Source organism: Sinocyclocheilus grahami, unplaced genomic scaffold (genome assembly GCF_001515645.1).
Source record: "Sinocyclocheilus grahami isolate Dianchi unplaced genomic scaffold, SAMN03320097.WGS_v1.1 scaffold55.1, whole genome shotgun sequence".
NCBI classification, from domain to species: Eukaryota; Metazoa; Chordata; class Actinopteri; order Cypriniformes; family Cyprinidae; genus Sinocyclocheilus; species Sinocyclocheilus grahami.
This window is the reverse complement of record NW_015505234.1, coordinates 1,942,623-2,002,121: the sequence shown is the minus strand read 5'-3', so window position 1 is coordinate 2,002,121 and position 59,499 is coordinate 1,942,623. Positions and strand designations below refer to the sequence as shown.

The 59,499-nt window shown below is 40.6% G+C and overlaps 1 protein-coding gene across 1 annotated transcript; it reads left to right on the top strand.

Annotated features, from left to right (window-relative positions):
* The first annotated feature begins 1,476 nt into the window (after window positions 1–1,476).
* LOC107583766 (mothers against decapentaplegic homolog 6-like) lies at window positions 1,477–30,235 on the top strand. Its single transcript, XM_016270077.1, has 4 exons — window positions 1,477–2,956; window positions 6,533–6,589; window positions 7,839–7,916; window positions 29,335–30,235. The coding sequence occupies exons 1-4, from the start codon at window positions 2,170–2,172 to the stop codon at window positions 29,874–29,876; spliced, it is 1,464 nt and encodes a 487-aa protein (XP_016125563.1). The 5' UTR covers window positions 1,477–2,169; the 3' UTR covers window positions 29,877–30,235.
* The last annotated feature ends 29,264 nt before the right edge of the window (window positions 30,236–59,499 follow it).

The window sequence follows — 59,499 nt, the reverse complement described above, 5'->3', positions numbered from 1 at the left end:
AATATCCTGCTCGCACATGCCAAATTAATGGCAGAGAATGATGACTTTATTTTTTTTAGTTTTTTTTTTTTTTGAAGCGGATGCATATCTGTTGTAAAATAATCCTATGCATCTCGTGGCGTATATTCCAAGCATTCTGAAGGTATACTGAGGGTTTGGTGAGAAACAAACTGAAATGGCAAGTTATTGTATTTTATGAAAATCTTGCGTTGCAGTGCGAGAGCGCAGTAGCTCACGCTGCGCACAAGTGCATATCCTTTTGAGATATCATATCAATTATAATCAATTTTAATAAAACACAAGACTACATTGTATAACTCTAACAGTAGGCTATATTTAATATCTGTTGTTCTCCGGTTGTCAGTCAGAATGACAGTTATTGCATGAACATAGGCCTACATTTACCCAAGCCAATTTATTATTCTTTCCTTTTTGTCTTAGTGTTTAAAATATTTATTTTGAAACGAATTAATTAATTACTTAAACAGACTTACTGGGTGAGCAGGGTAGGCTAAGACAGCTGTCATATCATACCCTGCCATGCAGCTGATGCCAAGAATATAATTTATATCTACACAGAAGAAAGCCCTGTCTAGACTCTGCCCAGGTATGAGTAGTGTTGAGCTATTCATTAGCCTGTTTGTTTGATGAAAAAAGACTAAATGTAGTTGCAATAAATGCATTAGGAATCCTTATAACTGCAGCAGCGGAGGACTATTATTCTGCTGCATGATACTGCAAAGGCACGGTTTGATCTTCGGCTGACCAATCAGCAGAAAGGGGCGTTTAATTCCCGCCTACGTGTAGAAATCAAATATTCAAGCTGTTTATTAATTTTTCCACCCAAGAACTAAAAATTCTGGTTTTTCGTGTTTTGGAAAAAAAACGAAAATACGAAAAAGGAGCAGTTTTATCATTTTTCTACTTTCAATATTAAATAAAAAAACGAATGATCAAATGATACACGGATTCTTTAAGACTTTGAATGGTTTGTTATATTATGCAGTGCAGTTGCTGTTAAAAGTTCTTATGCATATAACTTATTAGATTAAGCTTATCTTTTGTATTTAAAAAAGAAAGAAAGAAAGAAACAATAGAAAGAAAGAAAAGTACGTTGTAGACTCATGAAAACCCATAAAACTGCGAATAAAATTATGACCAGAGTAAAGCTGCTCTGACATCATCTTGAAAAATGTTTGTTAAATAATTTTTGGATTTTTACATTTACTCGCAGTTCTTCCTCTGCTTAGAATAAACAATCATCTTAGTTAGGATATATGTTGAGAAAAGAAATAGATGGATGTTACGCCTTTAAGAGTTAAGAAACTTGAAACCTTGTTTGCGCAACAATCAGTGCAGCTCAGAGCCGCCAAAGTGTCTAGACTAGCACATGATGGTAGTCAGCCAATGGCTCCATCGCTCTCCTCGGGGGCCCTGTGTGTGTGCGTATGTGTGTGTGACAGGGGAAGAAAAAAAAGGAAAAAGGGAGAGAAACGGAGAAAGAGAGAGAGATCTGGGTTGCAGTTTGACCAGGTCTGAACACGGAACCAGGAGCACACAAATCCACGGATTGTTCCTTTTCTGATCCCGGCGCGCGCACAAGGATATTTTGGGATCGCAAAAAAGAGTGCGCTGGAATAGTGGAAAACAACCGGAATGGTGAATTCTGTGAGGAATTGTCTGTGGATTTTATTCGCCGAGGAGCAGCTTCATTCATTGTCTCAGACCCGCTGTTGAAGAGTGGATTTGAATGTGTTTCAAAGTCCGAAAACATTTGAGAGCGTGCGACTAGTGTATCTTTTTGCATGGGATTTTGGCAACAAATGTCTTTGGTGTAGTTCAAATCCGTAGTGCATTTAAAAACTAAAACGTATCGCACTGTAGCTCCACTTTCCAAACATTGTTCACATGTAGGCTACTTGACAGCGTTCTTCCAAAATGAATACGTTTCTGTGTAGCCTTGCGGTTGTTTGATGTTTTCTGTTTTTTTTTAATGCAATATAACATTGTGCCTTCAAAACTAATGTGGTTTTGCCACCAATATACGGTGCTCGGCTGTGCACGCGCTGCACGGCATTCGGTCAACATTAATGTTGCACGAGCTCAGAAATAGTTTCAAATCGCTGAGATCTGAACGTAAATAACTCATCTAGAGTTTCAAGGTGTCGTATGTTCAGGACGAAACGCTCAGGTCTTGTGCGGCGACTCTGGAGAAGCCGATTGATTCCAGATAAAGAGGGGGGCGATGGATATGGCAAGAGCGGCGAGGGGTCTCGAGACGATCTGCTTGGCTCCCACCCAGAGAAAATTCCCAAGACGGAGTTCAAACCGATGACCCCGAGCGGGTCGCCTGGCGTGGACTATGGGCAAGTGTGCACGAGGAATCCCACTGCAAGCAGCGATGGTGGCACCTCAGGGGGTGTTTTGGACCAAGATGGGGGTACGGTGTGTACGGTGGGAAGCCCTCGGTCTGTGCAGGACAGCGATTGTAGAACAGTCACTTGCTGTTTATTTAAAGATCGGGACCATCATTCTGGATCTAGAAGCCCGGAGCGAGGCTCGTGCCAGTTCGTGCTGGGGAACATTGGTTCTTCTCGGGACCCCGGTCCTCTTGAGAGCCAGGAGACGAAACCTCGCTCCGTCATGGAGCAGGAGCTCAAGACCGCCACCTATTCGCTATTAAAAAGGCTAAAGGAGAAAACCTTGGATACTTTGTTGGAAGCCGTGGAGTCCAAAGGAGGGATGCCGAGCGACTGTGTGATGGTATCGCGGACCGAGTTGCGGTTAGGCGGCCACATGGCTCCTCCACAGCTGCTCATCTGTAAGCTTTACCGGTGGTCAGACCTGCAGCACACGGCCCAGCTTAAAGCGCTCTGTGAGTGCAAGAGCTTCGGAGTTCAGGACGGTCCGGTAGTGTGCTGCAATCCATATCATTATAGCCGACTCTGTGGGCCAGGTAAGCAAGGATCCCATTGACGGATATGTCTAAAACCTGAACTGACTAGATTTTCCATCACAGCTGTTACCCTAGTATCCAGGAAACTTTAAGTAAAATACAAACAAAATAATTGCATATAAAATGCATGACGTTTTTAAAAATGTTTTAATGCAGGCTTCTGACTTGACAAATAGACAGCATGTGTGACCTTGATTAAATTAGGCTACTGCTTAGTTTATTAATTATCTGCTGGTATACATGGGTTATTCTCCAAATGATTGTCTCAAATAGAAATACGGTTGGGACAGTTATTTTTATTTGATTTAGATCAATTCATTGGAGTCTGACTTCGTGTAAACACTGGCCAAAGTCTGGCCTTAAAGATCTAAAATCTAAGTACAAGCTTTTTAAGGAAAGCAAGGCTACGTTTTCATTCCGATCTTTTCCTTAGTCAAGTCATTAGCAATAATAGCTTATAATATAGCTATCCGCTGGCTTCTTTCCTCACACAAGGCTCATAATGACCAATACTTGTTAGTTTCTAAATTTCGGATGTTATTGTGATATATTTAGTCTCAAACGAGCGGATTAACTCGTTAAACTGCTTTAAAATCCCACAGATTGATGGACTAACGTTACGATTAGAATTCCTAGCATTCATGTGATATGTGAGGAGGACATTAGCAACCTGAGGCACTTGCAACCTATAAATCAGTTTTTCCATAATAAATCCTCGCATATTAAGAAATAATTTTAATCAAGGCTTCAAACTGACAATTGCACTCTTTACTCAGCGCAGAGACGCTTGAGGGAGACAGCAGCCCCTCTCTCTCCCCTCTGATCTCTGGAGACAGCTCACAGGCGCTCGAGCGTGTCCCCATGAAGATGGTATTTCTTTCATGCGATTGAACAACAGAGCCCTCTCAATCTTCAAACTCCATCAATGGTTTTGACGTTTTTTCCCCCCAAGGTTAATTTTCACAGACGACATTAAAGTGAGAAATCCTATTGTTCATACGTTGCCCAATATCTATGAGCGCATAATCACGTAAAACTGTTTGAGCAAACATTTCAGTGCATCAAGAGCTCACAAAGAGACTTTCTTTCACTAATGGATTTGTTTATCAGTGTTTAGCGATACATACTTTTATTTTGCTTTGTTGTAGCTATAGATTAAGATGACCGTATTTTAGGATTTACTTGGACAAAACGCGCTTCCTTTTTGCCAAGACTTTATCGCTTTGAAATGATATCAGTTTCAAGTTGCGCTTTAAAAGTCGCTTTTTCCCCTAAGGAGGACCCCTCATGCTATTTAAGTGAAGGAGTGGCGGTAATATACAGTTTGCATACAACTGGCGCCAGACTGACTCGCTGTGTATCTGAGTGACTGAGTTTAGGATCCTGGCAATTACTGCCGCCACTCTTAAAGAGACAGTCCACATTATGCTTTTATTTTTCTCCCACGAGCAAAAGGCGAGGTCATTACTTATCCAGAGACTTTTTTCCTTTGTGTCCTCGAAGTTTTAATGCTTTCCTTTGTTACTAGACGTGTTTTTGATAGATAAAAAATGAAATGTTTGTGTAGATATAATAAGTTATTTAACATAATTATTTAACTCACTATTATTGTGTATGTTGGTGTTTAAAATATTTTCATGTTATATGCTTACCCAAAATCAATGATAAATGTTTTCTTTTTAATCCAAGGTGTTTTAATCTACTATTTAAAAAAGGTATTTGGTGTTTTGTTAGCTTACAAACTCAATAGAAAATTAAAGTATTAAACTGAGCTGCTATTATTTTTTATTTAGATTTTTCAACTCTAATATTTGTTGCAACATGTTGAGGTAACATGCGGTACCTACCTGTATAGCAAATAAAAAGACCAAGATGGAATCTGCAGACTTTTTTTCTCCAGTGATTTTGAGAAAAAACTGGAAAAATTTAACTCGGTAATGGTGTTAACCATGGGAAAATGTGTTAACCAGAGCTAGGAGTAGTACGCTCTCATTGATCTCAAAGCATTATAATTTTGCAGAAATTGGGCACTATCTGCACAGTTTTGTGTATACAGATACAATATGGACCTATACATTTTCTACAGTGCTGTAGACAAGAATATATAGTGGGCATAGAAAAGAATCACCCCCTTTAAAATAATCAAATTTTGTTGCTTTGCTGCCTGAAATGAAGACGGACACAGTTTTTGTTTTATCCAGCTGTATTTACTCAGTGCAACTTATAACATCCAAGTAAAAGATATAACACCAACATGTTAGGAAAAAAACAAAAAAAACAGAATCACTGAATAGGAAAAAGAATCACCCCCTTGTGTGAGTATTTTGTTGAACCACCTTTTGCTTTAATTACAGCCTTTAGTCTGTTGGGATATGTCTCTAACTTTGCACATCTAGACTTTGCAATATTTGCCCACTCTTCTTTGCAGAACTGCTGAAGTTCAGATAAATTTGCAGCAGATTTTCCTCAAGAATTTGACAGCATTTTGCCCCATCCATTTTTCCTTCTATCCTGACAAGTGCTGCAGTCCCTGCTGCAGAGAAACACCCCATAACAGGATATTACCACCTCCATGATTTACTGTAGGAATGCTGTTATTTGGATGGTGAGCTGTATTGGATTTCCGCCAGACATATCGTTTGGTGTTGAGGCCAAATAATTCAGTTGAATCGACTGTCTATTGTGTTTCTGCTTTTGTACAGCGTCCTTGAGCTTGGGAAATATTAATATTAAACATATTAATATTATTATTATTTTTCTTGCAACCCTCCCATACAAGCCACATTTGTGGAGAATTTGTGATATTGTTGTCACATGCACACAATGACCACTCTTTGTCATAAATTCCTGCAACTGCTTCAGAGTTGCTGTAGGCCTTTTGGAAGACTCTTTGACCATTTTCCTCCTGGCTCTTTCATCCATCATATACTTCACTGTGCTTCTAGGCACTGATAAAGCATTTGACTTTTTTTGTATCCATTCCCTGACTTGTGCCTGTCCACAACTTTATCCCAGAGATCTTTTGACAGTGCCTTGCCACCCGTAGTTGATTGTTTGCTTCAGTTGCACTACCAAGGACTGAAATTCTCCAAGAAAGCTTTTTTCATGCTGAGCTAATCAAAATGACTACAGCTGATCACAGTTGAAAGTCAAATGGCTTTGTGTGCCATCGAGAAAGTGATTAGCTAAATCTGATTGAGTTTACAAGTCATTTAGGAGGGGGTTGATCCTTTTTCCAACTCAGTGATTCTGTTTTTTTTTTTTCCTGACATGTTGGTGTTATATCTTTCACTTGGATGTTATAAATTGCACTGAGTAAATACAGCTGGATAAAACAAAAACTGTGTCCGTCTTCATTTCAGGCTGCAAAGCAACAGAATGTGAATATTTTAAAGGGGGTTGATTCTTTTTTATACCCACTGTACATATCGTCTACATTGTGTCTTGTCATTAATATATTGCTCTTTTTGTGAGCCACAGACCCAACCTAGTCAGTCCAGATTAAGCAATATATCTATATTTAATTTCCCCATGTTTTTCTATTCCAATTGTTATCATATTGCTGTTATATTTTAGAGTCACCCCCTCCTCCATACTCAAGACTTTCCCCCAGCGAAGAACACAAGCCACTGGGTAAGTTTTACATATCTACAGCTCTAATAGCTGAATAAATATGTATTTATTTAAGATGTCATTGTAAATGATAATATACATGCACATTCTGAGGGAACAGATGATGAGAGATCATTTACTGACAAATGTAATAAAATAATCTGTGTAACAAAATAACCTGGCCAAAATAAGTCAGTGCCATCAGTTGTCACCCACTGGTTGAATCTCTGGCTTTACGGAGAGCCAAAGGGGAAGCAAAAAGTAGAACAACGTGAAGAATTTTAATGGTGGCAATTAGGCACAGTGACCAACTGAGAGCCAGTGGAGGCCGCAGCCAGTATCCGGCGGGCCCATTTTCAGCATGCCAATCTGGAGCCAGCCTAGGCTCGGCCCTGTCTGTTGTGAGGGTTGCTGGGGCCTGGCATTGGGCTGGGATATTCTCTCGGTACCATAGCTCAACATCGGACACACTGTTGACAGGAGGTGGGGTGGAGAGTGGGTACCATCTGGAACTGATGCTTTGGTGGTTTGCAGCTCAGCCTGATAACTCATTTAGGTATTTCTTGGATTGGCTCAATACCAACATATCAGCTGTTGATACCAGTACCAATAAGATTTCTATGTAAAAATGTTATATACACTACCACTCAAAGTTTGGGGTCGGTAAGATTTATTTATTTAGAATGAAGTCACTTAGGCTCACCAAGGCTGCATTTATCTGATACAAAAAAAGGAATTTTATAAATATTATAACAATTTAAAATAACTGTTTATTCTTCTAAAAATATTTATTCTTTCCTTCGATGGCAAAGGTGAATTTTCAGCAGCCAACACTCCAGTCTTCAGTGGCATATGGTCCTTCAGAAATCAATGTAATTTTCTGATTTGGTGCTCAAGAAACATTTGAAAATGAAGATTTATGTGGAAACCATGATATTTCTTTTTCTCAGAATTGTTTAATGAATCAAAAGTTCACAAGAACAGCATTTATTTGAAATTTAAATCTTTTGTAACATTATAAATAAATAAAAGTATTAATTTCCTTATTTTTTTTATTCTTACTGACCCCAAACTTTTGAATGGTAATGTAAGTATTTATATAATATAAATATTAACAATTTAAATTAAAACTATGGCATGTTGCTTGGTAGCTGTACTTTCAACATTCCTAGTTGTATCATCAAATTAAAAATGAATTAAAAATGATTGTTGAAATTTCTAACTAACTAACTAAAAAACTCTAACCAGATGACATCCTTTATCTCCTCAGATCTGTCAGATTCCACACTGTCTTACACTGAAACAGAGGCTGCCAGCTCGCCTAACATCACCCAAGGGGACTTCTCAGGTGAGTTTTCTTATTTTAAATATTTCTGCTCTGAAATGATGAGTTGCTCTGTTTTAATTCCATTTGTTTGGAATCTTCGTGTCAGCATGGCCTGTGATACCATTGTTAGACTTGTTGCTGTTATTTTCAGTCCCGGAGAGCTCATGTGGTAACATCTTTGTTCAAACAAAGGCTACGTGCCTGTGATGGTGACCTTGCACCAGATATTTACATTTTCCTCCCTTCTGCAAAAGAGATCAGTGAGCATGCAGAGGGTGTTTTCCATTTTAGTTGTCATACAAATCTCAAAGTTTGACAGGAATATTCCAGTGAAATAGTTTTGCATACGTTTTAAGGGCCAGGAAGGGGTTAAGTGCTCAGTAAAAGTCTAAAATGCTAAGAAAACAGCTAGGCATACCTTCCGCTGTCCTAAGTTCTGCGGGTTCCCATGGAGTGTGTTTGAATAAATGAGCAAACTTTGCAGGTAATTTAGTTTTTATGTTGTGCTTTGCTCCTCTTCATTAAAGGCCATTAGGATTGGAGAGAGTGCGGTGGAGATAAAGCTCTCATTGTGAGCCCAGCAGAGGTTCAGTGGGCCGTGTTGGCTGGCCATAGAGCCTGCCTCCCCTCCTCTGTTTTCTTTCAGAAATATTTGAGTGGGATCAAACTGTAATAAGATCCAAGCTCGCTGGGACACACACACACTCGAGCACACCGAGTCACGTTATACGTTTTGCACACAACTACGCGTATCGGAACACGCACACACAAATGCACATATCAGCCTTTACAGCTCTATCTTGACCAGAGTAGACTTTTTTCCGTTGCTGTGAAAGGGCCACACTGAGAAAAAAGAGGAGAAACAGTCTTGTGTCATGGTTTGAGATGAAACACTCCCCTCTTATGGAATGAAATCAACATGCTTCTCTCATAAAACTGGAACCACACTGCATGCGTAGGATCATGGCCGCAGAGACAGAAAGGCTAAGGCCTTGTTTTGCAGTGCTAGAAATAGCATTCAAAGAGAGCAGGTCAATCAGCCCCCTTTCCCAGAAGGAGCTACCTGAGCTTGTGGCTTCATGCACCCTGTCACCACCACTTCACAGGCTGGCGACACTCCTTGTGCAAACAAGTGATGTTTCAAATGCTTGCTTAGATTTTTTTCTCTGGATTGGGTTCGTGTGAACTATGACTTGCTTGTAGGTTCATAATCAGGCATTTTTAGCCTGCATGCAGGATCGTTTTTAACTAGATATGTTTTATTATTGTCATATACTGACATGAAAGAAAAAATATCACATATGGTACCATATTGGTTATCGGACAATTTTGTTCTTTTTTTATACATTTTATCAATATATATATATATATATATATTTTTTTTTAAATATTTAAATATGCATGCTCATGTCCCCTTTTTTGCATTTAGATCGCTTTAAAAAAAAATCTTTGGAATTTTTTTTACGGCACATTATAATACTGTGATGGCTAAATTCAGTTGTACATTTAAAAACTATTTATTTTGCCGTCAACATTTAAACATTTTAGTGACACTTTTCAATGTAATCTTTAGGAAATTGATATTAATTTTTCATACTATACATTATAAGGTTATGATGCCTAAATTCACTTAGAATTTTAAAAAATGTAAGAATTTTAATATAGTGTCTCCATACAAGGACATCTTGCTAGTTAAGCATTCAAAACACATCATATGCAGGTCTCAGTACGGCTTATTATAATTTTGTGTGAAGCATTGCATTGACAGCTCTCCAAAATGTCTGTAGCTGAAATTGTTAAAATTCCATAGGTGACCCTTTCCAAATCACCAAACATAAGGTATGTAGATTTGGAGAGGGCCACCTATGGAATTTCATCCCTTTCCTTTATGCTACCTGTAAAGAAAGAAAGGAAACGGATCTAAAATCTAAAAGCGTTCATACATATGGCCATCCGCCCACCCTGAGTCCCATATCCCACCCCACCCACATGCAGGAACTAGTAAAGTTCTTGAAAGTGAGGCCGGGGGGCCAAATGTGGGAGGGGAGCAGATTGCAGCCCCCTGGATGAGTGTAACTCCTGTTCTGAACACTCATCCACTCTGTTTGACAATAGTAACAGAACACATCTCAATGAGTCTTATGAAAACTCCTTGCCGCCCAAGGGCGATATTTTAGAGAATTTGGCGGCTTTGTTTGAAAGACAGTCTGTGGATGCTCGAGATCTGAGGCCATTTATGTAATAGATCTTTGATGTCTTGCTACCTCAATGAGTTTGTTTGAAGCACACTGCGTTAGGATTTTCAGCTCAAATCTTTTTTGAGTTTCTGTAAGCTTTTCTGCATGTATTTAGCATTTTTGTGAGTTTGTGCATTACTGTTTTTTTTTTTGTACGCCCTGGAATCCGTCTGAATATTTGCATTTCTATGTGTTTGTGTTGGTGTCTGAGATGTCTGCGCTCCCTTGTTTGGGTACATCTCTGTCTGTTTGTGTTGTTTGTATCTGGATGTCTATAGTTTGGCATTTCACCCGCAGTTTCTTGTTTAAAAGCAAATGTGTTTGTCAGTTTATGTCTACACTGTGTCAGCGGTGTTCGCTATGTTTTCAAAGCATGGCCGTCGAAACATGTGGTCATGATGTGCTACATGTGTCTGTAAAAACAGTGTGTGTGCACGTGTGGTTCCACTCACATTCTGTAGCTGTGACTGGGTTGTAATGCAGCCCACCTGTTTCCTCACTCCTTGTTGTGACCGTGTGGAGATCAGAATTATGTTCTTTGAAGTAGGTCTCATTGCTTCCTGTATAACTGTATGCCTGTGAGTTTGTGTTTGCTCTCTGTATTGGGGGTTTTACGATCTTTGGGTTCACAAGCCCCTGTTTTGGGAGATGATCTCCTCATCCTCTGATGCTCACTGAGAATGTCAGCATGATCATGAGGTTGGGCACAATTTTGTCATGATTCATGAGTTGTAATTTGAATTGAATTGGATACACTCACAGGACATTGAATTGGATTTTTTATTTTTGTTTGTAGTTCATGTAAAACAGATTCTCTCAACATTCTCTCAAATGTTTTTCCATACTGGAGCATAAAATGAAACAATCTATCTATCTATCTATCTATCTATCTATCTATCTATCTATCTATCTATCTATCTATCTATCTATCTATCTATCTATCTATCTATCTATCTATCTATCTATCTATCTATCTATCTATCTATCTTATATGCACGTTGTTCCATTCAATATCCATATCCATTTAAATTCTACTTTAATTTCCTATTTGCTAGTAATTCAGCAGTTGAATTGGAATTTAAAGATCTCAATTGGATTCTGAATGACGCACATCCCTGCTGCAGAGCAGTAGAATTGTTTTTCCAGTGATTATTAGTCTTTATGATGAGGGATCTGACAGATGTGGAGTGGAAGGCCGGCAGGGCTGCAGAAAACCATGGCTGCTTATAAATCATTCTCTGACCAGCCATAGATGTGCTACAGCTGAGAGATGCACCCTAATAAGCCCCCTGGAATTTGTCACCATATGAGGAAAAGGAAGCAAATCCAATGTGTTTTCATGCGTGTGCGTTCTTACACTGAGATGTCACAATCACAGTGAGAACTTACTGTAGTTGTGTCATCACTGTGAGAGAGACTCCACGTCCCACTGAGGAACCCTGTGGTGCCATTGTGTTTTGTATGTTGTGTTTATTTTTCCTTGAGAATGTAGGAAAGGCGGTCAGATGGCCGTGCGGGTAAGTTCATCGAGTGCTGTTGTGGCCCGAGGAGGAGGAAAGGCTCAGTCAGGTATAGAGGAATGGTTTGGTGATCTGTAATTTTACTCTGGGTTCACTCCTGGTGCTTTGTGATATTTACACTGGCCTCTCTGTTTTTGGAGAGTAGACCACAGCCAGGCTGGCATCCCTGTGTGTGGCCTATCGGTGCTGTATGTCTAAAAAATGGAAATCAGTGACCGTCTCATTGAACTGTACTGGAATTTACCAAACTGATCAGCATTGTAACTGTAAACCGAATCCCCTTTTCCATCAACAGAGTGTTAGTGTTGGTAACTGGTGTTGGTGTCCAATCTGGATCTATTCTGGCTCCGCTTAGCCCATTAAACCCATTAAACATCAGAAGCCAGGGTGTGGGATAATGTCTCTAATGTCTACAGTTTACAATTTAAGAACAACTAAAAACACAAATTTGATGGTGAAAAACTAGATCAATCCCATTATTATCTGAATATGTGGCAAGCTCATTCACTGGACTAAATCCAAGACATTTATTTTTCCCCATTTTAAATAATTTAAATAATTTGTATGTTAATTGAAATATGAAATCTTTATAAATGTTATATATTTAAACAATTAATAAACAAACACTACAATGTGCTATATTGGTTTGTGAGTTGGTTATGTAAAAACACATTCAGTTATCATTGATTCTCAGCTGAACGGCAATGTGGGCAAATTCAGAGATCTACCGATCTACACAATTTCAGTGGAAAAAGGGTATGCGTCATGAAGTATGAAAGGTGCTGAATCCTAACTGATCTAAACAGGTAGCATCGCTTGCACAAGGAGCCACTGGTTGATCCCAGTATTGATAGTACAGCTTCTTGTCTTTGTTTTCATAAAACTGCCATCTTACAGGCCAGTGTTTTGTTTTGACTGATAGTCTGACACATGCATAATCCCATACTCTCCCTATCAGAAGATCACAAACAGACATTTTTAGTTTTTTTGATAAACTGACAGCAGTACACACATGCCAGTCTGTCTAGGTCGGATCTGACCTAATTTCTACAGTGCATGAAAAGGGCATCTGGTCGGCCAACAATTAAACCAAGTAATCGAAGCATGTGACGGCATGCTGATTACCACTGATTTGATTGCATCCATAGATTTTGAACAGCCTTAAAAAGGCATGTGATGTCTTCCCCTCAATTTATTTGCTGGCTTGCACACGCCTGAAATATCTAGACTGAGTTTCAAATTATTTTCGTTGTCAATTCTTAAATCTTCATTATAGTTTTGTCATCTTTTATTTACCCTCATGTCGTGCCAAAAAAGACTTAGAAGAACAAAACAAAAAGAGAAATTTGAAAGAATGTTTATGCTGATCTTTTCTATACAATGAGAACAAGTAGTGACCAGGAACAGTCAAGCTTCAAAAAAAGCATCATGGCATCATACAAAATTGGCAAAAAAATTATGCTCTATATTCTGTACTCTGAAGCCACACGATTACTTTTTTTTTTTTGCACTTCTGCATGTTCAAACCAGTATTGTCATTACTTAAACTTAAACTAAACCAAAATTAGAAATGCTGCCTTAGCAACTGAATGAAAAATGTTTAGGTTGAAATACAAAAAAACTAAAAAACAAATCTTTTCAACTAAAATGAAAATGAAAATATAAAAGATAATTCAAAACATTAGTAACTGTAATAGTATCTAAATGATATTAAAATAACATTGATTCAAACTTTTCATGTTCATGACATGAGTGTGAATAAATGATAAACTTTTCCTTTAAACCAGTGATCATGAGAAAGATCATAGACATTTGGTATTATGTACGCAATGTGAAGACTACACTGTATTTTGTCCGTCACTGAGGTAAACTAGGATCATGGGAGTGACATCAGCTGTATTACGGCATGTACAGCACAACTACGAATGATGAGTTATATAACTTTAAGACTCTAAACAGCTCTGCATTGGGACGGCTTCAATTTGAGCTATTCTTTTCCACTCTCTTTCCTAAAAACCCATGCCAGTCCATATTACAGAGAGACAGAACAGTCCCACACATGCACACGCTGTCCTGTCTCTGTAACGGTGTTACTATGCCAGTGAAAAATGAGCCACAGTGGTGTGGACTGTGCAGGGGCCACCCATTTGCCCTCCCCCTCATATTAATTCACCTCAGTGAGCCTCAGTATCTATCCCTCTCTCGCTCTTTCCCTCCTTTTATCTTTTTTCTCCCTCTCCCTTATTCCCGTTGCTTGGCACGGGGCCTCAGGTTTCCACCGCAGCCCCAGAGCCTGCCCACACTCCCCCAGGGCCCCAAGTGCTCCAGGATACGGGATGTGGAAATAATGTGACTGGAGTACTTCCACCCTGCCTCCAGAAAATCAGGTTCTGCGGATTGTTTATTTGAGGGGAAGGAGGCCTCAGCCAAACATCCTGTTTTAAAAAGCTTGCCTGGGTTTTGTAGCACAGGGGCTGCTCAACTACCCCTTTGACGGCAGGGGGAAGCTGAGGAATGTTGAAGAGAAGCCCAGCGGCCTGGAGGTGATGGGTTAGGATGTGCATTTATATATGTTTGTGAGACTACATGTATCTGTGTTGCATTCATTTGATTTCAAGTTGAGTTCATGTTTTTTATTTTGACGGAGAGATGCACAGCATGTAAATATAACACAGGCAGTACCGTGCTGTCATGGCTATACCATACAGCTTTCCTTGAGCGTGTGTTCCTGTCCTGAATGACTGACTTCCTCTTCCCCTTACATAACACACATAAACAAGGCAAACAAATGCTCATCAGCCAATAGCAGATGGCTGAATTAGTCGCCCACCTATATTGTATGTCACAATAGAATTCAGAAAAAGATACAGTATGCATATTTGTTTATGTTTCGCTGAGACTGTATCAAGTTTTTGTTTTTGTCAGTAGGTTTATTTGTGTGAGCGCAGACAGCTTGGCCTTCTCAGTGAGGAATTGGAATTGGATTTTAGGGATATTAGATTCCATTTCATTTTTTCTCACCACATTGTTTGACCGATGTAAATATTTCAAGATGTGAAGCATTTTGGAAAAGCAGAGATTTTGTTTCTCCAAAGACTGTATTTGCTGTATTGTTTTGATATCAGTCACGTATTTCACTAAATCAGTATCAAGAATGACTGCCTGAGTCACTATTGGCAGTATGATAAGAGCTCTTTCTTTTGAGTGTGACTTTAATTTCAGCCAGGCATATTCTTTTAGTCCAATGTGAGTTTAGACCTAGGCATCGACTGAAAGCACCAAAATGCAGTCACAGTTTATTTTATTTTATTTTATTTTATTTTATTTGCCATGCTTACACTGTGACATAAAGCATGCTTATTTATCATCCAATATATGATCAATGTGTCTGTCCATTTCAAAAGAGAGTAGAGTTTGTGTAAAAATGCAGACCATTTGTACAGGTAATCATTTCCTCACTGAGCCCACCCCCACCAGTAATGAGTGAGTTATTGAGTCCTGCAATGTGCTCTGGGAAGGCTGGGGCAGCCCATCTCTCTTCTCCCTCCACCCTGCATACCGCTGCGCCTGCCTGCCTCCTCCAATAGAGCCATTCATTCAGTCCAGGCCACGGGGTTAGGGAAACAAATAAAGAGGCAGCCATGCCATTAAAAATGTATGGAATGTCCAACTGTTAGTTTAGTGTTTTAGCAAGCCTTCTCTCAAGGCTGCGGAAGGGGGAACAATACTCAAACCGCCACCGTAAAAGCTTTTGCTTTTGGTCTTAACTGGCCTGTGCCCAGAGTGTAGCCAGCAAAAAAGGTGGCAGTAGATGCAAAAGCCGTTTTTATTTTCCAACCAGTTTAGGTTCCCCGGTAATAATAAATTCCTGCGCCTGGCACTGGGATGGACAAGCGGTGATTTAGGCCTGTGGTTTGATTGCCTAGCTAAAATAAAGTGAAGAATGTTTTCCCCCTTCCTCCCCAGAGGAACATTGACAGTTGTGTAGGGACCTATGGCAGTCAGTATTTTTAAAACTGGGAGAGCTAATGCATTCCTCTGGCCTGCAGAATGCACTGTGTGGATTAACTGCAGGGGCCCATGGAGTCCGACATCCTCACGTTAACCTTCATTAAGAGAGAGACACAGAGTGTGCATGGAGAATGGACAAAATGTGTGGGGCATAATGGAGCACTATTCTTTAAATGTTTAGTTCACTCAAATTTACTCACGATCATTCTTTCTTTGTGATTTATTCCTGATGAATTATCAGGAATTATTCCTTTCAGTTTTGTGTACATCTTCTAGGTGTGAGTAATTTTCTGACATAATGTTATTCTCGCACTGGATACATTTGTCACAAAGCATTTTTTTTTACTATTTAATGTGTCATTTCTCAGTTTTGTTTCTTCATTTTTTTCTTTCTTTCTTTCCACAAGTTTGGCCAAGCAGTGATGATGTTCTCTTTTTTTTTAGAAACGGGTGCCACAATCAAAGGGGTTGAAGGCAGTGCACACTTGTCAGGCTAACTCATATTGGCACTGGCAAATTTTCTGATTTTTCCAGAACACTGTAAGGAGAGTTGTTTTTTTCCCTCTTGTGCTTGCTGCTCAAAATTATGGAAATATTATTCAGAATAACTGGGCAGGATATGCATGCCAGTCAGAGGGAGCTGAGCTCACAAAATTATACTCTCACAGAAGTTAAACGCCTCTGATCTAGAATTTTTTTCTTATATATATATATATAAATCTTTCATTTAATATAGTATATATTTAATGTTACAATTATTTATTTTTACTCTCTCTCTCTCTCTCTGAGTTTGTGTAAAAATGCAGACCATTTGTACAGGTAATCATTTCCTCACTGAGCCCACCCCCACCAGTAATGAGTGAGTTATTGAGTCCTGCAATGTGCTCTGGGAAGGCTGGGGCAGCCCATCTCTCTTCTCCCTCCACCCTGCATACCGCTGCGCCTGCCTGCCTCCTCCAATAGAGCCATTCATTCAGTCCAGGCCACGGGGTTAGGGAAACAAATAAAGAGGCAGCCATGCCATTAAAAATGTATGGAATGTCCAACTGTTAGTTTAGTGTTTTAGCAAGCCTTCTCTCAAGGCTGCGGAAGGGGGAACAATACTCAAACCGCCACCGTAAAAGCTTTTGCTTTTGGTCTTAACTGGCCTGTGCCCAGAGTGTAGCCAGCAAAAAAGGTGGCAGTAGATGCAAAAGCCGTTTTTATTTTCCAACCAGTTTAGGTTCCCCGGTAATAATAAATTCCTGCGCCTGGCACTGGGATGGACAAGCGGTGATTTAGGCCTGTGGTTTGATTGCCTAGCTAAAATAAAGTGAAGAATGTTTTCCCCCTTCCTCCCCAGAGGAACATTGACAGTTGTGTAGGGACCTATGGCAGTCAGTATTTTTAAAACTGGGAGAGCTAATGCATTCCTCTGGCCTGCAGAATGCACTGTGTGGATTAACTGCAGGGGCCCATGGAGTCCGACATCCTCACGTTAACCTTCATTAAGAGAGAGACACAGAGTGTGCATGGAGAATGGACAAAATGTGTGGGGCATAATGGAGCACTATTCTTTAAATGTTTAGTTCACTCAAATTTACTCACGATCATTCTTTCTTTGTGATTTATTCCTGATGAATTATCAGGAATTATTCCTTTCAGTTTTGTGTACATCTTCTAGGTGTGAGTAATTTTCTGACATAATGTTATTCTCGCACTGGATACATTTGTCACAAAGCATTTTTTTTTACTATTTAATGTGTCATTTCTCAGTTTTGTTTCTTCATTTTTTTCTTTCTTTCTTTCCACAAGTTTGGCCAAGCAGTGATGATGTTCTCTTTTTTTTTAGAAACGGGTGCCACAATCAAAGGGGTTGAAGGCAGTGCACACTTGTCAGGCTAACTCATATTGGCACTGGCAAATTTTCTGATTTTTCCAGAACACTGTAAGGAGAGTTGTTTTTTTCCCTCTTGTGCTTGCTGCTCAAAATTATGGAAATATTATTCAGAATAACTGGGCAGGATATGCATGCCAGTCAGAGGGAGCTGAGCTCACAAAATTATACTCTCACAGAAGTTAAACGCCTCTGATCTAGAATTTTTTTCTTATATATATATATATAAATCTTTCATTTAATATAGTATATATTTAATGTTACAATTATTTATTTTTACTCTCTCTCTCTCTCTCTCTCTCTCTCTATATATATATATATATATATATATATATATATAATGTGTCTTTTTTAAAAAAAAAACATACATTGCAAAAATGTTTTCTCAATTCAGTTGCCATTGGCAGATGTGACATCTAATTAATTTTTGACTCTTACACTTACCAAGTAGTACCCAGGTATTGCAAAATAGTCAACTTATTCTAGTGACTAAAGAAGAAGCTGTCTGTTTTTCTTAACATTTAAGAGTCCTTGATCCTCACGCTAATGACTGCAAAACAGATAAGGAAAGAGAGATAGAGATATAGCAAGAGAGACAGGCCTGGCGATCAAACTGCAATCACTCACTCTTTCACTCAGTTAGCCACAGCACATTCTCTGATGTGATTAGTGGTATGACGAAGCACACTGTACCTGTTTTAGTTTGCCCTGTTGGTCAATCTAAGCGTGGAACAAAAGACTCCCTCAGAGACACAAAACGGGATTTGTAAGCACCGGAGAGCAAGAGGAACACTAAGTTGATCTGCACTAACTGGACGCATTTGCTCTGTGTCCAGAGTTTGGTCTCTCTTTCTAAATGCAATTACAGCCCTCAATGGGGACTTCATGCCATACCTCAGTGGCCCTTATTGAGGACTTGGAAAACCCACAGCAAACAAGCCTATTCACTTCTGCTTATTGTGGGGTATTTCATGGATTTTAGTGGTATTTTGAGTTAAATATGTCTGGGGGGAGTGTCTATTAAAGTATATGGTACTGGTGTGCCTCAAGGTTATGTCAATGGTTCTTGGCTATTTCAGTCTTTCTGTGTCTTTGTCTCTCTTGCTTTGTCTCTTTCCTACCTAACAAGCTGTTCTAAAGTAAGCCTTTTAAATCTGGGTACATTTGTTTTAGTTAGATAATTATATGTGAATAATTTTCATTTAAATGATATTTGATACATTAATCAATATTTTTGTTTTTATGTTTTTAACAGCGACTGTTATGAAGTCAAATCAAAATATATAATGTGAATTCTAATAAAAATAGTTTTTCAAATAAAAAGTAAGGCAGGAATGACTGTAATTAAATAATTTAAATTTTATTTATATGCACTTGTGCAACAGCACATAGTGATAAACACCAGTACTCATTTAATATCTGTAAAACTCTTAATATCTTTAGGTAACTTAAATTAAAACCTGTTAATTTAATATTGCTGTATATATCGCCAAGCCCTAGAGCATTAAACTGTCCTTTCATCTATGTTGACAGATTTGATAACTCACAAAGTATTAGAAGTGCTTGCTTGTGCATTTTTACACAAGAACATAAACAATTTGCTTTGTTTTAGAAAGCAGCTGTGTAGCTACCCAGCACTTGCATGACTTCAAGCTTTTGTGACTGAAACAGAAGGCGAAGACATGGCTGTCAGGATGCATTCACTTGAGTGTTTATGATCCATTGGGCCGATCAATAGCATGCCATCATCTGAGCTGAGTATGTGTCCATCACCTTGCAGATGAGCTGTATCCAAATACACAGCTTTCGCCTTAAATTAACCTGAGATCAAGAACTGTCTCAACCGCTGGCCTGGCTCCCTGCTCTGAAACTGTACCTGCTGTGGAACATACAGCTACCAGAGCCCATTTCCCATTAATGTAAGTCTAATATCTTTTATGACAGCAATATTTACGGCGATCAAAGTCTGGATTTCTGATAAGTTACACTTAACAGATCATAATCGTTTGAATAATAGATGTCCCTGTTTTTGTATCTCTATTCCTTGAATAACAATAAGGATGGCACTGGAAGCAGAGGAAAAGAGTTTTGCGAAAATGGGACTGTCATTTGCCCTATGTTCATTGATCATGCATGTGTCTTGCAACATACTCATTTTGTTGTCTCTATTGAACATTGTTGTGAATTCTGCTGTTTTAAATATGTCTCCAAATACATGTCAAAATTGTGAGACTGACTTGTGATCAAATCATAAATAATTGTATGCCGGTGTTTTTCAGCAAAATTGGGATTGGTTTTAACTCTCATGGAATTACATTAGAGTGGTATCATTTTGAGCTACTGTTGCAAAAAAAAAAAAGTTAAAGTAATTTTAAATAGTTGTAATTAGTTTTTTATTCAGTTATTAATTATAAAAATATATAATTTTACATAAACACACATACAAATATAATAAATATTTAGTTATTTATTTATTGTGGTTGATCCAGTGAAAATATAGGCAGAGTAGTTTGTATTGTTTGAAAGAGTTGATTTTTACAGAGTGATGTAACTTAGTAATTACATTTCTATGATTTTAACTCCAAGATTTTGGAATGTCCCTGTAATAAGTGTACTGTAATTTGCTTTGGATAAAAGTGTTGACTAAATGACAGATAAGTACTTAGTGAAAGGGTTTCATAGTTCATCAGATCTTTATGGCATAAGTAATGGATATTTTCATGACTTCTTAAATACTGTGCAGAATCACCTTTAATCTGCTATTTGCACCTTGAAAGTGCTAAACATTCACACTCAAACACAAACCAATATTCTATCCAACATTCCCATATAGAATGAGCAACAGTGTGATGTTGCGAGCAAGCAGTAGATGGTCTGTATTTCTGGGAGTATGTCCTTCACACTGGCCCGTCTGTTCTCATGGTAAAGGAATTCAGTTTGGATCCCCCAGTCCTTCTGGCTAAGTCTCACCTGTGGAGATCAGTACACAGATCTGTGGGTCTTCGCACCGTTTGACTCAGCTGTGGAAATCACGGCAGAGGCCCAGCGATCTGACCTGGGGAGACCGCATACTCGTTCATTTGTTGCTCTGGGCTCAGATGGCCCATGTGTTGAAATGTCAACACTAGTAAGTGTTAAGGAATCCTAAGAGGCAGGGCAGCAGCAGCCGTCAGTGAATCTGACTAGCTAAGCTGTGCTTTATATGGGTCTGAGGTGTGAATCTTACGCACATTTGACCAAGTCATCATTAACACTATAGAGCCATAGTGAAGGGATTAAAATACACGCTTGCCATTTGCAGTGCAATCTGCATGCACTCTGTAAATTTAGGCTGTGAATTCTGTTTATCTGCAATTTTTATAAAAGATTGCATTACCCCTTTTTGGGTTAAATATGGAGGTGCACAAGTTTTTGAATAATGAATATAATTGTGGTTGCTGCAATGAACTAATCATGAAAAATTATGTTTAATTTATGTTCAGCATTTCATTTATGTCTAGTCCTGTTGTGTCACAGTTGTTTATTTGCAGTGGTTTTTTTTGGAGTTGAGCGTTGCAACATATTACAGATGAAAATATATAATTGTGTGTGTGTGTACAAACATACATACATAGGCCTATACATACATGCATATTACATATATATATATATATATATATATATATATATATATATATATATATATATATATATTAGCCATATTCATATTTTTATGTTAGCCAGTCGGCTTTAGTTATGTCTCAGGCATGAACAATGATTTGCTTCTTGGCTTCTTATTCTAAAAAGCATTAAATTGGGCTAAAACTGATATAGTGCAGTAAGCATTTCTGTTTTCTTGAAAGAAAGAAGAGTGTATTTTAAATATGCATATCTGCTCAAAGTGAAATTAACACTAGCATATAGATGATTTTAAAGCAGCCAGAAAACTGTCATGTTTTCCTGGTGTCTTTAATCCAATAGTTCCCTCTTACAGAAATGGAATAGAGCGTTATTCTCTCAGCATGACTGCATTGCTTTCACTTTTGCTGCCTTAATAGCCCAGCAATGGAAATAAGGAGCCTGAGAAAACTGTAAAAACTCTAAAATTAATTAAATGAAGGGAAGAAAATGAGAGCGGGTCAAAGAGAAAGAAACCCATCTATGTGAGAGTGCTGCCCCAGCTAGTGCGTCTGGCTGATAAAGCAGTCTTTGATGGCAGAGATAGTACAGACGCCAGCCTAAATGTGGCCCGTTAGTGTGTTGTAAGTCGCCCTGTAGTGATAGTTGTCTAAAAAATCTGAGCTGTACCAAAGAGAGGCCGGAGGGAGGGAAGTATGGCGGTATTGTTTATGTTTCACTTTTTCAACCGTAATTCCAGCTTCCCTCTTTGACCCCTGTGAGAAGAAGAATGCCCAGGGCTGTCAAGAGTGGCGTCAAAAGATGAATTCTGTCCACCATAAAACTTCACTGTGCTCTCTCGTTCTGTTTCTCCTGCTCACATAAACACCTTCTGTCTTTCTCCCCCTCCGCCTGTCAGCACAGTGGTACAGTCTAATAGCTGGAGGGAATCTAATCCTTGGCACAGGATAAGAGACTCAGACTCCCTCTCCATCTCTCTCTCTTCCAGCTTCCCTCTTTGACCCCTGTGAGAAGAAGAATGCCCAGGGCTGTCAAGAGTGGCGTCAAAAGATGAATTCTGTCCACCATAAAACTTCACTGTGCTCTCTCGTTCTGTTTCTCCTGCTCACATAAACACTCTCTGTCTTTCTCCCCCTCCGCCTGTCAGCGCAGTGGTACAGTCTAATAGCTGGAGGGAATCTAATCCTTGGCACAGGATAAGAGACTCAGACTCCCTCTCCCTCTCTCTCTCTCTCTCTCTCTCTCTCTCTCTCTCTCTCTCTCTCTCTCTATCACTCATTCTCAGTTAAGTTAAATTCAAGAAAGCTTTGCTGCCATGACTGTTAGGATCCCATTATTTCCAAAGCAACAGTCTCTCTCTCTCTTTCTCTCTCTCCCTCTCTCTCTCTCTCTCTCTCTTTCTCTCTCTCTCTCTCTCTCTCTCTCTCTCTCTCTCTCGTCTCTTTCGCTCTCTGGTTAAAGGGTCTGGCAGGAGTGCTGTAGAGGAATGAGTTCATCTTTTCAGAATTCCCTGGATTAGAGGGGATGAAAAAGACAGGGATGTGGGCCTATAGTTTGGTGGGAACAGATGACAAGCTGCTGTTTTTCCTCTCGATCTTTCTCTTGCTCTGGATCTGCCCAGAGCTCTATGGACGTGTGTTTACCCCGAGGCGGTTCTTTTCTTGCCTTTTCTCCTCCCTGCATGGTGCTTTTAAAAGCATTAGTGGTTAATCACATAGCATCGCCACTGAAATCAACCCCCTTTTGTGTACTCAGAGTTAATTACCGAAATTATTTTTTGTTGTTGTTGTTGTTGTGGTGTGGAGGGTGGGGTGTGTGTGTGTGTGTGTGTGTGTGTGTGTGTGAGTGTGAGTGTGAGTGTGTGTGTGTGAGCAGATCCTCCAAATCTCTTTTTTAGTCTTTTTCTTTTAGTCGCTCCACCATACATGAAATCTCGCTCCTGTGAATCTGCAAAAATGTAACTCAAGACGTTGTTTGAAATACAATATAATGTACAGTGTGGTCCACATTTTTTCATGCATAATTAATTTTATACCATTCCAGTTGTCTTGGCTTATAATGCACTGCCTAAACACAATGGGGTAAATAAACGAAACAGTTTAACACGCTTTATTTCTTGTTCACTAAGCACCTGTAATATAGTTTAAACAGGTGCACATTTAATAATGTAGGTTTTTTGAGCAGTGGGGTTATCCGAGCCTGCTTGAATGCAGTGGGGAAGGTGCCTGTGAGGAGAGATGTATTGATAATGTGTGTGAGTGTTGGTAAAAATGTTCGAAACTACAGTTCGCACTTCAACGCAGGAAGGGAGCAATTAAATTACACGCGCTCCTTCTTAGCCGAGGGCAGTTATTATAATTACCAGAAAGTGCAATCAAAAATACAAACGCAAACAAAAATATAACGCAGAAATGGGCAGAAAACGAAATATTCCTTCTTAGCAGCAAGTAATAATTCCAACAGCAGATCTATAACAAAGTATTACGCAGGACACTCACGTGCAGCCGTCTGTCTCTTCTGTTGACTAATCGCTTGACCCTTAAAGACAAGATTTAACAAGATTTAATATACTTATAATTTTAGTGTACTTTTTATGTTTTTGAAAAGAAGTATCTTATTCTCACCAAGGCTGCATTTATTTGATAAAAAAAATCTGTAAAAAAACAGTAATATTGTGAAGTAATATTGCAATATAAAATAACTATTTTCTATGTTAATATATTTTGAAATGTCATTTATTCCCTTGATGGCAAAGCTGAATTTTCAGCAGCCATTCCTCCAGTCTTCAGTGTCACATGAACCTTCAGAAATCATTCTAATCTCAAGAAACCTTTCTGATTATTATCAATGTTTAAAACAGTTGGGCTGCTTACTATTTTTCTGCTTTTTTTATAGATATTTTTTAACAATATAAATATCTTTACTGTCACTTATGATCAATTAAATGCATCCTTGTGGAATAAAAGTTTCTGAAAAGTATTCATTTCTGCAATATTTAAAAAAAATATCCTTAATAAATTGACCCCAAACTTGAAACAAAATAGGCCCATAACTTTGCAAATTAAAATGTTCTTCATCTCATTTTTGTAAATATATTTTAAAATGTCTGGCGTCAATCCAAAACTAGCTTTGAACACTGTGAGGTACAGGATTTAAAAATAGGAACTATATCAAACTATATTTCGCCACATTTAAAGCATTGTAAAATAGTTAATATACACATGACTGTGACTGCACATCAGTTGAATCCTTGCACCTTTGCTTGGCAACCGTAAACAACCAAACAATTGTGCCTAACAACACCCCTTAATAACACATTATTCCTCGTCTTGACTTGTTTGGGGCACATCCCACTCTGTATTTTTCGCATTACTCCACGTTTCTTCATTGCTAGTGTAAATAACGGAAAACAGTCCTGCCCAATGATGGCCGCACACTGTATATATCACAATTCCGCCTTTTTCTTTGATGTGAATGAGACCGTCTGGCCTGGGAACAGACTGTGAATTGCATGTTTACCTTACTGATCGAGTAGCACGTACACCAGAGTATTATGTCCAAGCTCTGAATTTCAAAGGAAATACCTTTGTGGCTGTCTAGCTGAGCGTGTGTGCGTGTTTTGTTCATTTCAAGCTTTGTAAAAAGGGCTGGTATTTGTCTGAAAACAAAATGGGGACTAAATAAAAGACGTTAGCCTTCTGACAAAGTAACCTTTAGTCTCTTGGCCTCCTTAAGCTCTTGCTTTGTTCTCAGCTGGCCATGTTTGCTTTCCTTTAAGCGATTTACTACTCTAATATAATCTTTTCCTCAAGCAACTGGTGGGTTTTTGACCAATTTTGCACCTGTGGGCTGTGTGCAGAATGTTACTCTTAAACTGTCCCTAAGTATTTGCTGATTGTTTTTAACCCTGTAGTTTTCATGTGTTACAGCACAATGAGCACACAACAGTGTGTTTGTGTTTTTCAGTCGTTCCGGCTGAGCTCGGGAAGGGGTCAGACATTGCCATCCCCTCGGAGCCACTGACAGCGTGTGTCTCCGAGGAGATTGACACTGGCGGAGACAGTTTTGAGGATATAATAACAATAATAACATACTCTACCTTTCTAATGGGTAAATTGAGCTGTTGAAAGGTGCTGGGGTTAATGAACGCAGAGAGTCTTAATTGCTCCCAGCTTTTGTCTTCCACCTCTCATGAAGTGTGTCCATGTGCGTCGAAAGAGAGAGAAAAACTGAAGAATTCTGAGGCGTTCTCACTTTAGTGAGGAAAACACTGTTAGCACTTAGTCTGCCGTTATTATCTGTACTCAAAGTGATGGGCCCACAGCACTTAAGTGTTGTTAACTAAACTGTTGCTGAGTCATTAAGGTACATGAGTTTAGATGTCCACCGCCTTTGAACTAACACCTACTCTCTACAGTTGATAGCCTAAATGAGGTTTATTATACTAAAGTACCATCATTGACTGCGATTAGAGCCGCGGTGCCGTCCGTCTGTCTGTCTTTCCTGGTCTGAGTAAGACTGTATTTCCAGCTTTGGCGGCTTGTCAGAGGCTCTTCACTGACTCATGAGTGAGGCCTCCAGGGAAAGGGGAGACAGGAACTCTGTATCCTGCTTGTTGTGTGCTTGCTGATGTGCGTTTTCCAGCCCCTACCTGAACACATGAACGCATACACAAACACATTGCCACGGGGTGCAATCATTTAACGTTCTGTCAAGGGCCGAATTTGTTTCTTGAGTTGAAGTGTGCAGATAAATGGTCCGTTGAAGCACAGGATGATGCAGAGACGACAGACATTGTGTAATATGAATATTTAGCAAGTAACATTCAGCATATAATGGTAGCTGTTTTGGAAGATGGTTTATAGTTGGTTTAAGCTGCACTGCATCGGTACTTTTTTCAGTTGGTTACATTGCGCATCATTTTGTATATTATATTTTATTGAAGAAAATGTATACAATAATAAATAATAAAATGTCTAAGCCTACTTAAATATCTACTTTATATACATACATTTAATTATATATACTTATGCATTGTTAAAATACATATGTATTTGCCATTGGGGTAAAAAAAAAACTCAATGCAATATATAGTCTCTGCAAAACAGAACATTTGAAGTGTTGTAATTAGGTTTAGATGTTTTATATGTTTTCTTCAGTAAAAATGTATACATATTTATATGTTGTAATTTATATAATACATGCAAAAGAAATGCAAGATACTGTATATAATATAGGTAAATGTAAGCTATAATTTCCCAGTAGGGTTAAAAACAAATAAAAAACTTAGAAATAAGTTTAGTTTTAGTTTAAAATAAATAATAAATAATTAAAACAAAACAAACAAAAAAATAAGTCTTAATGTCTTGTTTTATAAGTTTTCACAATGTTTTTTTCAAGACATTTTACTGTAAAATGAGGCTAATAAAGAAAAACTATTGATAAATGTATAGATTTTTTGCAGTGTGGTCTCTAGCTGGTGGACAAGCTACCATATTCCAAAAAAACAGCTTGAACACTGGTTTGAACACTGGTAGGTGATTTGTTGCTGGTCCAGGACGGTCTACAAGGTCTACCGTGTTCCAATCTCAAACTGGATTTTTCAGCAGGGAGTGCAACAGAAGAGTAAATCTGAAAAACAAAGAGATGGCACTGGCTGGTTTTGAGTTCTAAGAGTCTAATGAGTTTGCCCGATTTGTTCTCTTCCTTCCCTGTCTCCTTTCCCACTGACACACACTCACATGGCACCGCTCAGGCGAGAACAGCCAAAACACACACTCCTCTCTCAAACACAAACATTGGCTGATATTCTCTTCAGCTCTAATATACTTAAAACACATGAACACACATGCACAACACCCTCAGGAAAAGGGCCGGTCTCTGGGCTGAGCACTGTTCGCTCCCAACCTAAACATTAAATAGATTATTAACCTTTAATCTTTGCACCTCCGTTTAAACCCACAGAACAGCCAGCGCAGACTCAACCACCCCCTTTCTGTGTCTCTCTTCCTCTCGCTCACATTAAAACAGGGGGCATTAATCATATCACAGCACTTCTATGTTAAACAGCCTTGTGAAACTTCCTGCCACATTGTTTTATTTTTTGCATCTCATTGATTTAGGTATAAGTTTAAATTCAGCCCTCATTTAGCAGGATCTTCCTGTATCCTTTCCGTTGACCTAACATAGAGCTACTGGCTTAACATTGATGCTTTATGGAGAAAAATCTGCAAGGCAAGATCTGCACTATTATTATGATTTATTCACTACATTGTCTATGAAGTGTTTTTGAATGAAAACAGTCAGTGCAATGGTTTCATTAGACCATTCGGGCAGAAAAACCACCTTGCAAGCTCAAAGAGGATGTAAGGAATTCTGTAATGTTAACATGCTGGGGCCCAGCACAAGGGGCCATTTCAGTAAAGAGAAGTGTGTTTAAAGTCGGTCCTGATTCCACATATCCAAACAGTTGTGCTTAAATGGGCAACAGTTCTCGTATAATGAATTTCCGGGTTTGTTCGAGTGGCACTATAGCACTTGGTCACCAGACAAACAAGAACCAATTACATCATGTAATTGATGAGTGATGTTATTGATGTTCTACCAGCTAGTGAATAATGTTTTACATTTTGTCTAGTGATGCACTGAAATAACAACAAAACTGAAAATAAACTTTTAATTAAACCAAAAACTGTAACTAATAAATAATGTTTCAGTAGTTAAATTAGGCTAATTGGTTAATTCTCGTTATTCTGTTCAGAGTGTCATATTCACTGGTGATAAACCAGTTGTAGTAAAACATTTTTTGCAATGCACCACATCTCAATATTTTAGCCAAACTAATTTTACTTGCTGCTCTAGGATCATTTTTTGTTACAGTCATGTTTACCCATTGTGGCTTATCCACATTGTGTGCACAAAGTAGATTCTGACAGTCAAAATGCATTATTGCAGAAGTGATTACTAATGATGAATGATTACGGCCCTTCAAAACTATTTCAGCCAAAACTGAAAAATCAGATTTTTATGTTTGCCAAAATGTTGGTACATCGCTAATATTGTATGGCTTCAGAAGACAGGAAATATAGTGCACAAGTCCTGTTTGGAGCATGACAGCCTTGGTCACTGCAAACTGTTGTTAAATGAAGAAGAGCTTAATAAAGATTCTTAAACTCTCCTGTGTTTGTGTTTCACCCAAAATACGTACAGCATACAGGTTTAGAATAACATGAGAGTGAGTAAATTATGTCAGAAGTTTCATTTTTTGCATTTGTTCGACCCTGAGAGTTTGGCCACATCAAGTGAATGAACAGGGACTGTAGACCTGGCCCTTAAAATCTCCCTGCCAATAGCCTCTCAGGAGCAAAATAATGGCATCACTCAATGTGCAAGTTAATCTGAGCTGAAAGCGTGAAGCCTGAGGGGTCAGGGGGTCACAAGCTTGCGCTAAATTGTCAGGGAGCTGAAAGCTGTCCCCAGGCCCAAAGCGGGAGCTGGCAGGGAGGGGACGCTCCCTCTCCACCCAAGCAATCACCACCATCACCCACCCACAGGAATGTGGAGGAGAATAGAGATGGGGGAGGGAGTTGTCGCCGGATATGAGCTCGTAGCTTTTCCATGTACCCCTTCCACAAATACTTTCTCCCCGGATCAAGAAAGAGCGGGCAGAAATGCACACAATGCATTTGGAAATTGTGCTTGGAAACATTTAAGAATGTGTGTGGCTGAGATAGACACGTATTGAGGGAGTTGTAACTCACTTAGGGTTTGGCACTAAATGAAGTCCACAGACAGACTCCCAAGCCATGAAAGGGAATTAAATGAGGTGATTTAGAGAGTGTTAGGTTGTTCTGTATGTGTGCATTGCAGGTATGCATTTCTATGAGCGTGTAAGCTTCAACTAAAGTATTTTTTAATATCATATAATATTTTTTGTTTTATTTTGGGGTAAGGTTTTACAATTTCCCATCTTCAGGTTTTCTTTTGCATTCAATATACAAGTAAATAACTAATTAATTAAGTTTTGAAGTAGTGCCCTCTTGAGGCAGCACATGATTCAACTCCACATAATATTCCTTCTCCAGACATCTTTCTGCCCAGCAAATGTTTTCAGTTTGTTTGCATTGTAATATAATGGGAAAATCTAATGACTGACCGATTCTCTTTTCTTGTTTCAGATGCCAGTCTGTCACCTGACGCCCCCAAGCAGAGTCATTGGTGTAACGTAGCGTACTGGGAGCATCGGACGCGGGTGGGCCGCCTCTACCCGGTGTACCAGCCCGCTGTCAGCATTTTCTATGACCTACCTCAAGGCACAGGCTTCTGCCTCGGCCAGCTGAGCCTGGACCAGCGCAGCAGCACCGTGCAGCGGACGCGCGGCAAGATCGGCTATGGCTTGCTCCTCAGCAACGAGCCAGATGGAGTCTGGGCCTACAACCGCAGCCAGCACCCCATCTTCGTCAACTCACCTACCCTGGACGTACCGGGGAGCCGTAGTTTGGTGGTGCGCAAGGTGATGCCCGGCTACTCCATCAAAGTGTTCGACTATGAACGCTCGTCCATGCTCAGGCATGGGGCGGAGTCCGAGCTGCTAGACGGACCGTATGACCCGAACAGTGTGCGCATCAGCTTCGCGAAAGGCTGGGGACCTTGTTACTCCCGCCAGTTCATCACTTCCTGCCCATGCTGGCTCGAGATCCTCCTCAACAACCACAGATAACACATGTGTGTCATGGACTCAATTGTGTTGAGAGACTTTTGGACTCCACAGACTATCCCAAATATCATCTACTTAGATTTAATATAAAGTTTTATATATTATAAGAAATATATATTATACTTGTAAATACTGGAGTCATTTTTACAATGTAATTATTTATGTATGGTGCAATGTGTACACGGACAAGAGGAAAAAAACGGGAAATGCACTTTGGCTTATATATTATATATATAAATATCTATAAAGATAAAGAATCTTTCAATACCAATTTGAAAAATTATACAGCAAAAACAGGAAGAGCCTGGTTTTGGTGTATAGTTTTCATATACTATTAATATCCAGATGAAAAGCTAACACCATTCACACGTTGATAATAAAGTATTCGCATAATATTGCTGTGCTTTCTGTCTCTCACTTACATTTTTTTTCACTCATAAAAAAATTTATTCTAAATGATACAATTTACATGAAAAAGAAGATAATGTGAATTAGATCATGTGAATTGGAAAAATAAGGTTCCAAAAGGGGGTTTTCATAGTGATACCATTTTGATTTAAAACTTTTTTTTTCTTGATGTGAAAACATCTAAAGAACCATTTCCATATAAGAACTTTTTGTGAAGTGAAAAGGTTCAGTGGATGTTAAAGGTTCTTCATGGAACCATAGATGCCAATAAATAACCTTTATTTTTAAGAGTGTAGACTATCATCTTCATCTGATATTAGGCTTTGTGTTTTATCATTGCATCCTCAATTGTATTTTACATGGTGTCCTAACCAGATGCGACTTTTTCCAGCATCATTCTGGGAAGCCCTGTCCACCATGAAATCAGATTGGTCGAAAATCCTGTTCTGCATAACAGTACATTAAACATTAAAAATCTGTCTGATTGGCTGGCTAATGTAATGTTGTAATGTTGCTTCACACTGGAAACTTTGTGCCTAGTTAGAACGTGGTGTTGCGCACAACTTGCTGTTGAAACAAACCATCACTGTGGTCTGTGGAGGTGAAAAGAAATCCATTCTATTGAAACTGAGTTTTCAAACCGGGACTTTTGGCATTGGCTGTCATACTAAAAATTGTTCAAACCTCTGGAATTAACATTTTGAAACCAAGGGAGGTCGTTTTGGTGGCGCAAAGTTATTTCAGGCATCAATCTCCCTTTTCGCTCCAGAGCCAAGCTCACATCTACACGTTGGTTGAGAGGAGGTTACAGCCAGAATTCCTTGAGGTCCTTGAGAGCCTTGCTGGCCGGTGTTGAAGAGAGAGGAGGAGTTTTTCTGAAGAGAAGATGATGTATCCTCAAGCATGGCTTTCTCTCTGCTCTGTCCCTGCAGCTCCTAGCTGACTAGCCTCCACAGCGGCCGTGGTCAGTGGTTTATGGGACCAGCTGCGCTTCTTTCTTCTGCGAGGAGAAGAGCTGGTGGCTCCCATCCCAGTGCATTGATATATCTCCATGAATGCACATGGCAAAACCAAGACCTTTAAAAGAAACTATGCGCAGACCAGTAAACTACTTCCAAGGTGGATGTGGTAGGGCTGGCTTCCTTTCTAATTGTGGGTGTTGGTTGTCAAAGTCACTGGGGGAGAGGAGGAGGGGGTTGTGGACTAACCTGCCAAAAGCCAGTTTGAAAAAAAACAGCAATCTGGTCCATGTAGGCGAACAATGCGATGAGAATGTGGACTGTAAATCTTGCAGTGCCGTAAACTAAGAGATGCGCAACACTGGAGGTATTGCAGAAACAGCTTTGCCATCTCACAGAGAGAGCAAAGCTCTTTCTCCCTATGCGCTGTCTGCCACCAGCCCCGTGCCGAGTTCAAACGGCCCAGAGGAGTGGCTCCTCTAACTGCAACTGGGGGCCATTATCCTGCTCCTTTGTGTCTGCTTTATGGAAAGAGGGCCCAGATCACCACTCGGGGAGGAACTGGCAGACTATTATACTGGGCAGGGCTAGAGCCTGAGACACATAGTACACAGATTACACAAGGCATCTCAGCGGGTACAAAAGGGGGCCTAATTAGACCAGGCCTGGGTGAGGTCCAGAGAAATAGCGAGAGCGAGAGCTACCAGGCCTGGGAACGCACCCTGCTCCACAGTAGCTCCAGCATGGAGTGAGTAAGAGAGGGATGGATGGGGGAGAACGAAAAAGGAGGAGGAGAAACGGAAAAACCATGTAAGCAGTTTTGCGAGTGTGCCGCTACCTCAGGGATGGTATTGATTAACAGGATTTCAGAGTGTTCTCACTGCCAAAGATGTCTTAAGCTGCTATGAGCTGCTGAGGGCCAAGTATGCCCTTTTATTTGCCCTGTTAATGTACAGTTCAGTGCCCTTTGTACCTCACAAAAGTTCTTTAGAATGTCCTTTCTCCCTCTTCTTTAATTGAGACTCTTGTGTCTCTCTAATGGCGCTTTTCCACTGCGTGGTACGACTCGGCTCGGCACGGCTCAGTACAGTACGACACGGCACGGCTCGGCTCGGTTTACGTTTCCAGTGCAGTTCAGTACCGCTTTAGAGTGGTTATTCACATGTCGTTATAGATGCGCCGCCTCTATTGCCGCGACTCCTAAAAAATGTTTTCATTCCGCGTCGTCCCATCAAGCTCGCTGGATCTGCTCCTCTCCTATCAACGAGAGGAACATCTGTACTTCCTCAACAGACAATGAAACAGCCACTTTTTGGTTGTTAAAAAAGGTGCGCTTGTTCAAAACAGTTGCGTTCGATCCTTCGCTGGCTGTGCTGATTTAAATCTAGCGGTTCTGTTGTGTTTGTGTTGCAAGTTCAGTGACTATTCTCCCCGGCCAATCCGTGATCGGCAGAGTTTACACGTCACGTTTTGGTAATGGTACGGTTCACTTGGAACCTCAACCAAGGTGGTACTAAAAAAAGTACCAGGTACCAGGTACTGTACCCAGTGGAAAACCCCCCAAAAGTGAACCGTACCGAGCCGTACCGTGCCGTACCATGCAGTGGAAAAGCGCCATAATGGAGACATGTTTAATTGAATTCTCAGATCTTTCTACTGAGAAAAAGACCCTGGTAATTTCATGTGTTTCCTCTAGCATTTGAGAAAAGAAGTTAATGATGTTTCAAGTCTGCAATTTCATGTAAGATTTTAACTCGTCAATTGCCTCATTTGCATCTATTTCATTTCTACAAAGGAAAACACCTGAGCTTTGAATGTGCAACTTCTGAGCAATGATATATTCTTCTCTTATTCTACTCTTTTGACAAAGACCCAGTTTCCCAAATGAAAAAGATTGTTTTAATTGTGTAGTCATGCTAAAAATGGATTTTGCCAGTGTTTAGGAGTGCAATTTAACTTTTTTTTTTTTTTACCAATTATCCAAATAATGTTTAGTCCTAGAAAGCTATTATTATCAGAACACGCGAGCATAATGGTTAGCAGATCAGTGAATGAAAGGGCAGCATTACCAGAGTTGCCCATATACCACACCATGTTACAACACAGTAGGGCTATTGCAAACAGAAACAATACTGTACTACATAGATGTTTCCTGTCGGCTCGATTTTTGAGCGGACTTTGCTGTTCCCGATGAGCATGAACAGTATATGAGTGGAGCGCTGACGACTGAGCGGAGCACACACACGCATAGAGTGGGATAAGCAGAGCGTCACACAATGTGAAAGTGAAACCTGAGCGGTGAACTAATTTTCGGCAGCCGGAATTTCGGTGCATCACTAATTATTGGTGACATCAGAAATTGATATTATACAATAGATGCTTTTTTTGAACATTTTAGCAATTTAATAATATTATTTTGCAGCCCCCCCAAAATGTCATTATTTACTCACCTCATGTCACTCCAAACCTGTATGAGTTACTTTCAAACAGTTTTGGTGACCATTGAGTATTTTATTAAAGAATAAAACATATTTTATGCTCAGCAAAAGAAAAAAAGTAATAGGTTTGGAACAACATGAGAGTAAATAAATGATGACAGAAGGTCACTTTTCCCTTAACTTTTACTAGATCATATAATACATGATGTTTTGTGAGAATTCCAGATGTGATATGAAATCGCAACGATATCAAGACATCAGGTTTAATCTTGTAAATATCGCCATTACACCACTCCCAGGTAATTCCCTCAGCTGTTATCAGATGTGTTCAGATGCTGTTTTATTGCATGCTGTCACATCCTGTGAATCACTCACTCCATGATAAAACATAAGCTTAACAGAACAGCCTCATGTATTTACTTCTCCCGCATTTACTTCCATTACAACTGTTCAACAGAATTGCACTGCACAAACTAGTAACCCAATTTTGTTGCTGCTTAAACTCCATGTTTAGCTCTGACGGACAGGGAGTGGAGGAGCAGTTAGCAGCAGCTGCCTGATTACCGTACTGCACAGTAGCCGCTGCTGCAGTTGATGACCTGATCCAGCCCGGCACATCTGGCGCTCGCAAAAACACACTGGAGTAATAGCATATTTGAAGGCGGGCGAGAGAGGAAGATTACATGGAGCGCCTGGAAGACTTCCTGCCGGCTCTCTCTCATGAGCGAGACCTGCGGAAGTCTTCTCACCTTGGCTCAGGGCGCTCTAATTACAGAACTTCACCTGACAACAGTAAGACGGACATGCACGCACACGCTTTTGAGCTTGATGATTCGGGGATGTACAGAGCAGGAGATGAGACCACACTCGGGGTATTAGAGAAGACAATGCCGGAGATGTTCCCTCCCTTTCTGACATGTAAGATTGGATTAACATGCTTTGGTGTGGCTGAGGTGCATCATTCACACCCCTGATAATGGAGCATGATAAAAATGCCAACTTCCTGTCATGTTGTTCTCTCTGAGTCTTGCTTATCTACGTTCTCTGACTTTCGAGAAAAAGGTTATGCAACAAGTGTTGTTTAGAAATACATTGAGCAATATTATGACACTATTAGCTCAGTTGTAGATCAAAGTGACCTTGCAGAGTTTCCTCCAAGAGGTGAAATGCGTGTGCTGAAAGCGAGGTGCTTTTGACAGCATCGCAGCAGCAATGTTCTTGTATTGCTTCCTCCATCCACTCTATAATTGCAGGGTTAACAGGGGCCTCACTGACGTACACACGGGATTTATTTTAGAGAGTTTCCACAGAGCTTAAAAAGAATACCATAGCACACCCTCCACACACACACACACACACACACACACAGAGTTTTGAGTCTAACATGCAATAAATACAAATGCACTCTCATTCCCTTCCATGCGCTCAGCCTTGGGCAAATTTCTGATAACATAAATCATCTGATACATCTTCAGAGCCTTCACCTCACTCAAAGCTCTCTTTAGGTAAAACACACACAATAGACCTTGTTTAGTTTTGCGGTTTCAGTTTGGCTGTTCACCAACGTTAAAGACCTTTGATAATTTATAGTCATTGCATTTCATTGAGAATATTTCCTTTAAAGGGCTTCCTTGTTAGCACAAGCACTGATACAATGGGCTGGCTTTGTAAACTACTCGGGTTTGTTTTTGATTTTTGTTTTTTCATTTTAAAGACTGACTCATTGTCTTCAGGTTCAATTTGAAAATGGAGCACATTAGTATGTTTTCCCTCTCTCTTAACACAGAGACGCTGTGCCTGACTCCACTACAATCTTCCCTTTCAGCAGCATTTAGCCATGACAGTGGGCTGTGTCCCTACTCCTGAAACCTGGCCAAGACCCCCCTTTTTCTGAAGAATGAGAAAGGCATTCCTTTTTCAGTTAACCCCTACCAAGGCTCCATTAAAATGGAATCAGACTTAAATTACTTTGTCAGTCCTTTTGTTTTAAAGAAAGGTTTTTCATTTGGATAATCTCTAGTCCACCACAGACCAACTAGTTCACTCATTCACATGTGTATGCACGTTGTCATGCAAATTTTTGTGCATACAATATTATAAAGTATTAATAATAATATGAAGTAGTAATATGAAGTATTATTTATTTTTGACTAAAGGCCCATTCATTCAATAACAATATTGTTCATCTGTGTCATTATCAATGTACTTGTGGTTTGGACTTCCTATTCTCATATAATTAAAATGATTACTAAACTTTATAGTTACGCTTTACTTTGATGGGTGGTTACATTCATACATAGACCATGTGAATGCTGGAGACCGGAAACGCAAGCTTATGTTAAAAAGTTTCAAAGTTCAAGTTTGATGAACCTGCAAATTCGTATTATGTGAAGACCTGTGACCAACAGAATAACAATATAAGTCTCTTTCCTTGCAGTCTCCGGATAAATTTTGCATCCTCAAAGTCTAGTGCAGGGGTGGCCAACATCGCTCCTGGAGAGGCACAGTCCTGCAGAGTGCAGACTTCAGCTCCAACCCTAATCAAACACACCTGAACAAGCTAATCAAGGTCTAAGGGTTACTAGAAAGCAACAGGCTGGTGAGTTTTTTATCAAGGTTAGAGCAAAACTCTGCAGGGCTGTGGCTTTGTATTGAAGTAAACGCTGTTCCAAAAAAATGCAGGCAACTTACTTATCATGCTTTTTGCTTTCTTTATACCTAATAGTATTCCCAGAATGCATTGCGAAGGTTTTAGTGAAAACGAAAGAGGAGTGCTGAGTTAGGAACTGCGTATAGCATACCATTCTTGATATTTTTAGCATATTGTCGTTATATGGCAGAAATAGTAAGAGTAGTTTGTAGTTCAGAATTGTTCAGAATGTAGTTGCAACAAATGTTATTATAAAATAATATTATTTATTTAACACCAAATTTGTGTGTGCTATGTATATTTATACTTATTAAACTATTGCCTTGTTCATCTTATGCCCTGTATTAAAATAATTTGTGAGTTGAGTCTCCTGCGGTGCTATTTGTTGTAGAGGTTCCAAATACATGTATGCCTACACAAGATCTGCCCACAGATTCATCATTCATAACATTTCATTTATACTGTAGAAAACTCAGCTTAAAAGGATAGTTCACCCAAAAATGAAAATTCTGTCATCATTCACTCACCCTCAAGTTCTTCCAAACCTGTATGAGTTTCTTTCTTCTGTTAAACACAAAAGAAGGTATTTTGAAGAACGTTGGTAACCGAACAGTTGACGATAGCTATTGACTTCCATAGCATTTTCTTCCATAATATGGAAATCAATGGCTTCCATCATACAGGTTTGGAACAACGTGAAGGTGAGTAAATGAGGATAGAATTTAAATGTTTGCATGAACTATCCCTTTAATTCAACATATTTTGGCACATTTAAATATCTGTTCTGCAGATTCTGTGTCTGGCCCTGTGTTTGTAAATGCCTACTTCCATAGTATATAGGCAAACAATATGTCCGAATTCATAGTTTTCATAAAACAGTAGGCGAAAAGTACCCGGATGACTTATTACTTCACACTTTACTATCCCATGAGGCCACAGGAGAGTTATTGTGAATGGCAGTTAAGTGAGACAACTGACACTGTTGGTCACATGACAGTGACTACGAATGTAGTATGAAATTCGGACGTGCTACAACTACTTTAAAGAACATGTTTTTCAGTCGTGAAGCAAGTTTATAGTAGAGGGGCAGCTATAGAGTATTTGATTTCGGGTGCAGCGTAGGCCTGCTTATGAGGTTTCATGACTGTTATGATGAGGCCTTAGCATTCAACTCTGAATCAGAAAGCTTGACAACTCGATAGGTTTTGGAGTTTATGACTAGTTCTAAATTTGTCAGTGTGGATTGTGGAAACAGACAATGAAACAAAAATGAATGTAAATCACTCAAGACTAAAATTGTGTAAAAATGCTGGTGAAGTCATTCTTTGATGCCCTTTTCTGCTGTGTATATTTGCCACAACATTCCCTCGTGTCCCATTTGTTTTTACAAGGCATAGCATTCTGTGATTTTAACCAATGTAATGCTACTTTAATATGGGGTGAAGAAGCAGCTTTACTTTTATGCTGCTCTACCAGCCTGGCTCATCAGAAGTAAGAGAGAGTTTTATTTATTAGTTTTTTTCCAAGGGGGACTATTAAACTAGTACAATGCTAACCACCCCCTCTCTTTATTTCTCTCCCTCTCTTCTCCCTCCTAATATGTTCCATATTGTGAGTTTAAATAGGGTGGACTCAGGAAATGCAGTCACACTGGCTTGCCTTTCCAGGATTCCAGCCTGAGGTTTGGCCCAGTGTGGCGGTGGCTCTGCGGGCCCGGGCTCCTGGGCAAGCCTGTGTCGGGTTTCCTCCTCTTGGGAGAATAGGTGTCCACGTCGCCTGTTTTTGCTGGTTATATTCAGAATGGTCTGTTCTCTGCTGCCGCTTTGCAATGCAATCCTTTTGCAAATTAGGTGCAGTTGTTTGACATTTCACAGGGTAATTGAAACAGTTATGGTAGCTTAGTGATGTTGTGTTTTACTCGTAAAAGTCTGCAAATAATTTTTGTTGCACGAGGTGTGAGAATGCTGCAGTAGTGTGTTTGTGCATGCACGAGATCATGCCGTCCACTGCATATCCTAAAGATTCCTATCTTCATTCTCTGAGAATCTGGAGAACTTCAAGAACACTTCAGCGAAGCAGAGGAGATCAGAGATGTTCTGTGAATACCTCCCTCTTTCTCTACTCCAGCTAATCAATCACAGAGCCCAGTTTGCTGCTGCCAAACATCTGAAGTGCTTCTTGCAGGGGAATTAGACAGAGCAGCGTTGTAGTTCTCATTCATGTCTTTATCTCGGGCTGTATCTCATGCAGAATTGCCCGTGAGGAAAATGCCTCCCGACTCTAAATAATATTCGTATTGTGGTTTTCACCTCTGCTATTTGCAGCTTCACTCCAGAAAGTGTGTGCATGTGTGTGTAGAAGGGAAAAGAGGCGTTTTTGAGTCCTTCTCTGAAGAAAAAATATAAGTGAACAGATTCAGCTTCAGCTTAGAGGTCAGGTTACACATTCCAGGGGCACACACTACTGCCTGTCTCCACACTTAAATACCTGTGTGCATTTGTGACTGTGTGTATGTGTGTGTTCAGTTGTGCACATACTTTTCACAAGCAACTGCATTTCAATACTCTGACAAACACACACACATACACAGTATTCCTTTTCATAAATCCACAGACGCACACTCATTCCAGATATGATATACAGAATATAATTACATTATTGTAAGAGGCGATTACCCGGCATTAGTCTGTGGAGGGCTTTTTTGTGCAGAAGACTTTAACATTTCTGTGGAAGAGAATGAAGCTGGTATGAGGGCCAGGCTCCAGAACAGTGCTGTGGAGAGGGGTAATGAGAGAGAGGAGCCCAGAGGCAGCCACTGTAATTGGGCTGTAAATGTCCAGAGAGCCCCAGGGACCAACCCCCACACATGGACTTTCCAGATGTTGGACGCCCTCTTCAATCATTCTTATATCTGAGTCACAGTGGCCACACCCATCTGTTGCATTTTTATAAAAAGTCTTCAATTACTTTTTTGTTTGATAAACGATCGATGGTATAAAGACACCTCAGGGCAGGAAACTGAAAGTTTGGTTTTCAATTTCACGGGGAAGCATTTATGGATAATAATGCAATTGTGTTCCCAGATTCTGTGGTGAACATCTGAAGACGTGTACAGTCTCAAACTGATTTCATTACTGTAAGTAACAGGCTCACTACCACATGTATCTGGTAGAATGAAAGTCATAAACAATTGCATTCGAGGGACTAAATGAAGGAAGAAAACGAAAAGAAGAGAAAGAAAGAGCACTGCTCTTTTAGTCTAATTTGCGGAAAAGCTTGTACCCTTAAAACTCTGAGGAATCCAGTAAGAGAAACCACGGGAGTGGCTTTAAGTGCTGCTGGTGCCTACTGGACTGCTGTGTGTATGTGTGTAATTGAAAAAGAGAGGGAGAGAGAGAGAGAGAGAGAGAGAGAGAGAGAGTGAGCAGGACCAGGCCCATCCACACTGTGGCTTTGATTAAGGCAACAATGCTGTTTATTTGACTATTTTCTGACTTCTACACACAGAAGAACAAGGAAAAGGGAACTAGATGTACAGCAAATTACGTTTTTGTTTATTAAACATCCAAAGCAGCTGATTCGCTAGGGGGTTTAGATATTTATGTCTTTTTTGTTCTTTAGATGGAGCCAACGGGCTTGCTGTACTTGACATGTTACATTCTTAAAAAACGAAAGAATTCAACGCCGAATCTAAAGAGGAAATGACATACACTTACTTTTGAGCTTAAGTTGTATAATCATTAGCTTTTTATTTAACAGTTTGTTCCAAAACTCAAATTTAGTTGGCCAATATTTAGTACAACAGCACTGGCACTTTTCATTGTTTATAACACTGTGCTTACATTTGTTTGCGTGTTCCAGACATACTGTCTGTTTGTGAATTAGTGGTGGGGATTTTTCATTGTTTTATTTTTCTTCCAGTTTTTGCAGGTTCCATTGAAACACCATCGATGAATCATTCGATGAACCGATTCATTCAAAACCCCAAATTCATTCAGGAACTAAAAAAGTGCATCCTAATTTGCATATTTATGCATTATTCTATGCTATTTTTAGTGTAAATAGTGTGATTAGTGTGTTCATACTGAAAATTCCAAAAAGAACAAGTGCACTTTAAATACGTGGATGATGCATTTTATTAACCAAAAAAAAAAGAAAAGCGTGGAATGTTGGACACTTCATGCACTCAACTGTTGCAACTTTAATTAATCAGCGGAGGGGAGGGGCTATCAGACTCCAATGTTGAAAGACAAAATAACCTTATAAAATTCATAGACTACACAGTTGAGTAGCAAAACTGCATAGTGTTTGTAGTGCGTCATTTGGGACGCAACTAAAAGTGACTGTCTTCTGGAGCAAGTCATTGAATCATTGACTCAATTGATTTGTTCAAAAACGCTGATTCATTCAGGATTGAAACAAATGATGGTGAGTTCATGTTCACTGGTGGGGAATGAGCGGTCGTTTTCAATTCATTCTTATGACGGCAGATCAGAGAAAGCTTTGCGAGTGACTGAGAGCATCAGGAAGTTCAAAAGAGCTTAACTTTATGCAAATGTAAGGCGAAATACGTTGGGGGTAAGCCAGTCACTAGCTGCGTTTACATGGACCCTACTAATCCGATCGTAATAGGACTAGAAGCACAATCGGAATAAAAAAGTCACATGTAAACATGTCAATCGGATTGAATTGGCCAGATCCAACTAAAATTTCGATCGGATTGTAAGGGGTGGTTTATTCCTTTTGTAATCCGAGCGAGAGCACATGTAAACACTTGATCGGATTGAAAACCGAAACTGGAAAGTACTGCACATGCGTCGTGACGTAGAAATAGCGTAATGACCTATGACACGTGGAACGAGCTGTTCTTCCTGGTGAATAAAGTGTCATAAATGAGTGTCCAGTCATTATAAAACTCCCCTTTCACTCAGCGTCTGTGAAGTGGAGCAGGACAACATCCCACAGGTCCTTGTTTAAGACTCTCATCAATAGATGACTGGTTTTGGGTGCGGGCCGGGGCACTTTTACTGCTTTATAAAGTAAGCAGCACAGCACAACAGTTCATGTGCTGGTCGTCGCCTAATTAGGACCCGAAGAAGATAAATATTAAGTGTGTTTTTTAAAACAGTATGCGACAACATCGGGAAACTCTGTATATTCATGCAGTGTGCGCATGTCAAAAGAGTGAATCCGATCAGAAGCTTGTGACATATAAACGCGCATATCAACCCTATCACTTTATTTAGCGTTCATGTAAACACTACGTTCGGATTCGTCACACAGAATGAATTCATTCCGATGTAAGCAAAAAGTGTCCATGTAAACATAACTACTGTGAGATGCAAGTAGTGACATATGCCGATTGTGCTTGAGTTTCAACTCCAGTTATAAAAAAAAAATAGCATACACTAGACGGTTAGACTACATAGTGCATGGAATAAGCGTGAAGTGTCTTTCATTTGGGACACAACTCGTAATTCATTGCTTCAGAGACGTGGCAGTTGATTCTGCATTGGATTTGTTTGGAACCAACAAAAAAAAAAGAGACAAATTAACTGTCAATACTGTGTCTAAATGTAATTAATTGTTTCTAGATAGGCTGCATTAGTGATGGTGATTGTAATCATTACACCAGTGGGTGCAAGCGGCAAGTGACTGTGTATTATGATTCATTGAATCATTCACTTAAATCATTTGTTCAAAAACACAGATTCTTTTAGAAATAAAGCATCGCTACTGTTCATTTGGAAATGTTTTCGAGAACCTGAACAGAGGAAGTAACAACAATATTGTGTTTAAAATGTAAGTTACACAATATGTTGTCTGATATTTGCAACAACAATACTCTTGCTTGTGTGATTGCTTAAATTCAAATTTATACAACATTGCAGTATATTGCAAAAGAACAAAATCAATTCACTTTTTCCCTCTCACCTTCTAAAAAGAACCCCCTGACATGATTATTGCCTGTTCAGGTGCAGTATTTAACAAAAGTAAAGAGCAGAAATTTACGATTTGCTTACGATGTGCTTATCCTTCTTTTTGTGTACCTTTACCCATCCGTATCTTCAGCGGAGGAATCCAGGGCCCCCAAACTTGAACAAAAAATTCTGCTAAAGGCTTTAAAAGGCCCTAGCAGCACCCTGTGTTCATAACCTGTCTTATTCCTGAGCCACTGTGTAACCCAAGCCCCCACTCGCATTCCTCTCTCTTTTGTTTGACTAGTTTTGAGCTTTCGAGACTGCCGGAGCTCCTGACTGCTTTGCTTGTCTTGTGCCATCCTACTGGAGGCTGTTTAAGGCCTTAATCTGGACCTGTCTGTCAGCTCTGCCCTGTTAAGGCCCGAACTGATTGACTATGAATGTTAACTTCTGTCAGCGCCTTGGAGTAAAGACCTGAGGTTTTGGGGGACGGAAAGGGGCACGAGTGAATGAGATAGAAAAAGAGGGAAAGGTAAGGGGGGAGGGGGGAAGACAGAAATGCACAGTTGACAAGTGAAGGTTTTTCATGTGTGCTGCATTTGACAGAGGCTGACAGAGGCTTTTCGGTTAGTTTCATTTTGAAAATCACATGATTAATTTTTCATTACATGAATTTCAAATGTCTGGAGTTTCTATTCAGGTCTTGACCTGATAGAGACCTTAAAGTTGTTAAGGCAAGCTATTGGAGGAATATATTACATGTCATTGGTGAGCTTTGCAGGCCTGCTTAAAGTTAGAGGGAGCAGCGAAGTGTTTCCATCTGGCCCTTTCCATGGCGGTTTAGTTTCCAAACCTAACACACACTCTCACAGACAGACTGATGTCTGTAGAATGTATACCATTAAACTCACAGGTACACCAGGCAGTCACACCAAATCATGCAACCTTCCTGCAAATGTCAAAAAAAAAGGGTCGTGTCACAGGAACGCGAGATGTTCCTGGCCCGGTTCTCATGGATTCCTGCGGGGAGATTTATGTAAGCGCCCTTCCCCTCGCCTGCGGTGGTGGGTACGAGTGGCGGCAGTCTGTCAGGGTTGACGACGCTGACAATGTTCAAACAGTCATTAACAAGACCAAGAATCCCTATTAGGAATGACCCTGCAGGTATGACAGAGCAGGTTTAACCTCAGGCTCAATGTGCGGCGTGTACAGACGCATTGCACTGAAACCCACACTTGTGCTTGCCAGTGTAGTATGATGGTAAAAATAACATTGTAAACAGGAGTTATCTGATAACATTATGGTAAAATTGTGACAGTAACATTGTGAAATATTATTACAATTTAAAATAACCTTTGTGTTGTAATACATTTTGAATGGCAAATCTGAATTTTCAGCAGCCATTACTTCAGTCTTCTGTGTCACATGATCCTTCCGAATTCATTCTAATATGCTGATTTGGTGCTCAAACATTTCTGATTATTATTAATGTTGAAAAAAGTTGTGCTGCTTTATATTTTTGAGGAAACTGTGATATTTTTGGGGGGATTCTTTGATGAATAGAAAATTCAAAAGAACAGCATTTATACGAAATAGAAATCTTTTGTAACATTATAAATGTCTTTACTGTCATTTTAATCGTTTTGAGTCCTTGCTGAATACAATTATTAGTTTCTTAAAAAAAAACATATTGACCCAAACTTTTGAACGGTAGTGTTTCCTGTAGTTTGTCATTGATCCAGAGGCGGACAAAGTACTCAACTCCATTACTTGAGTGAAAGTATAGATACTGCTGGTCAAATATTACTCCATTACAAGTAAAAGTTGTAAAGACATATTTTTACTTAAGTAAAAGTACAGAAGTACGTGCTTTTAAAAGTACTTAAGTACCAAAAGTAAATTTCCTTTTTTGCACTAATGCACTGTTTTATTGTTGTTTGTAATACTTGCAATACTTCTGAAGCAACTTACAATACATTACACCTACTGAATACACTGACTAGCTTGTAGTATCTTTGGAATAAAGAGCTTTTAGAATGTTAAAAACCTATGGGGGAAAAAAATTAACACCCCTACCCACCCCCACAAAAGCAGGATGGTAGTGATCTCACAGCTGAGTTCTGCTTCAAGTCCAACACCTATTGTGTTTTATTAGGAGACATTAGGAGCTTTATAGGTAATATTTTCATTTACACAATTTAGCAAAATCAGACAAAATTGTGTCTAATATATACCACAATATTAATTTCTTATTATTGAATTGTTGTAAATAAATATCACATTTGGAACTGGTCAGTGTTCAAAAAATGCTGGGAAATCACTTCATGTAGCCCTACAAGAGTGATTACTGATAAACTGTCTGAAAAAAATAGTTTTTAGAGAAGAAAGAAATCACCCCCTGACTTTCAAAGCTGCTAACGACTTTCTACTTCGAGGACCTTGTTAGAAATGTAGTGGAGTGAAAAGTACAATATTTGTCTTTCAAATGTAGTGAAGTTAAAGTCATAAGTTCCCAGAAAAAATAATACTCAAGTAAAGTACAGATACTCAAAAAGTGTACTTAAGTACAATACTCAAGTAAATGTACTTAGTTACTGTCCGCCTCTGCATTTATCATAGTAACTATGTAGAGGTTGACATTAGCAAAATATATATTTTTAATTTTTAAAATGTAATAAAATAAAAATAAAATGTTTAAAAATAAACATTATAATAGCAATGCATTTTTAAAGCCTATGCTGTTTCCTATGAATTTCCTTTTTACCCGCATACATTTCATCCCTGTCGGCATTCCCCTTATGTCTGTGTTTTCTTCTGCTTGTATGAACAAAATGAAGCAAGATTATTAATATAAATGCAGTAATAACTGCCCAGAGGCTTCTCCAGAGTCAGTATAATAGCAGTCGCCTGAGAAGAGAGAGGGAGACAAGCAAGCCTCTGCATTCTTCCTGAGAGACCTGCAAGCTCAGGCTTGCTGCTGCTGTTTGGAAAGTGTGCAGCCTGTCTTGCTTACACGCTTCTCTGCTGTTCACACAGCCGGCCAATCGTACAACAGGTTGCTGAGAGCACTGTTTCTCACACGCACACAAAGAAAGTTGGTTACTCGTGCCGTGGCTAAATTAAATATCGATTGGCTCGCCGAGAAACAGTCTGAACTGCAGAAAAGCAAGCTAGATGAACGCTTTCTGCGGAGTAAGCTGCCTCCTCCACGCCGGAGCCTGCCATTCTTCCCGATCTCCACACCGAGGTGTCGAAATCGTGGGCGAGACCATTCTCGTCACGCTTATTTACTCCCACCTCTTCTCATTATACAAACGTGGTGGGGCTTAGTGACCACGGTTATAAGGCGATGCCCCGGGTGGAACAGACGCTTGCTAGCTATCTATCCCCTGGTGCGGCATCGTCTTTAAAGGCTCCGGTATTGCCCTCCAAGCCGTTACGCACAATATCTAGCTTGGTGGGCAAGGGGTATACGGTGGCAAGTCAGGCTGGTGCGTGTCTGCACACTATGGCAGTGTTACAGGCGTTCCACGCCGACCTGCTAAAAGAGTAAGATGAAGGCAAGGAAATAAAAACGAATAATATTGCAGAGCTTCGTAGGACTGCTGATTTGTCTCTCCGCGCCACCAAAGAGACCGCCCATGCCATTGGGCGGTCTATGGCAAATCTAGTGGCAGTGGAGAGGCATCTCTGCTTGACCCTGTCAGATATTAAAGAAAAATACAGGGTCTTCCTCATGGACGCCCCGCTTGCGCCTTCTGGCCTGTTCGGCGACGCCGTCAATTCTGTCGTCAACAGGTACCAGGAGACCTGTAAACAGGCGGCGGCATTCCAGCGGTTCCTCCCTCGCCGTTCTCTAGCTCCGGGGGCTGCTGGGCGGGAGCAACCCTCGCCGTGTACCTCCTCCTCATACCATGAGGCACAGAAACAGAGTGTCACTTCTCGTGCTCCTCCGCAACGGGACCGAGGTCAGCAGCGCTCTAGGTTGGGGGCTTCTCAGTCGAAGCCCGATCTGAGGGTTGTGCTTCAAAGGAAGTCCTCAACCAAAAGGTCCTGACGTCAGGAACTCAGGACCTGTGAGGGTGACCCCTACTCAGGAAGAGCGGGGTGCACCGCGTCATATGGTGTCCATCTCTCCTCAGTGCCCTCGGGAGATCATTCTGCCAACCCTGCCGCCATTGGTGTTTCAGGGCGCAGCAGTCTCCAGCGAGCGCTTCCCTCAGTCTCTTCCGCCCGGAAACATAGCGGAGCTGAGGGGCTCGCTACCCCTTCGGGGGTCTCTAGAGCAGCTAGTTTGGTCATCTCCTGCCGGTCTTCCGTTTCAGGGCACCGAATTAGCAGCTACAAGTACACCGGAGGCCAGTCTCGAGAGAGTCTTGTGGGCCCTGAGCAGGCTCTGGTATTAGAACAGGAAGTGAACACTCTCTTGAGGAAGGAGGCCATCTACGTAGGTGGTCCCTCCTCATGACAGGGAGTCCGGGTTCTACAGCCGGTACTTCATTGTTCTGAAAAAGGATGGGGGGCTGCGTCCCATTTTAGATCTTCATCAGTTGAACCGCTCAGTCATGAGACTGAAGTTCAGAATGCTCACCATCAAGCAAGTTGTGTCTCAGATCAGGTCCGAGGACAGGTTTGTTACAATAGATCTAAAAGTTGCATACTTTCATGTCTCCATCCCGGGGGCTGCTGGGCGGGAGCAACCCTCGCCGTGTACCTCCTCCTCATACCATGAGGCACAGAAACAGAGTGTCACTTCTCGTGCTCCTCCGCAACGGGACCGAGGTCAGCAGCGCTCTAGGTTGGGGGCTTCTCAGTCGAAGCCCGATCTGAGGGTTGTGCTTCAAAGGAAGTCCTCAACCAAAAGGTCCTGACGTCAGGAACTCAGGACCTGTGAGGGTGACCCCTACTCAGGAAGAGCGGGGTGCACCGCGTCATATGGTGTCCATCTCTCCTCAGTGCCCTCGGGAGATCATTCTGCCAACCCTGCCGCCATTGGTGTTTCAGGGCGCAGCAGTCTCCAGCGAGCGCTTCCCTCAGTCTCTTCCGCCCGGAAACATAGCGGAGCTGAGGGGCTCGCTACCCCTTCGGGGGTCTCTAGAGCAGCTAGTTTGGTCATCTCCTGCCGGTCTTCCGTTTCAGGGCACCGAATTAGCAGCTACAAGTACACCGGAGGCCAGTCTCGAGAGAGTCTTGTGGGCCCTGAGCAGGCTCTGGTATTAGAACAGGAAGTGAACACTCTCTTGAGGAAGGAGGCCATCTACGTAGGTGGTCCCTCCTCATGACAGGGAGTCCGGGTTCTACAGCCGGTACTTCATTGTTCTGAAAAAGGATGGGGGGCTGCGTCCCATTTTAGATCTTCATCAGTTGAACCGCTCAGTCATGAGACTGAAGTTCAGAATGCTCACCATCAAGCAAGTTGTGTCTCAGATCAGGTCAGAGGTCTGCTTTGTTACAATAGATCTAAAAGACGCATACTTTCATGTCTCCATCCTTCCTCATCACAGGAAGTTCCTAAGGTTTGCTTTCAGGGGCGAAGCTTATCCTCTCACAGACGGAGGGCACGAATCTCCACCCCTGCCCGGGGCTGTGGAAGTTATGGGTGTGGCCTCTGAGGGGGCACAATTCGTAGCTTCCGGTCTCTCTACCGAGGTTGTTGAGACCATCCTCCAATCCAGAGCTCCCTCAACGAGGAAACTGTAGTAGAAACTTTTCACTTCTTGGTGGGGAGATCGCCAGCTCGACCCAGTTAACTACCCGGTTGGTACAGTGCTGGAGTTCCTGCAGGCCCGTCTCTCCACAGGGTTGACCCACTCCATCCATTGTGGCCTACCACACCCCTCTCGGTGGTCAGTCGGTGGGCAGACACCCCCTAGTTACATGTTTCCTCCACGGTGCGCTGAGGCTGCGGCCCCCGGTACGATCTCGCGTCCCCACGTGGGACCTGGCTGTGGTGTTAGAAGCTCTCTGCAAGCCTCCCTTCGAGCCTATTGAAGAGATCTCTGATCACTTTCTCTCGATTAAGACTGTGTTTCTTTTGACTATTTCTTCTCTAAAGAGAGTTGGGGATCTGCAGGCCCTCTCAGTGGCCCCTTCTTACTTAGACTTTGCGCCCGGCTTGGCCAAAGCTTTTCTCTACCCTCGACCGGGTTATGTTCCTAAAGTCCCCTCTGTTACGCCACAGCCTATTGTACTTCAGGCATTCTGTCCTCCTCCCTTCAGGAAAGCAGAAGCTTAAATGTATGTGCCCAGTGTGAACAGCTGCAATGCTGCGGGTTGGTCCACGCCCCTCACGTTTGTCAGGTTCTATGGCCTAGATATGCGAGTCACTCCTGGCTCTTCTGTTCTTTCTCGAAGCCCGATCTGAGGGTTGTGCTTCAAAGGAAGTCCTCAACCAAAAGGTCCTGACGTCAGGAACTCAGGACCTGTGAGGGTGACCCCTACTCAGGAAGAGCGGGGTGCACCGCGTCATATGGTGTCCATCTCTCCTCAGTGCCCTCGGGAGATCATTCTGCCAACCCTGCCGCCATTGGTGTTTCAGGGCGCAGCAGTCTCCAGCGAGCGCTTCCCTCAGTCTCTTCCGCCCGGAAACATAGCGGAGCTGAGGGGCTCGCTACCCCTTCGGGGGTCTCTAGAGCAGCTAGTTTGGTCATCTCCTGCCGGTCTTCCGTTTCAGGGCACCGAATTAGCAGCTACAAGTACACCGGAGGCCAGTCTCGAGAGAGTCTTGTGGGCCCTGAGCAGGCTCTGGTATTAGAACAGGAAGTGAACACTCTCTTGAGGAAGGAGGCCATCTACGTAGGTGGTCCCTCCTCATGACAGGGAGTCCGGGTTCTACAGCCGGTACTTCATTGTTCTGAAAAAGGATGGGGGGCTGCGTCCCATTTTAGATCTTCATCAGTTGAACCGCTCAGTCATGAGACTGAAGTTCAGAATGCTCACCATCAAGCAAGTTGTGTCTCAGATCAGGTCCGAGGACAGGTTTGTTACAATAGATCTAAAAGTTGCATACTTTCATGTCTCCATCTCACAGGAACACAGGAAGTTCCTAAGGTTTGCTTTCAGGGGCGAAGCTTATCCTCTCACAGACGGAGGGCACGAATCTCCCCGGGGCTGCGGGGCTGTGGAAGTTATGGGTGTGGCCTCTGAGGGGGCACAATTCGTAGCTTCCGGTCTCTCTACCGAGGTTGTTGAGACCATCCTCCAATCCAGAGCTCCCTCAACGAGGAAACTGTAGTAGAAACTTTTCACTTCTTGGTGGGGAGATCGCCAGCTCGACCCAGTTAACTACCCGGTTGGTACAGTGCTGGAGTTCCTGCAGGCCCGTCTCTCCACAGGGTTGACCCACTCCATCCATTGTGGCCTACCACACCCCTCTCGGTGGTCAGTCGGTGGGCAGACACCCCCTAGTTACATGTTTCCTCCACGGTGCGCTGAGGCTGCGGCCCCCGGTACGATCTCGCGTCCCCACGTGGGACCTGGCTGTGGTGTTAGAAGCTCTCTGCAAGCCTCCCTTCGAGCCTATTGAAGAGATCTCTGATCGCTTTCTCTCGATTAAGACTGTGTTTCTTTTGACTATTTCTTCTCTAAAGAGAGTTGGGGATCTGCAGGCCCTCTCAGTGGCCCCTTCTTACTTAGACTTTGCGCCCGGCTTGGCCAAAGCTTTTCTCTACCCTCGACCGGGTTATGTTCCTAAAGTCCCCTCTGTTACGCCACAGCCTATTGTACTTCAGGCATTCTGTCCTCCTCCCTTCAGGAAAGCAGAAGCTTAAATGTATGTGCCCAGTGTGAACAGCTGCAATGCTGCGGGTTGGTCCACGCCCCTCACGTTTGTCAGGTTCTATGGCCTAGATATGCGAGTCACTCCTGGCTCTTCTGTTCTTTCGTCCTAGCTGTGCTCTTCCACACTAGGCAGGGATTTGCAAGTCTGGCGGCATGGGTATACTCGTTCCCAAAGCATTCTCAGACGCAGCTCGAGTTCCTGAAGGGGAACGTCTCCAGGTTACGTATGTAACCATGGTTCCCCGAAGGGAACGAGACGCTGCGTCTCAGGGCCATATTTCCGGCATCCCTGCGAGCGCTTGCTTCATTCCTAGAAGCTGACGCTGGTTCCACCTCACGTGCTTTTATAGCTTCCTGGTCGCTACATCATCCGCCTATGACGTCTCGCCCTTCCATTGGACTGATTACATATGTGATTCAGAGCATGGTCATGCTGGGGGCATTCCCAAAGCGTTTTCCGACGCAGCATCTCATTCCCTTCAGGGAACCATGGTTACTTACTTAACCTGGAGATGTTTTTCTGGTAGTGGGCGGAACTAATGCGCAAATGGCAATCTCATTGACTGACGCTCACCTATTATCGTCCCTGTTTTAATTTCAGCAAATCAGTTCGAGCGAACGCAGACAACGTGATTAATATTCATGAACCCAGCAGCTTATTAATCCTTAATTCATTGTATATTGTTATTAGTAGTAGAATTAATAGTAGACAGTATTCTTTTTTAATAATAATTACTATTATCAGTTTTTTTATTAGTAGGCTAGTAGAATTCGTAGTATTAGTAGTATTATCATATCAGTATTATTGTTAGTTTTTTTTCTTTCTTTTTACAGAAGCACTGAATGACCAAACATATACTGTATATATATGCAAATAGTATAAAAAGTAAAAAAAAATACCATCCAATGTTGCCAAGGTGTGCGTAGAGGGTTGTGAGGATCTTGGATTTTCTGTAATCACAAAATGAGTTGTAGTATCAATACTCCCAGTTTTTGTTAAAGGGGTCATATGATGCTGCTAAAAAGAACATTATTTTGTGTATTTGGTGTAATGAAATGTGTTTATGCGCTTTAAAGTTAAAAAAACTTTTAATTATTTTCCACATACTGTACATTATTGTTTCTCCTCTATGCCCCGCCTTTTTGAAACACATCGATTTTTACAAAGCTCATCGGTCTAAAAAAGCGAGGTGTGCGTTGTGATTGGCCGAATACCTCAAGCGTGAGACGGAAATGTTACGCCCCTCACATACTGTTGATGCCGTGTCCAGCTGGAGCGACGAGACATAAACATTAAAATCCATTAAAAACGAGGAATTTGTTGCATCCAGTGTGGACATAATTACTGATTATAATGACTTATACTGTCTTTTTATGCATTGCGTTGCGTTGCATTGCATCGTGCCGCGTAAACATAAAACTCTGCATTTGTGATCGGAGAAATGACAAACAACAAGTGTTACTCAACTGCCCAAAACTCACGTTTGAATCATCAGTGGCAACGAAAAACACAGCGGCCTAGCGTGAGGGGAAGCCCCGGCTTAGCATGCGCTGAGGCCGGGATAGAGTGAGCTGAGGCGGGCTGGACTCCGCTTTGTCCACGGTGAAAGTTGATGTATTCCCTCAGCGACCAGCACAGATCAGCTCTAGGCATGATGAAGCGGATATCGTCCTCTTTTGGAAGACCAAACAAAGTAGTTTCGCTTTCACAACGAAGCACACAGCATCTTCAGGATATGGCTGCAGCGTCAACAATACTACAGCGAGAATAAAAGTTACGCCTTCTTTCTTTGAGTGAACATTTGGGCGGCGTTACGCAAATCTTCCCAGATCGTGACGTAGGTATGTGGGGGCGTGTTAGAACGAGCCGTTTTAGGTAGGCGTGGTTAACTCTTAACTTTTATAAAGAATATCTCTTTGGTTTTGAGACTTTAGTGTTTGCAACTTTACAGATCTTCTTTATGCACCAAGAGCTTGTAACACTCCAAAGAGAAAGGAAAAATTGAAATTGCATCATATGACCCCTTTAATGAAAAAAAACAAGCATTGTTTGAAAACAAGCATTGTTGTCCTCATTACTGTAGAAATACTAGAAGAAATATCTTAGCCAGTATGGGGGGCCTTTGAATATTTATGTTGTACAATGGAGGGCCTTCGAGTCTAAAAGGTTGAGAACCACTAGTCAAGATGCTAGATTCTAGATGTGTTTTTACTGTGTAAACCATTTTAGTTTCACTTGCCTTTTTAAAAACATAACCATTAAATGCTATGCAAAAAAAAAAATATATATATATATATATATATATGTTATTTAGTGCCCATATAGAATGTTTATATATTAAAACACAGCACAAACAGCCCATTTAAAGTGTGTCTCACGACACCTGCTTTTTGTTCCATTCCTCTGTACTGTACTGGTTGTTTTTAACACAAGCGTGAACGGTCCATAACACTGGTTCTTAAATGGCCATTAAAGAAACAGTTTAACCATTTTTTTTTATTCTGTCATTTACACATCTTCTTGTTATTCTAAACCAGTTATATTTTGAAGAACACTGGGGACCAAACAACATTGGACCCCATTTATACAAAGACATTTTTCAGAATATTGTCTTTGGTGTTCTCGAAGAATAAAGACAGTTATACAGTTTTGGAACGACATGAGTTGACATAATTTTTTTGGGATAAACTATCCCTTTAGACGCATACAGGATAGGTTATAGTTACATCCCTATGGATGGCACGCTAGATGGTATTATATTTAGCCTTAGCATCTTTGTATTACAATGAATTTTCTGCCACCTCATTTACACAGCTACAACGTTGGAAGAATTTTGGTGCCAACCGTTTATATGTCAGGGTGCGATACCCGGTGAAGTGTCAATGGCATCAATGTTGCAGGTTTCAGAAAGTGTTTGCTATGAGGAGACAGAGCAGAGGGACATGCAAGTCGCAGCTGACTAAGCTCACTTTATAAAATGTCAGAGACATTTTTATTTTGTTTTGGCTGGACAAATATTTGTGAGTCCATTATGGGTTACACCTACAGACACCAGCTTAGGAGACAGTAGGAGTTTGTTTTCATCCTTTTCATCTTTTCACTCCCTCCGTCACCCCACGCTCCCTCCCTCACTCCAGAGTTTTTAATATCAAAGTGCACTGTCTGACAGGAGTAAGTCAGGAACAAGGGGGCTTTTGTTGGATGTTTCTAGAACCAGCCAGGGACGACAAGAGCTTGTCAACCCTTGTTCGGTGTGAAAGGGAGATGCGAGGAAAAACAAGCAACCAGGATGGAGAGAGGTTCGTCTGTGGAGCACAAAAGAGATTTTTCTCTCTCTGTCTGGTTCAGGCACAGGTTTGAAACTGAATAACTTAATTTCACTTTGTCGGGGCAGTCAAGAGATGGGTAACAAAGGTCTTCTTTTTCTTAAACCACCCCAGCACTTTGTTATTTACAAGATCATGACTTCTAACAGCATGGAAATAGCTCTACTCTCCCAAAGGCATTTGGATGAAGAGAGGAGGGTTTTTACAGCGGTTAAACTGTGCCCTGGCATATTAGAGATTAAAAAGCATACTTCAGTACGACTGATTAAATGAGACCTGTGTAGCTGAAAACTAAAAGGCTGTTGAACTGCCAGGCGTTGCCCGAGGATGTGGTTTGTATTGTTATGTACATTGCACTACCGCTAAACAAAATTCAGGGTATGACATGGGAAGTTTTTGTGTACTACAGACACAAAAGGGAGAGAAAGCAATGTCCTCACTTCTTCAAAGCTCCTCGGGTTGTGTGGCATCTGTGTGGTGAAGAACTGAATAAAAGGTTTACCTTCCTCCCAAAAACATGTTCGGAGTAGCTGCTCCTCCATTGTATTATTTATTGTCTATAATTAAAATGTACGATCTCATGTCACATCAGCTGTATTTCACCATGATTCTAAGAAAAAGAGCAGAGAGCTGTGTTTGCGTTTTGGTCTCTGAACTCAAATTTCCATTCAAAATTCAATTCAAACCACTTTTTTTGTTGTTGTTATTGAAGCTTCCTTTCCCAGCACCTTAATTCCTACCTCAAACTTTTCAAAAGTTTCACATTATAGTATATATTTGTTACATAGCCCAGACTGTGACTAAAATGCTATAAAATAATTTATCAGGAACATTTTGTGTGCTTCCAAATATGGTTTTGTCAGATATAAACAAACAATGGCAGTATCCAAAATTCTGAGGTTCTTTTGAATAAGTACGTCCTTTTTTACTGTTAAAAACTATGAATATTGTTAGTTGTTATTGTCATATGACCTACCAGCATCAACTGTGTCACTGACATTCACAACTCCTCTCCCATGGCATCATGGGATAGAAAAGTGTCCATAGGATGTGCACTTTAGGATCTCGCTGGAAGTAGGTAATTATGGTACATTTTGTCTACTACTATATAATAGGGAGTAGGCCTATTTGGATTATTGTTGAAGCAGTTTTTTATTAAGTCATTCAAAAAGATTCATAACTGTCTGAATCAGATTAGCCTAGTCAGTGAATCGTTCAGAGCCATTGCTGAGTTCATAACTGTCTTCCTCACTGAATCGAATAATGAATAGTTTTCACTGAATTCACTCTATTTGAACTAAACAGGGACCCAAACTGTGAGGTTTGTGATTATTGTTCATAAACAATGTTTTGTTTATTACAACAATGTTTTTGTTATAATTAACATGGTATTCTATTTTTAATTGTTTTTAATTAAAAAAATTACTGTTTTTTTTTTGTTTTACATATAAGATTCAATTATGAATATTAATGGACTGCAAGAGAAGTTTTAATTTTTTCATTTTAAGCGCTAAGCCTTCCTCGTTATATTTTTTGTCACTGCTTAAGACGTGTTGGTTGATGATTCGTCATTCACTTATATTTAATTTATTTGCATTGTATGCTTTTAACAGTCTATATAGTCTACATGTGAAAGACAAGAAATGAGAATTCAATATATTCATACCACTCATGTTTATGAAATATGCTTTTTTAAAGATCATTATTTTGTGTAACAGAATATGTTGACATGCTTTAATGTTCAAAAAACACATTATTTTTCAAATACTGTACATTATTGTAGGTCCTCTATGCCCCGCCTCTCTCAAACGCTTCGTTTTCTACAAAGTCCCGCCTTCCGACAAGCGCAGTCTGCTCTGATTGGCCAGCTGACCCAGTGCATTGTGATTGGCCGAGCACCGCAAGCACTCGTCGGAAATGTAACGCCCCTTACCATAATCGCAAGCTTCATCTTTCAAAATAAATGTAAAGACAGTAAATAATGTCATTAGTTTTACCATCAGTTCAAGCCTGAAAGGGGAACAGACACAGTAATGATGCAGTACACAAGCCGTGGTTAAGACAGCTGACTCTACTGTGATGTGACGCTGTCTCTCTCTCTCGCTCTCTCTCTCTCTCACACACACACACACGCGCACACACACACACACAATGCGCAAAACTCTGCATTTGAACAGTCAATAGCAAATACTTAAACTAATAACAAAACAGTAGCTGATTCAGAAGTGCCAGATTGTCATAGCAAAGTCAGAATTACCTCCTCTCCTAGGTTCACGAAACGGTCGTCCATAAAATGCATTGCTGTTCTGTTGTAAGTAATCTTAAAGATTCCTAAATGCATCTACTTTCGGAAGGCCAAATAAAGTGCTTTTGCTTTTGCACTGAAACACACAGCGTCTCCCTGACATGGCTGATTCAACACTAATTGCGGTTACTGAAACCACGCCTTCTTTCTTTGAGTGCACATTTGGGCGCATTATGCAAATATTCCCACATAGTGACCTAGCTATGTGGGGGCGTGTTGGAACGAGCCGTTTAGGGGGGCGTCTTAACTTTGATAAAGAATATCTCTTTGGTTTTGAGACTTTAGTCTTTGCAACTTCAGGGATCTTATCTATGCACAATCAGTTTGTAACACTCCAAAGAGAAAGGAAAACATGAAATCGCATCATATGACCCCTTTAAGAGACTAAAAACTTCTAGAGTAGCACACAAAGAAGATAGATTTCATCACCCTGAATGTAGCCTACGGAATATGGCTGAAGTGTCGACAGATATCCTCAGAAACACCACGATAGCATAGAAAATGTATGCTGAATCCATCGCTCAAGGTGCTTCTCACTTTAAACGTTGACAAAACACATTGACTGAGGACAGTGATGATGTACAATGCTAACAGCAAGTCTGCTTTGAAGTGCTTCCCAATTGAAATCTTGAACATCTAAAGTGCACAGGCTCAATGAAGCCATTCTGCCATTCCAAATGGCCAAATAGTGGGACCAGTGAGGGCAGATGATTACAAAAGATCATCTGTGTTGCCTTCAAACCATGTATGTGTTTCCACTGCCATGGACAACCCTTTTTTCTCCTTTTTTTTGACAAACCATATCCGTAATTTAATGTATTTCAGAGTGAAACAGAATATTGACAACACTTTACGATAAGGTCACAATACTTAACGTTAATCAAAGGGATAGTTCACCCCAAAAATTACATTTTGTCATCATTTACATACCCTCATGTTGTTTCAAACCTGTATGAATTTCTTTCTTCTTTTGAAAATATTTTGAAGAATGTTGGTAACCAAACAGTTGACGGTAGACATTGACTTCAATAGTATCTTTTTGTGTTCAACAGAACAGACAAATTCATACAGGTTTGGAACAACTTGAGGGTGAGTAAATTAAGGCAATTCAAATAATGTTCACTGATGTATCTTTCGCAATTAGACCAGAAACGTGTTTAGAAAGTAAATAGGATCAAATTTGATTTTATATCTTAAAAAAGTCTTTGTAACAATATAGGTTCTAGAAGTAAAGCTACACTATAAACCAGCCCAAGTGTAAGTTCGGTTTGATCAAGTGCCTGTGTGTTTTTGGCAAGGCAGAGCTTTAACCTCCCTTTGATATGGATAGTAGCCATCAGTCACTGAGCCCTGCACTGACCTCTGGTGTGAGCTATAGATCCAAAGGCATTACAACTGACTGAGCATGAAGGGGAAGCGGGCGAGAGTTTTAGGGGGCTGCTGGCCAGCTGATACCCCAGATGTGCGGCTCTGTTTGGGGCCATGTCTGACAGTGGAATCATGTTCTTACAATAAGGGCTTACCCTGAACAGACCCTGCTGGTCTGCTGAGCACATGACAGATTTCATTTGATATTCTCTACTGATCTGGCTGGTTACAAAAATGGGAAACCTTGAATAGATATGGAAAAACCCTCTCCTTTAAAAGCTAAAATACTTAACAAGGGGCTCTTGTATCCCATATGTCTTCCTAAATTAACATCTACTGTTCATTTACCCTGCCGCATTACATTTCCGCAGTTCTGCACTTCTTTTTCCATACACAGCGCTTACAAAGATAGTAGAAACGCTAAACAAATAGACACAGAAATAAGCTGTGGTCCCTTGTTTATCATCCACATTTGGCTGAGTTCATGTTAGGTCACGTTGTCTCTCTTTTCCCTTGTACTTCCCACTTCCTTCTCATCTGTCTTTCCAACCTCTCTCCTCTCCATGATGTGTCTCTATTCTCCGCTTGGCCGAAGCGTTTTCCATGTGCTCAAAAAAGTGGCACTATTCAGCTGTCCTTTCCCACAGAAGAACCTAGGTCTCTCATCTCTCAGTATGCTTACTTTCCTCTCATTAGCACCACTCCCCGGCATTGCAACCTTATACCAAACTCCAAGAATGAGCGCACTTACTATTTCTAGAAAATACAGCAGAAAAAAGGTATCTCCTCCCAAAGGTTATGTAATTGCAAGTACAAAATTGTAAATTTTTTCCATTTCTGTTGAAGGTTTTTTTTTAATACACTCTTTCACTTTTTTTGTTAAAACTTTCATTCATGTAGGTTTGTTTAAGAAGGTTTTTTTAGTAAAGTCTGGGGCTGGATGAAAGATGTGCTCTTTACAGTCCTGGAAGTGCCTCAGTTGCTGACAACTGCACACTGAGTAGCAAAAGTGAGTGTGGAGTGCTTCATGCTCCAACAGGGGCGTCTGGTCACGATTAGAGCTTCTTGGTTTCTGTCAGAGTGTGGGGCTACTCGCCTGTCCTGTGATAGGTGAATTAGTGTAACTGAACGAGGCTCTTGGAGAGAACCCTTCAACTAAAGATGAGATTCACACTGACAATATAATGTAATGTGGGATCCAATTTATAGTGTTGGAAGTGTGTATTTCCTGTGGCACAATTGTCTTAAAGTGAAATTACAAAAACTCATACTGTCTTCCATTGGTCAGATAAACAGATAGCTCCTCCACACTAAATTAATTAAACAACTAACAACTAATTGAATGAATGAAACTAATTGAATTTTCAACTAGAAATCACATTTTAGAGGCCTGAAAACACAAACATGGTTTCAAAGGACAGATTTTTGAAAATGATACTGTTATCATCTCCGTGTAAACTACAAAAACTTGAATTTGTGAAAACGGTTATGTCATTCGCATTCATATTACGTGTTCGTGTAGTGTTTCTTCACAAAGTGACATCGCCAACTACTGGCCTGGCATGCATAATACAGTGTTTTAAGTCATTGTTATGGCTCTTTGTAAACAGGGATTGTTTTGTGAAAGAAAAACCTTTCCATTTTTTGCGCACCGTTGATGGGTTAACATACCCTTAAACATGAAATTTTAAAGTGAAAAGACTGTAATAGTATTTGCTTGTAAGTGTACTCCAATAAACTTTGTTTTGTTTACAACTTCTGAAAATCTTAGGTTTTCCATTGGTTGACCAACAAATAGTCCAACCCTAAACTCACACCATTGGTTTGGATGAAGTTACTATGCCGAGCTGGTCAAGAAGCGGAAAAAAATTACAAATGGGATTTGATAGCGAGTATTTTGTGTATGAACATTTTAGCAATACAAAGTAATGTATTTGAACTGATTTTTTTATTTTATTTTAACATCAATTTAAAATCAAGAATTTTTAAATTTAACATCAAGAAATTACATACTTTTTGAAATTACATACAAAAAATTACATTACATACTTACTACCTTTAAGAAAATATGTACATAAAACAGAATTATTGAATAGAGTGACATTATTGTAAAAGCATTGCAACTTGGCATGTAATGACAAATGGTAAAAATTTCTCTATTTCTCTATTTAAAACATTTCTCTATTTTTTGTAAAGATATATGTGCTTATCTCCATATTTCCTTTCTATGTACTCTCTTTCACTCTTACGCCACATAATTCTCACAAGTCTCTTCTACTCCCTCTGAATTCTCTCCCTGCTCTGATAGATAAATAAATACACACATACATGGCCGTCACTGTGGATAATGCATGTTGCTTTTCTAAAGAGAAGAGATAATGGCTGAAGAAAGAATGTAGAGTGCTGTAGAGTCCTCCTCTCTCTCTCCCCCCCCCCCCCCTCCTCCCTCCTCTTCTCCCTCTCTCCTCCCC

Excerpts from the sequence above, each read along its gene's own strand:
- LOC107583766 (XM_016270077.1), top strand. The coding sequence starts at position 2,170 with ATGTTCAGGACGAAACGCTCAGGTCTTGTGCGGCGACTCTGGAGAAGC. Across the intron at positions 2,957-6,532 it reads TAGCCGACTCTGTGGGCCAG|AGTCACCCCCTCCTCCATAC; the intron begins GTAAGCAAGGAT and ends GTTATATTTTAG. Across the intron at positions 7,917-29,334 it reads CACCCAAGGGGACTTCTCAG|ATGCCAGTCTGTCACCTGAC; the intron begins GTGAGTTTTCTT and ends TTCTTGTTTCAG.